The sequence below is a fragment of the Solanum lycopersicum genome, chromosome 9 (genome assembly GCF_036512215.1).
Source record: "Solanum lycopersicum chromosome 9, SLM_r2.1".
Taxonomy (NCBI): Eukaryota; Viridiplantae; Streptophyta; class Magnoliopsida; order Solanales; family Solanaceae; genus Solanum; species Solanum lycopersicum.
The window spans coordinates 65,729,235-65,792,779 of record NC_090808.1 but is presented as its reverse complement, the minus strand read 5'-3'; the positions used below and the strand labels follow the sequence as shown (position 1 = coordinate 65,792,779).

Here is a 63,545-nt window from a genome sequence, read left to right as displayed (position 1 = left end):
ATGTTGAGAGAGAAAAAGCTTTATGCCAAGTTCTCTAAGTGTGAGTTTTGGCTAGATGCAGTGTCCTTCTTGGGGCACGTGGTTTCTAAGGATGGAGTGATGGTGGATCCTTCTAAGATTGAGACAGTGAAGAATTGGGTAAGACCTACTAATGTGTCAGAAATAATGAGCTTTGTTGGGTTAGCTAGCTACTACCGCCGATTTGTCAAGGGATTCTCTTCTATTGCTTCCCAACTGACGAACTTGACTAAGCAAAATGTCCCATTCGTATGGTCGGAGGAGTGTGAGGAAAGCTTTCAGAAGCTCAAGACTCTGTTGACTACTGCACCAATTCTCACCTTGCCAGTGGAAGGTAAGAATTTCATTGTCTATTGTGATGCATCTTATTCGGGTTTGGGTGCAGTGCTAATGCAAGAGAAGAATGTGATTGCTTATGCTTCAAGACAATTAAAAGTGCATGAACGTAACTATCCCACTCATGATTTGGAATTGGCCGCGGTAGTGTTTACATTAAAGCAATGGAGACACTATTTATATGGGGTTAAATGTGAGGTCTATACGGATCATCGTAGCCTACAGTATGTCTTTACTCAGAAAGATTTGAACTTGAGACAGAGGAGATGGATGGAACTACTGAAGGACTACGATATCACTATTTTGTATCATCCGGGGAAGGCGAATGTTGTAGCGGATGCTTTAAGTAGAAAGGCGGGAAGCATGGGAAGTCTAGCTCACTTGCAAGCTTCTAGACGCCCATTGGCTAGAGAGGTTCAGACTCTAGCTAATGACTTGATGAGATTAGAAGTAAATGAGAAGGGAGGATTGTTGGCTTCTGTGGAGGCAAGATCTTCCTTTCTTGACAAGATTAAGGGAAGACAGTCTGATGATGAGAAACTGCGCAGAATCCAAGATAAGGTATTGCGAGGAGAGGCTAAGGAAGCACAAATCGATGAGGAAGGTGTTTTGAGGATCAGGGGAAGGGTATGCGTACCCCGCGTCGATGATTTGATCAACACTATTCTGACAGAGGCTCATAGTTCAAGGTATTCGATACATCCGTGTGCAACCAAGATGTACCGTGACCTAAAGCAACACTTTTGGTGGAGTAGAATGAAGCGTGATATTGTGGATTTTATTGCCAAATGTCAAAACTGTCAACAAGTAAAGTATGAATACCAAAGGCCGGAGGAACACTTCAGAGAATGTCCATTCCGGAATGGAAATGGGAGAGAATCGCAATGTACTTCGTGGTTGGTCTTCCAAAGACGATGGGTGAGTACGATTCCATCTGGGTGATTGTTGATAGGTTAACTAAGTCCGCTCATTTCATTCCGGTCAAGGTGACTTACAATGCAGAGAAGTTAGCCAAAATCTATATCTCAGAAATTGTTCGGTTGCATGGGGTTCCACTATCCATCATATCAGATAGAGGTACGCAGTTTACTTCCAAGTTTTGGAGAACATTGCATGCTGAATTGGGTACTAGATTGGACCTTAGTACCGCGTTCCATCCTCAGACCAATGGTCAGTCTGAGCGAACGATTCAAGTGTTGGAGGATATGCTTCGCGCATGTGTGATAGAGTTTGGAGGCCATTGGGATAGCTTCTTACCCTTAGCGGAATTTTCATACAATAATAGCTATCACTCAAGCATTGATATGGCTCCATTTGATGCATTGTATGGTAGGAGATGTAGGTCCCCCATTGGTTGGTTTGATGCGTTCGAGGTTAGACCTTGGGGTACTGATCTCTTGAGGGATTCGATGGAGAAGGTGAAATCTATTCAAGAAAAGCTTCTAGCGGCGCAAAGTAGAACAAAAAGAATATGCAGATCGAAAGGTTAGAGACTTAGAGTTCATGGAGGGAGAACAAGTCTTGCTGAAGGTTTCTCCCATGAAAGGGGTGATGCGTTTTGGAAAAAGGGGTAAATTGAGCCCAAGGTATATTGGTCCCTTTGAAGTACTTAAGCGAGTAGGGGAGGTGGCTTATGAGTTAGCCTTGCCTCCAGGGCTGTCCGGAGTGCATCCGGTATTTCATGTGTCTATGTTGAAAAGATACCATGGGGATGGAAACTACATTATCCGTTGGGATTCAGTTTTGCTTGATGAGAACTTGTCTTGTGAGGAGGAACCTGTTGCCATTCTAGATAGAGAAATTCGCAAGTTGAGATCAAGGGAGATTGCATCCATCAAAGTTCAATGGAAGAATCGACCCGTTGAAGAAGCCACTTGGGAGAAGGAGGCTGATATGCGAGAAAAATACCCACATCTGTTTACAGATTCAGGTACTCCTTTTCGCCCTTGTTTTCCTTCTTGTGATCGTTCGGGGACGAACGATGGGTAAATTGGTATCTATTGTAACGACCTGTTTAGTCGTTTTGAGCAGTACACTTCAATTCTGGAAAAACTGGCAGAAGCGACGGACCCCACGACGGACCGTCATGGGCACGACGGACCGTCGCAGGGTCTCGTTTCAAAACACTTAGAAAATCTGAAATTGGGTACTGAAAATCGACTCTCTGAACTTCGTGACGGAATGGCAAGACGGACCGTCACAGGTGTGATGGACCGTCACAGACTCTTCAGAGAAATTGAGTCTCTGAACTCTGTGACGGGCAGCAGGACGGACCGTCGCAGGCGCGACGGGCCGTCACAGACTGCGAAATCCCAGTCTGGGTCGGATTTCTTTACACGTTTTAAGGGACGTTTTGGACTATTCCTACTTTAATTATAAAGTTAGAGGGTTAATGTTAATAAGTCTAATTACTTGGGGGTTAAAAGAGGTAACCTTAAGTTAATTAGTGGGTCATTATTGCCACCTTTTATTCTTAATTATATACTAATTAGGGTAAAAGAAAGAGGGTTTGAATAAAGAAAATAGAAAGAACAAGAGAAAGAGAGAGAAAGTTGAACGAGAGAGAGGATCGAACGAGAGGAAAAACACAAAGCTTGGGAAATTGCTTGCTTGATCACGAATCTTCGGTGGAGGTAGATTATGGTTTTCATGCTTTCATAGTAAACTCTTAATAGAGAATGATATGTATTGATAGTATTGTAAACCCTGCTATGTGCTTATTGTATGCATGCATGAACGTGATTATATAATTGTGATTATATTAAGCATGATGAAGTTATTGAATCCCAAATCTTGATAAAAACCTAATCTCTTTTTAATGATGATGCCTTGGTAAGGGAGAAGGCTTGATGAACTAAAGTAATGAGATTGATGATGCCTTGGTAAGGGAGAAGACTTGATGAGTTGATAGAATGAGATTAGGGGATCGGGTGTCACGAACCGATACGTAGAATTAGGGGATCGGCTGTCACAAACCGACACGTAGATTTAGGGGATCGGGTGTCACGAACCGACACGTAGAATTAGGGGATCGGGTGTCACGAACCGACACGTAGATTTAGGGGATCGGGTGTCACGAACCGACACGTAGATTTAGGGGATCGAGTGTCACGAACCGACACGTAGATTTAGGGGATCGGAGTGTCACGTACCGACACAAGAGGATTAATGAATATGAGGGAGCGGAGTGTCACGTACCGACACAAGAGAAATAAAGAGAATGAATCTTGAAAGATGTTAATATACTCAATCTAATGTACATAATTCCCAAATGAGTATGGTATTGAGGCTTGAGTCCTCATGTGTGAACTTGACGGTAATTGTTAATGATATAGTACTTGCTGTTGCTACATGTTGAGTATCATAGTTGATTTTATGATATTACTTGATATATATTGTTTTCTATTTTGAGTTGGCCGATGATATCTACTCAGTACCCGTGTTTTGTACTGATCCCTACTTTTATGTTTTTCTTCTTGTTATTTGTGGAGTGCAGCAAACGTGCCGTCGTCTTCAACTCAACAGTAATTCTAGCCAGTCTTCATCACACCGGATCTTCAGGGTGAGCTAACGCTTCTAGCTTGGACTGGATCTTCTCCTTCATGTCTTGATGCCTTGAACTTCCGGCATGGACTAGCTTTTATTTGTTTTAGCTTTTTAGTATACTCTTAGTTTAGTACTTTGATCATAGATGTTCTTGTGGTGATGACTTCCAGATTTTGGGGATAATAATAGTTATTGATTTTATTAATGAGTTTAAGTCTTCCGCATTACTTTCTGTTGATATTATATTGAAATGTTAAGGCTTAGATTGGTTGGTTCACTCACATAGGAGGGTAAGTGTGGGTGCCAGTCGCGGCCCGATTTGGATCGTGACATATTAACAGCTTAATTACTTTTGCTAGAGTTTTTAAAGTTTTAATTTTTGTAAATAATTTAGCTAAATGTATTATATTGTCAATACTAATCATTTGATCCTTTAGTATTCTATTTTCTCTTTGTTATGAAAAAATATAAATATAATTATTTCATTTTAACAACAAAAAAATTTATGATGATTAGTTTCACTTTTATTATAAATTATAAAAAGTAATTGAAAAATATATTATTATTTTCATGATGTCATTTTTTGCGTATGTAACAATCTGTCGTTGTTCTTTTTGCTTTGAAATGTATTTATAATTTTTATGTAGTCACCAATTATTATATTTTCTCTGTTCATTTTTTGTATTTTCACACCTTATTTTTATTTTTTTATTTTACAAATAAAATCAATACATAATTAGTAATACATTTAGTGGCTAATAAAATTATACATTTGAATTATTTATAACTCATGTCTCTTCATCTTACTTGTAAAGTTTAATATTAAAAATGAATCATGACTTTATATGCTTCATTTTTCGAAAATCTTACAAGTATTTAAATAATGTTTAAAAAATTATAATAAGCAAATGTAATAACAAAATAAAATAAAATAATTTTATTTTGACGAAATCAGAGTTTAGATAGAACATCACTACTCCTAGAAAAGATAGAGAAAATTAAAACATCTAAAATATTTTCAACCTAATACCAATATATTGTTATTTCAACATATTATCCCTTATTCCATTTACTTCACCACGGTGAATATTTTGTTCTAATATATGCATATACAGAACAAATAAATATATTTTATATGTTTTTAAAAAGTCTATAATATCGCAGACAAGGAGAAATATAAATATTATCTATATATTCGATACTAACCTAAATATTATATATTTCATATTATTATCTTATAAATATTTCATGTAATCGCGCAAAGCGCGAATAGTTTCACTAGTAAAGTACTAATTGTAAACAATTCATGAAAGGTCTTCAAGGTTTAGAGTCATTGTAATAATAATTTTGTGCATATATCTTATTGATATAATTAGTTGTTCACGTGCAATTTGAACTTTGTTATTGCAAAGTATGTATCAACTTGAGTGCTATAAAATATTTGTATTTCAAATAATGTCTGAATCAGCTTTCACGTATCTTAACTAAATCCATGAGATACATGCCACCTGCCACAATAGTTATCAGGTAACTCTGTCCACCAAGACTAGGAATAGAAGATATGCATGTGACCGGCCATCTATAGATAAAGTTGCAACTAGTCTTAAAGACTCTTTGATATCCAAATACAGGAGCTTCATTTTACATAGCCATAACCCAAAGATATACACAAGATATTCTATACAAACATACAACAAATTAATATGCAGCACAGCAGCAAAATTTATTACCAAGTTTCAATAATTTGCCTCACTCTCAGGTTTGCAAAGCTCAAATATGTCTTAGTGTGCTGTAAGAGGCACTCCTACTCTTTCAGTAACACTCTTGATGTACTCCTTCCTTGCTGGATGATCTTCTTGTGGTCGATTGTAAGGCGTCCACACCGGCTCTCCCACAAACAACCTCATCAACTGCACGACAAAATCATCAAAATGTAAGGCATAGTTAACATCACGTAAACAACAATCACATATCATATTATTTACCTTTCAAATTTGTAAGTTACATAGATGAGTCACCAATGATGTGCATAGAGCTTGAACTATAGTCCATTCCCTAAGGCTTGTTAACAATATGTACCAAGTACACGAACAGAGGTCATTGAATTACTAATTTTAGGTTATCAATTATGTACCAAGTTTGAAATGCTCTCTAGATATTTGAGATGTAATTTTCCGCTACTATTCTATGATCTTTGTTCGAGTTACTGGTAAGTAGGAAAGTTATTATTCTATGCTTCGTAAAAGAGGAACTCGAAGTTCAACACACCTTGACATAGTTATCAGTATCTAGGGTGAACCGGTGGTAAATCCCAGCAGGCAAGACAATCATATCACCGGCCTTCATCCAGATGCGAATCCAGCGATCATCCTTGTCTCTCACATCAAAATATCCACTCCCTTCCAGACAGTAACGTATCTCCTCATCTGCGTGTATGTGCTCTGTATAGAAATTTTTCAACTTCTGCTCATAGTTATCCACCTTCTCAGGGCACAAATCCAGCAAGTCCTTCAAAGAGAAAACATGTAAGGATTAAGAAAATGATGGTGCAGCTCATTATGAATGGATGGTAAATGAAACAGTGTTTTAAACATATAGTGAATAATCACACAGATCACAGCGCTAACTACATTTTAAGTCATTAGACTAATAGAATGAAGTTGCAAATTTTGATTTTGTGTGGTGTTGTGTGGAGTAAATTGTGAGCTACAAAGAATACGAGATGACCATGTGTGCTGAAAAAACACACTTATAAAGCTGATGTATAGTTTGCACATGTTTAACGTGCTACGATAATGGCAATTCTATATTTACCATCAGTCTTATCTCGGAAATAATGTCTAAAACTTACCAATCAAGAAATATAAAGTAGAAAAACCGACAAATTGCTGCGAGGTAGTCACAAACCTTGTTACAATAGCTTCACATTATGCCTAATCACTACAAACTCATTTTTGTGCTTCTTAGAATTTGGAAGACAGGTTCACACAAACTTGGAAAGAATCAAATATTAACCCAAAAGCAAATTGATCCACAGACTTTAGTTCATATTATAGGAATGTGTAGTTGGGAAAAACCTTAGGTTAATTACTACTCCACATCATAATTTCACAGGCTCTCTGCAATTCAAGATAAACAAAAAAGGTACACATGATATACGATCTCATAGAGTTCAATTCCCGTTCCCAACCCAGGACCAATTTGAGCTCAAACCTTCCTTCGTAATGGCTCCATTTACATTCCTCATTTCAGAGGGAACCTCAAAGTGGCTCTTCCATTCCATTAAGTAAATCAAAAGCAACACTCATCTCAAATAATGTACCTCCAAGTAAGTAAGTAAAGTCTCTTCGCCCTTAACCAGATGTCTCGAGCAAATTCAAAATTTTGAAATTATGAGTTCTGAATTTTATTGTATGAACATGTTCAAGTTATTTCAGAACAAATATATATAGAATTTCAACCTAAGTTTTTAAGTTCTACGGAACCCCCAATATTCAGATTAAAGATAAACTACTAAAAACCCTAAAAGGTGCAAATTTTCCATTTATCAAGCAAATTAAAGCAAAATCAATAAATTGAAAGAAAATTAACAGCATAACAGAATTACCATGTAGCTGTAGCCTCTACTTTGACGAATTTTTTTCAATTCTTCATCGTTCTCGTAATCATTAGGGTTCAATTTCCAGTATAAAACTCCGATTACTGCTAATTTCTCCACTGAAACAAACTCCGGTGGGTTCTTCTGGTGCGGTAGCCGCTGATCTTCTGAATTTTCATCCATAAACCATGCCTACACTTAAACACAAATCAATTAATCAATAATTTATTAGAATAAATTAAGTGTTTTAGTTTAACGGAAGATATGAAAATTTTGAAAAAATAATTATTGGAAACTCACCTCGATTGCCATTTTTGCTGATAATGCTAATTCTTTGGTCACATGGACTTCAATATAAACTTTATATTATAAAGTAAAACTAATTTTGATGGAATGCCACGTGTACACAGGGAATTTCATTTAAATTTATGTGGCGAAAGTTTGTTTGTCTGTTTCTCATGGTTTAATCAAATATCTACAATTGGATGGAGATTTACATTTTACACCATACATTCATTTTGTGAATCTGAATATTTCACCAAATGATATGCTATAACCAATCATGTCGTACGGGAGTAGTAAGTATCCTTTAATTATTAAATTTTAATCAAATAATATTAAATTCGAATCGTTTTTGTTGAAAAATGTTTAATCTTGACTATAAAAAGAATTAGATTGAAAGCGTTAACACAATTACATCACTCAAAAATAGTCGAAACACCAATGCAAACTTAAAAAGTCAGATAAAAAGAAAGAAAAGGTGCACGTGTGAGGTTTCAGTAATTGGGTGGGGTAAATGAGATTTGACAGTATTATATTTCAATTTACAGTGTATTGCAGCAGGCTTTCTCCAGTAGAGACACACGGCCCATCTGCAACTCTGACTCAGCATTAAATGAGGCCTATCTAACTGAGCCCAGCCCAATGGCCCACAAATGACACATGTAGGCCCATACTCTCTCATTGATTCATTTCAACACTCATGCATCATTCTGAAATTTTTATTGAGTAGGGAAAAAACAATATTCTTAGTTAAATATCTATTTTATTTTGACAAAATTTTAAATATTTAGGCATGTACTAGAATTACCATTTTCTAATTAATATTCACTAGAATTCATATATCAAGAAATAGTACTCCTTTTATCTCAATTAAATTCGACTCGACGTTATTTTCAATAGAAACGGAGATTCAGTATAAGAAAACTTAAATGTATGGGTTTAGCTTGATTTTTTCTACCTGTTCGTCTTTCCTACCTAACATTAAAAAAAAATTAATGACACTAGAGTGTTTAGAGACAAAAGTTCATATCATAAAAAAAAAGCATTACATTATAAATGAAAAATAGAGAAAATAGAGCAAATTGTGAGACTCAATAAACTTATTAGTGGGAAAATTAATCAATATCAATTCAACGAAAGTGTTATCATGTCATAATATTTGTTTGATCTGAATATTAAGGCTCCTTATCAAGAGTAAAACAATAAATGTAAAGTTAATTGTTTATCAATTTAATAATATATCATTTTGGTGATTTACTATGTATATATATATATATAAATCAAACTTTATAATATTTTTTTGTATCATTTTAAATATCTGTTTTTTTGTTTTAAATAATAAATTAATATAATTATATTTAATTTTAAAAATTAATTAAAAAAATAAATAGACAAAAATAAATAACTAATCGCAAAATAATTTATTTTCCGTGCCCTCACTTGTCTCCAATCTCAAAATATTAAAATTGTATTTCCAATGTTCTGTGTTTCGCATGAAAAAGAGGAAGAATCAGTGGTACAACTAGACAACAAAATACTTTTTTCCACTTTTCCTTTTTTTATCTTTTCACTGTGCAAAAATTTAACTTTACAAATTACTCTACAATTAAAAAAAAAAAAAGAGTCTAATTCAGATAATTATAGAATGATTAATTAACTACTAGTACATAGTTAAAAATAAAAACAATTAAATACAAAAGTAAAAAGAAAAAGTAATGTACTAACTATTTAATTGATATTTTTCTAAGGCATGAATAGATTATTTCCACACTTGCACCTCCACGCTTCAGGGTAGTACTCTAAAGTGAAACTAAAACCCGGTTGAATCGAAACCCGAACCGGTTTACACGGCGAACATTTTCCACATTTGGATCTGCAGGTGGGTGGTGATGAACCCGGTCCACTCAGTTTTCTCTGACTCACAACTCGTTCAATTATATCTGACTCACTACCACCTATGATTCACAAAAACACACACGTAATTAACTTTGCGTAAATTTAAATTAATCAAACTAATAAATTTTGAATCACTTAAGAAAAATTACACTATTCAACATAAACAGTATAGGTGTTTCCGAAAACCACACACATACCACACGTAAATCTAAATTAATCGGAAAAAAAGTTTTTAAATAAGGTACAAATTAAACAAGTGCCTTCCATTTGTTTTTATTAATTGCCTATCTATTGTCTAATTTACTTGTTATATCCTCAATTAATTATTTTTAAAATTTAAAATATCTTGAAAAAATAAAATTTAATTCATCACTTCATAATCAATAGGAGTAAAATGATATATTCACTATGTATACAATAATTTTCTCAATTAATATGTTAATTTAAAAGTGAACCAGTAACTAAAGACAGTACTCTAAAATAAGTTTTGAAAATAAGGAAAAAAATGCAGAATTTACAACTAGTCGATTAAAAAGGCCAACTATGTGCGAGCGTGTAATAAAAAGGATGTAAGCGTTATCTAGAATGATTAAGCATAAACATTATACATAATCGTGCATTAAAGTATTATCATAATTCATCAACAAAAACATCTTCACACGGTATTAATTAAGCTCCCATTTATCCATAAATTTTGAATGCTAAAATACAAAAACTAAAAGTTGTATTTGCCAACATGCATCTTATTTGATGCAAAATATATAATCAAACGCTAACTTAAACTACGATAAAAAGAATGAGGCAAAAGTGAATTGACTTACCAAGTGTTTTAGTGGGATTTATCCGAAAAGCAGAAACAAGTGGAGTAAGCAAAAGGAAAGTTAAAGTGGCTATTTTTGCAAAAGAGAAATTATGGTGTAATATGCCACCCATTGCACACCAAAATGAAGGTATATAGTGTGTGTGTGTGAGAGAGGTAATTAATGTGCAATTAAAGAGAGGAAACAAGAAAGAAGAAGAAGAATTGAAGAGAATGGTTGTTGAAGGTTGGGTGTGGGGATAGATGGATTCTATTATTATTGTTGATGATATTCAATGAAATGAAAGAGGGAGGTGAAGGTGTCAGTCCAAGTCAAAGACACAACACCCTAATAAGACTATTGCCATTTATTAAAATGAGATAAATCATGATAGAGAGACAAAACTACACTCATCTTTCTTTCTCAACCTTCTTTTACCCTTTTTACTGATACGGTAGATGAAATTGTTCCTTTTTTAATCAGATGTTTCAGATTTGAATTTTAGATAGTTATTTCTTTCGAATGGAGAGCGAATTCAGAATAGTTAACTCTAATACAAATACTGAATATCAGATGAAAAAAAAACAAGTTTATTTTATCTCTCTTATTACTCCTCGTTTCATTTTTTATGACCCGTATATCAAAATTTTACTTTTACAAAAAAGCGATAATAAGATATAAGAAATTGAAACAGAATGAATAATTATTTTAACTTTAATCTTAAAGTTCTAAATTAACAATTATTTTGGAACAAGTTAGTGGAGTCGAAGAAGACATAGGAAGTAAATAAAACATCATGTACAAACATTTGATTGATGCTATAAGTAGAATAACTAAATTCCAATGTTAGCAAATATATAGTGGAGTTATTTTGGAGTATATATATATTTTTCATTTCGTATTTTCAAAAAATACAATAACTACAAATAGAAAAGTTACTCAAAGTTTCAATGATGTCACACGAGGTTACAAAATTCAATAATGTACAACATATTTATTCATAGGCCATGTTTGATCTACTAGAATGCCTATATACGTTTGCTTTTCTTTAGGCTACCATCAATCATGTGCTTTTTAGTAAAGAAAATAAAAAGTAAAACCAATTCAATTTTCCTCATTTAGCTAAGAAAAAAAGAAGAATAAAATATTTTGAACTTTTCTTTTTAATTTTAATATTCTTTGTCTTAATATACAATTTGATACCGCAAAATTCAGATTTCTAACACCTCAAAAATGTAATGAGAATTTTCATGGGAGGAAACCAATATATATATATATATATATAGAATTAAACATATGAAGAATTCAACATATACTCCCTCTATTTTGTATTATTTGATTCTGCTGACTTGATACAATTCGTATGAAATTTTTTTATTTCTTTTATTGAACTAATCTTTTTAAAAATCAAAACATACACTAATTTGTAGTCAAGAAATATTTTAAACAAAATGCTTAAATTGGTTCCTTTTTAAAATTTTGTATTAATTAGATAAATTATGCCACATTAATTAGAAGGTAGAGAGTATTTATTATATATAGAGAGAGTGTCTTTTGATGTACAAGGAAAATAAGATGACAAGGACTAGTTTTGTTTGGATCCAATTTTCTGCAAAAAAAAGCCTATTTAATGGGACCTAAACTCAGATTGATTGATTGTATTGTGTGGGGTGGGGGGTGGGGGTCAGGAAGGAGTGTCCTTTTTTTGTTCATGCAACCGTAAATTTAGGGCCCGTTTGGATGGGCTTAATAAAAGCAGCTTTAAAAAAGTACTTTTAAAAGTGCTGAAACTTATTTTTAAAATAAGCAGTTATGCATTTGGATAAAAACGCTGAAGTTGTTATGTCAAACGTGAAAAGGGATAAATGGAAGAAAGAAATGTTAGGGTTATATGGGTAATTTGAAGATTGTATAAAAATATTAAGCACAAAAAGATAAAAATGTGGTCAACTTAAAACAGCTTATAAGCTAAAAATAAAAAAGCACCCCTACCCCAGCTTTTAACTTTTGGCTTAAAATAAGTTTTTTTTAACTTAAAATAAGCTGTTTTGAGTATTGTCAAACAGCTAAATAAGTCAAAAACCAGCTTTTAAGTCAGTTTGACCAGCTTTTAAGCTGAGCCAAACAGGCTCTTAGACCTTTGTTTCCCTTTCTTGGACCAAAAAAATTGGAAAAAATGATACGAGGAATGATGGATAGAGTAAAATTAATGGACCATAAGTGTCAAATATAAGAAAGTGTAGGGAAGAAAAAGTAAGAAAGTAAAAGAGAGAAACCACCTAAATAAAATGTAGTAGAGTGATGATTCGAGTTCAAAAAAATTATGTTGGAAGTATCATCTTTAAAAATGTCTTATAATGTGGGATCTAAATTTAATCGAGAACTTCGATAAAAAAAAAAGTACCAAGAAAAGTAAAAATATGAAAGGACAACACTCGTGTGGTATCTAAAGATAAGTAGTGTGTGATGGAAATGGGGTGCCTGTCTTGTACGAGTCCAACATTTGCGTAAGGAAGCAAATGGTCTTCCCCACTTGGACCACGAGGAACCAATGGGTGTGTAGGGACATGTGAACTAGGGTTTGGTAAAAGGGGTTAACTTCTAGCTTCGTCCAAAATGTGTGATTATATTATCTGAAAATATTATGACATCATATTAAAATATTAGGTAGAAAACAAATTTTATGAAACATGGTCGATAATCGATCTTCTAGATTTTCAAGGGTCATCGAGAGCACACCATACATCACACAACTTACTATTATCTTATACCAGACAAACAAGAGTTATCTTTTTTTTTTTGTTAACAATAATCTTAAGTTACCTTATAGACTCGATACGTTAATAGTTTTCACATAATAATTCATGTATTATAATTCAATTATATATATATATATGTGTGTGTGTGTGAAGCCTATATATGAAGGTTTATATATGTATGTATGCATCTCCAAAAACACAACCCCCATAAAACAACAGACATAATACTATTGCCTCGAGATTTAGAACTTTGGGACAAGGAATTCACTATCATCTTTTGAACATGGGCCATGGGGTTAGGAATAGTGAGATGGTTGGTATAAAAAAATATTGGCTCTACTCTGACAACAATACATATATTCCACGTACCAAACATGATTATATAGAAATACTATACGAGTGTGGAACACATAGAAAAGAATATTTCAAATGTTCAAATGCATTAATTCATTCACTTACATCTATTGCACAAAAAACATTTCTCTTAGTTGAATATAATCTAAACATACTTGTGACAAAAAGTTGCCACACGTTAAGTTAAATTTATACAATAAAAATCAATGTCTTTTCTTTTAGTAACCTTTTAGTTTCATTTCTTCCCTTTTAACATGTTTCGGTAAAGTTAAAAGACATTTGATATACGTTTTATATATTTTTAATTTAAGATTACGAAAGTTAAAAGTTTTAATTTTTTTCTTTGATTTCGTGCATATTATAGACTGAAACCTCACGAGTCTTTTTAAGGTGTGAGGAGAAGAACTTTTTGAAATTCAATCTACTTTCAACATAGAGTGAATAATAGTCATAACTTTTCACCTAATGTGTTTTGTGTCCATTCATTTTTAAAACTCAAGGTCAAAATCTACATAAAATGTTACATACCAAAGTCAAATATGGTAAGTTGGACCACAACAACGTAACTTTATGAGCAGCAAAATTTGAAATATTACAACTTGTTTTTCAGGTTGATAAACAAAAGCAATAGGACAAGAGGGATGTTTTTATTTTTTTCTGGTCTAGTTTTAATCGAATAAGAGAAAGGCAAAATGACTGGTATAAGATGATGCAAGGAATGAGCACATCAAGTTTATGAGGTTTGTCCATAGTATACTTAACAAATCCCTATTTTTCATTTGAAAAATATCGATAATTGTTTCTACGATGGTTTGATTGACTTTGTGAAAAAAGAAAAACTAATAATATTGAGAATCTATTTCTTTAGGCGGAACTAAAGGATAATCACAGTCGCTACAACCTCTGCCATTCGAGTGAGCATTTTGTGTATTGGGCAAATTTTCCACCGAGTAATTACATGCAAATTAACCACACAGAGGATGTAAACTGCACTAGGTAAACTCTATGCCACAAGCTCAACTGAAAAAGCATTGTGAGGTGATATAGATCCTTATTCATTCGTATAGATTTGATCACTCTCCAAACCATATAAGTCATCCCGAGGTGAACTTCTTTAGTTGGAAATGACTGGAAAATCATGTTGTATAACACTAAGGTATCATTAATTTGTAGTGGGGAAAATCTTTATTTCTACTAGCCTAAGTTTACATCATTATTTTCCCATATAACATGTTTTCATTATAAAAGTATGTGTCTAAATTACTCTTAATTTCTCTTTTCACATGTAACTCATCAATATAATATGTTAAATATGGAACTACTAGTGTGATGTTAACAAAAAGTAGGAGGGGTACGATTAGTCTCAAGATTCGTGTTGCCTCTTCCAACTATAAACAAAAATAGATGGGACTTTTGTGTTTTTGAATGATTTCTTCTCAGTCTGCCCATTCCTATTTCACATTCAAACCACAACCCTCTTTTGAAAAAATGAAGTTGCATGCATTATTGTGTAAATTATAGAAAGAAAAAGAAAACAGAAAAATAATTTGAAGTGATAGTTATTGGACATTAATTGTTGGCATTGCCAGTGACTGATCATTCATGGAGCTATATATTTGCCTTTTGCTTTAGTCTATTTCTTCGGTTTCATGTGGCATTATTTAGTATAAATTTAAGGAATCCCATAGTGTAATACAATAATTACATTATGTCCAAACAAATTTAGTATTTACTAATGATTCCTTAAAATTGTTGTGGCGCGATACATTAGTGTGTTGTGATACATGGTAAATGATACACAGTAACTTAAAACTATTAAGATTACAAGGTGATCATTTAAATTTGTTATCTAAATCAGCTTAAATTACGGTAACAGCTCATTAATAAGCATTAATTCAGCACGTAATTGGATAACAATTTCAAATTTTGAAAATTCAAGATTATATCATCTAGTTTGAAGACATTTTTATGAACATGCAGTTATTAAACTTATTGATTGATACGTGATAACAATTTTCAAAAACTCGTGATACATAGAAAATCATATGATACACATCAAATTCATGTATCAATGCATCGTCTAAACACTATAACACACTGAGTCGATATGTATCAGCAAGCACACTTGATGGCGCAGTTATTAAACTTTTTGACTGATACATGATAACAATTTTCAAAAACTGTTGATACGTAGGAAATCATATGATACACATCTAATTCATGTATCAATGCATCGACTAACACACTATAACACACTGAGTACTTATGTATTAAACTTATTGCCTGATACATGATAACAATTTTCAAAAATTTATGATACATATGGGGTTCCTTTACTAAAATTTTTACTAATTTCAACAACAATGGTTGCTGCTTCTTTTCTCTTTTTTGGTGTATTTTGTCAACCTTTGATTTAGATGATTCGCCAAAATCTTTGTTTGAATCCTTCCAAACATTCATAGGATCATGCAAAGATTTTTTTCTATTTTCTTTCCAATTTTCATCGTCCGAATCATAAATCCATCTACTAGTAATAGGATCCATTAATATGATGTAATAGAACAATGAATAAAAAAAAAAAGAACGGATGATGGAGTAAGAAGAAAAAGAAGACCTAGAAACGGCTGATGTAATATAGCAATAAACAAGAAGAAAAAAAGAAGAAAATAAGAACAGATGATGGATTAAGAAGAAGAAGAACTATAGACGGATGATGGAGTAAGAAGAAGAAAAAGAATCAGAGAACAATGGTCCAATTTTCAGAAATTTCAAATATTTTGAATTTTGAAATTCAAAATTTCATATTAAATGTTATGAAAAGTTTTTAATTAAAATTAATAATTCAAAATTCAAAAAGTGATTCAGAAGATTGAGTGTTTTAGTAGAGAAAAAATAGACATGATATTGGGGAAGTGTGTGTTATAGAAGAGAGAATGCTATGTATCTATAAACTTCTACTAAAATTAAAAAAAAAGGGAATTATGTAATATTTAAAAAAAGAAGGGAAAATTAGAGAATACTAAACTTATAGTTGTGTATTTAAGTTATTTTTCCATAATTTTTAATGTCACTAACTTAAACGGAGGGAGTATTTACCAGTATGTGTTCCCAAATCCCAAGATTGGGAAGTTGTAAAGCATGTTTTAACAAAGATCTTTCTAATATCCTAATCTTTTACTTCAAATATTTACCAATATTTGGTCAAAAGTAAAAATGAAAGGTTTAAAATCATGAAAAGTGAAAGAGAGTTTGGACAAGATTGATGTGTGTTTTTTCTTTGTAAATAGTTCTTGGACCCAATGCAAATGCTTTAGTATTTCATGTATTCTTTTTTTTTTTTTTAGAAAATTATCTAAGGTAAATATGTGATATGTATTTATGATATATTATTATAGTTTCAAAGAATTTGTAGCTATAATTAGGATTATATTGTTATTTTCTTTCTCTTCTCTCCTTTCCTTGCCCCCTCTCTTCTCTCTCGCCTTTTTCTGCTTCTTCTTTTTCTCTCTCAATAAAATACAAATTATAACAATCAGTACAGAAATCAAATGTTAACAATAAGTTATGTAGATACAAATAATTAATTATACAAACATAAATAATAAGTGTCAATCATACAAATTCTCTTCAGTGATAAAAAAAACACGAATATATATGTATTCTATTTATACAACATTATTAGAAATGATAACAATCAATTATATAAATATAAATATTGAACTTGATACAACATTGATACAATTGTATTCAATACATATATATATACATATACATATATACATATACATATATACATACATATATATATACATACATATATATATACATACATACATACATACACATATATATATATATATATATGCACTAATTACACATATACAATTATAAGTAGATATACAAAAACAATCATGACATATACTTATATATTAGTTACATATATACGAGATTTACAAATACAATTCGTCTCTCTCCTCTCGCTTGCTCGCTTCTCTTATTTCTCTCTTAGGCTTCATTTGTTTCCGTTAAGATTAAAATGTATGAATCTGAATACACATCTGAATAATAAGATTTGCATTAAGATCTTGGTATTTTGATCTGAATACACATCTGAATATTAAGATGTGGTCTTTAAATCTAAACACTAAATAATCAATGTATTTGTTTTCAATATCTGAATGTGAAAGTGAAATTGAACATTATATTAATAAAATGTCATAAAATTTTCCTTTCGACAAAATATATTACTTTTGATTATGATTTGTAGTATTATTTTTTTATTCAAAAACCTTATAAAAAAATAATATACCAAAAATATTATTTCATTAGTGTTCTTGAGTCTTAACACACATCAATACAAGAAATTATTAATATAAAAAAAAAACCTTGAAAGGATTTATGAAAACTTACCAGTTGAGAAAAAATGGTGTTCGATTGACAAAAATGAGAAAAAAAATTTTTACTTATGAGATTAAAAAATACGCTAAAAGCAGAGAAGCTATGATTTATTATTTAATAACTTATCAAATGAGTCTGAATATTGTTAGGAGTCTCTTACAAGTCTGATTGATTAAAATTCAGATCTCCATTAAGTGCAAACAAATGAGGTCTTACTCTTGCTCGTCTCTCTCCTCTTCTAATATGTAGCTTCAAATCAAAATAAGTAAATTACAACTATTTTACCTCATTACATGTATTTCAAGTCTTTGCTATTTTTAAAAATTTTGTTTTTACTAACTCTTGACATATAATTAGATAATTGATGTATTAGTCACCATATAAATTCTAAAATCTAATTTATTTTCAAAAGTGATTCTTAATGTGCATATTCAAAGATAGTATATTTATTTGGCAGCTGAAATTAAGTTAGAGTGTCTAATTATGTAGGGAAAATGCACAATTATCCCCTCAATCTATGTCCGAAATTTTAGAGACACATTTATACTATATTAAGATCCTATTACTTTCCTGAACTTATTTTATAAGTAATTTTCTATCCCTTTTCGGCTTATGTGGCACTAACTTGAAAGAAAAAGTCAACCACCGTTGGACTAACGAGATAGTGTCACGTAGGTCAAAAAGGGGAGAAAATTATTAATAAAATAAGTTTATGGGATAATAGAACCTTAGTATAACATAAGTGTGTCTTTGTAGTTTCAACCATAAATTGAGGAGGTACTTATACATTATCCAAATTATGTATTATATCTTATTAATACACATAACTCTGACCATCAATCAAGTATTCAATTTTCTTTTTTCTCTTTCCATTTGTATTTTCTTTGGAAAATAATTTTCTTCTTTTTTAAAATCTGTGTTCTGTGTGGTGGTGGACATGTAGTGATTATAAGTAAGGTTCAATCTTTCATTGAACTTACTAAAATGGCAGCCTTTTAAATACATAATTCTATCCACACAACTAATTTTCTGTTTTATTCTCCTTTGAAAAAGTTTTTCTTATGAGATATTATCTTTTTTTTAATCATCATTTATCTGATTCGTTAGGTTATACATTTGATTCATTTATATTATTGCTCCGGTTCATTTATATTTATCCACTATTTTAAAGTTAAATTTTTGTTTTTACTTTTATTTTTAACATATTAAAAAAAAGATATTTATTTTGTTCTCATATTCATTTTTAATAATAATTATTTGTTCTTTAAATTATTTTTCAAAAACTAATACTATAAAAATCAATTAACTGGGATAATTTAATAAAATAGTCATATTAAATATTAGTTTATTAATATATGCGTCAAGTCAAAATGTGACCAGTAAAAATACACCAAAAAAGTAATTAACAAATCTCAGTTGTAGATCTTTCAAGTAAAATCTTATTGGAATTAATTAAAATTATTTAATTCTATTTCCTTATATATAAACAAGAAAGAAAAGATTCTCTCAAAATAGTAAGCATTTAAAACTTTTGACCAATTTGATACATATATTTATTATACATGCCTAAAATGAAATCTAATCCCAGATTTTCCAATAATCATAATAAAAGGATGCATCTACATCTTTTTTTTTTTCATCTAGCACAAATTTAAAAAAAAAAAAATCATGGCCTATACACCATGGGTAACAATTTTTCTTATTCCCTTCATTTTCCTTCGATACGCATCTGCCGATTTAGTATCCAATGTGTGTATCCAGACTCGAAATAATGCCTTGTGTTCCCAAACTCTTTATAATTCAAGTGAGTACAGTAATTATACCGATGCCAAAGGTCTAGCGTATATCATGATTGGAGCGGCCCTAGATCGGGCCGCTCACAATCTTGTCTACGTCAAGGAATTGATAGATAATCAAAATTCTACCAATCCAAATGATCCCAACCAATGTCTTCAAAATTGCTATAAAGACTATAGTTTATTAGTAAAAGCAATTATCCCAGATGCAAATCAAAGTCTGTCTGCAGGCACGACTTTCGTAGCAGCGGTTGCAATTTTATATTCTGCTGACAAAATTTTGGATTGTCAAGACGAAGATTGTGTGAAAATATCATCGAATTTGAACGATAAATGTAATGAATATGCTGATTTTGCACAAGTTGTTGTAGATGTATTAAGAGTAACTCCCTAAAAAATTAAATTACTAGCTTATCCCGATAATAACAGGGTAGCTAAACAATAAAATCTAAATCGTTATTTGATGATATGTTTAATCTTCAATTTGTGCCAAAATATGTTATAGTTATATGCTTTTCATAGAAGAGCATGTCCCTTCGTTTCATGTATTATTAACAAATGAATTACATGTTTAAAGTGCAACGAAATTGATAATAGCAATTGATATGTATAATTGTTGGGGTTAATAAGATATTGTTTTATTATAAAGAGTAGTTACAAAATATTATATAAAATATTATATTATATGAAAAGCATCATCAACATTGAGTTTGTTAAATCAAGGGGAAGGAATTAGCCATTTTTGTTGATTTCTTTCTTGTGAATGCAGTGAATGTGTTTCTAAGTGATATATTTAAATTCTCACTCTTATTATACATATTTCAAGGGATATAGTATTTTTTTGATGTTATTGAAAGCACTGCTTATGCAATCAATGATTCTAATGTTGAAAGATATGTAGGTTGGAAATTGTTACTCAAATCAAAGTCAAATTTAATTATTATGCAACAAATCATAAAAAGGTACATTTGATAGTTTAATTGACATTATTATATATGAAATATATGAGTCTTTTTTATTTTATTGTGATAAATGTTGTTCTGATAGAAAATATAGCAATTTTGAAGAATTTAATTTTATTGACCTTTAGATGAAATTGAGGAAAAAATCAACAAAGATAATATTTTAATATGTTTAGTTGCGGTCTTATTAACCTCTTTTATATATATATATATATATATATATATATATATTTATTTATTTATTTATTTATTTTTAAACAACAAAAATTCTATTTTAATATTTATAAAACATATTTATATAATTTATGAACTTACAAAATATGTTACGGTTCACATTATGTTACATCTAAAGTTCGAATATATGTGAGCTTGATTGTATTTGACTGTATATTTATAACTTCGAATATATGTGAGATATATGTGAGCTTGATTGTCAGATGTATGTGAGCTTGATTGTTGATTATCAAATGTATGTGAGCTTGATTATATATTTGAAATTGTGATTTAATAAGTGAAATCTTAATTTGAGTACATGGTAAGTTGTATAATAAAAAGTTCAATACATACGAAATAATCGTGAGAAAATGAACCCAAAAATTTGTATATGTTAACTTAAATAATCGTGAAAAAATAAACCCAATAATTTATATTATTTTCGTGTAAAATCCTAATAATAAATTTGTGTGCGTTAACTTTGAACTTGAAGAGCTTAGAAAAATATAGATAAAGAAAAGAATATTTGTATCAATGCAAGAGAATTTTTAAAAATATTCAACAGATTCTCAATCATCTCCACCTAGATCTACTTCTATCGCATGATAGATCTAATACATCTACTTTTAATTTTCAAAGTTCTCTTTCAAAGTGAGACTACAATCTAGTTTTGATTTTCAAAGCTCAAACAAAGAAAAATATATAAAAATATATTTTTATTATCGATGATCGTAATTCATATTTCTTCTAACTTATTCATGCTTATTCATGCAGGTTAGAGAATCGTAAGATGGTGACCTATACATACTAGCAATGTCAATGTTACACTCAAATTCTAGCAATTCCTAATTCTTGAAGAAATTGAATTTTGAATCAATAACAAATTGAGTTATTTCTAAGTATTTCTATATATAAGATGTATCTTCTATTGTTTAGAATAACAAATTGGTTAGTATTTCTATCTCAGATATATTTTATCACTTAGAATAACAAATTAGTTCAACAAATTAGTTCAACAAGTTATTGTTATAATTTTTTTTATTTTAAGTTAATGTTAATACATTTGTGAATTATTAATTTTTAAATTTAAGTGTTAGAATTTTCTTAAGTATAACTTATAAGTATGAATTTTTATTAAAAAATATATTTTTTAAAAAAAAGAACAAATATCAAAAAATAATAATAATCAAGCATTTAATATGAGCACTGAAAATTATGGGAAGTGTAGAGGCATCTGAATGCACAATGCATCTGAGAAATTGAATGATTGGTGCCATAGTCTCCGCCAAAATTTCATTATCGGCAACATACAGCGCTGATTACACTATCAACAAAGTGCATCAGAGACTCTAATTTATTGCCTTTATTTCATAATTAAAGAAAAATAAAGAAGTTTCCAGTTGTTGTTAATTACTAAGAAAGAGGCATCAGAGAATTGTATTTGAATCAACAAGTTTAATGTATAAACTTTCAAAGTTTGATGGTATAATTATTCATCATCACAGCCTCAAAGAGACTAGATTCAGAAATTCAAAATCACATCGGAAAACACAAAATATAACTAATCAATTGATCCATAAAAGAAAAGAAAAAAAAATACTTGCTGCTAAACGGAGGCAACAATGGAGTTTCAAAGAAAAAACAGAGGTAGTTGAATATATATAATATACAGAGTGTGAGAGCGGCAAGTCGGCTCAGGAAAACCCTAATCTTGATTTAGTGGAAAGTACCAGAATGCCCTCAACAGGTTGAGGGTTAGGAAAAAGACTAAAATAGCCTCGGTCAAAGCAACCAACAACAAATTAAATATTTGAAGCAACCAATGAGGGGTCTTGGTTCAAGTTTATCGGAGCCAAAAAGTGATATTGTTATTCGTATATACAAGTATAATGATAAATATAGTGTTCGCATTTTCAAATTTCATTAGTAGCAGCAACATTTGTTTTTACTTATTTAAAAAAATACCGGACACACTTTGTTCTGGCTCCAAAGAACACAAAGTTGATCGGAAACAATCATTTGCATTTGAATAGTCTAGCTATATCGCACCCCTTCGCTTCAACCATTCTCCTAATGGGTGATCATGCTTAGTGCACTGGACCGTCGTTTGATAATACCTTCTTCAACTAATATAGTATAGCTATCTCATAGCGTCAAGTGCGCGATCATGACAGGACTCGAGAAAGAAAGCCCCAGCTAACTTCGTGCCAGCCCTTCTTCGAACCTTTTGATATGTATTGCCCCTAACTATAGATCAGATCCACCAGACAAAGAAACTTAATTCTGTACTACTGCTGAGTCGTTGGATTTATCCACCAAGGGATTCGTGGAATTTCTATTTTTAGCTTCTAGTTTAGTGTAGATTGCTTGCAATACTTTCGATAGTTGATTCGGTCAAACGAAATCACCGATCTAAATAGAAGGATCGTTCATCTAAAAACTAGAATGATAGTAGAATAGCTTCAGGAAAATGCTAATACTAGAGAAGAACAGAAATGATATAAACAAGATCAAATTCTCTATGGCTTAATATGACCTAACTAGACCACTAACTTGTTGCATGATGAAAATATAAATAGAAATGACTATTCAAGATAATATAATGAGAAACATGTATTGGTATGAGATAGCAGGTACCCATAGACCTGTACATCACGAGATTTTAGAAAAAGATAGTTGAGCACTTGGATTTATTTCTTCATAATCAAAGTCACATTGTAACTACATTCGAAAATCCATATCTCGAAGCTCAACAGGCAATGTAACATATCCATCTTTAATAGCCATTAAATCACTTGAATTCCCTTTCAAATAATCCTCCAAGAAAGCAATCACAATTCCTCCAACAAACCTTCTCATAGGCTCTCTAGATTTACCATTCTTGCACAAACCATAAGTTGCCTTTCCTCTTACCCCTTTCGTTTCATCGTCTAGCATATCAACATGTCCATAATCCTTAGCTACAACGTAACACGCTGGCCTAACACATTCGTTGTAGAAATCGCGATGATTTACTCCCTTCGGAGCACAAGCAGGAAATAGAGGATTCCTTTTTACCTCTCCTAAACCCGAGCCAATTACCATAACCGCCATATCCAGATTGAAAGACTGAGGAATGTATGTGAGGACGGGTGGCGTGGTCTGCTTTCCATTACCCAAACCATCAACAGGATCAATGCCTATCAATGCCGAGAATTTTAGATCAGTAGTAACATTAGTAACTTTACCAAGAGTTAGCGCAAATGCAGCTTTTCCACCGCGACTATGGCCAGCTAACGCGAGCTTTTTCAAATTTGGCCCAACATGAGAGGGAAGATAACGATGTAATCCGTCAGGTAACCAGTTTGTGATTTCAGCAGTAGATTTTATATCCGTAGTTGTATCTGTTCCTTCCACCAAATACAACTAGTAATGTATGCATATGAACAATGAAAATGAGAGCCGAGAAAATCATAATCACATGCATAATACAAATAAGTTTTAACAATTTCTATACAATTCATAGTCTAAAAAAGCTTTTACATTATCAAATCGCCAAATTTGTCTGCAATAAGCAAAACTAATCAGCTGGAAAATAAGACTGGCAATCTGTTAGTAACTAGTGTTTCATATTGCATAACTGCATTGAGTATCCATGAACAACTAATATATATATATATATTTCGTCTCTCGATTACATTTTTTTACGGAGCTAATTGCAAATGTATCACATGATTTATCAAGCAATGCTATCGAAAATCTTGCATCAAATTATCAGGAAATTAGTGGCAAAGGAAGAGGAATTAATATCTTAAATTATTAAGAAACAGAGTTATTTGGCACCAAGTTTAAGATAATAAAGAAAAAATTTTAATCTTGTCATGCTCATTTAAAGTTATATGAAATGTACAAAAATGTTATTTAATTTTGTGGCATTAAACATACAACGTGGAAAATTTAAATTAAAATGTTACCAGAAAAATAAAGAAGTCATTCTTTTCTAAACAGACTAAAAAAAAAAAGTTTATTCTTTTTGAAATGATGGAAATACTTTTTATAATTTATCTACACGTGCAAAAGGAAAAAATATCCCAAATTATTATGAATTCTTTTCGACTGCCTAAGTGGTGGTGGACAGAGTTATATGATATCTTTAATAGTAGGTACTAATGATATTAGTATGAGGTGCAAGCTAGCTCAGACTCCGCGGTTATTAAAAAAAATAGAGAATATCTCTAATTATTGAGAATCATAATTCTTGAAGAACATCAATGAAATGACAACTAAAATGTAAGAAAAAATAACAAACCTGAGGAGCAACAACAATGAAGCCATGAGAAGAGATATGTTGGATAAGCTGAGAGTAAAAGTAATTGAAAAGAAGGTAACCATGAAGGAATAAAATTACTGGAAAATTTCCTCCTTGTGATGGAGTAGAAATCAAGAGTGGCTTTGGAGGAGAAGGAAAAGAAGAATTAATGCATGATTGTGGCTCAATATTCAACAACTTAGTTGAATAATTTCCAATGTCAAAAATTGTTGAGGATGTAGTAGGGGAAGAAGAGTAAGTTATCACCATGGATGAGTTTGTTGTTATATTTTTTTTAATTTTTTTTTTTTTGTGGGTGTGTTTTGGAATCTACTTGTATTATTTTCTTGATAGCTTGTATATAAAGTTGATTATTTTGGCCCTTGTTTTGCTCACACCTTATAAGTCATGTGTGTTCCCATAGTATTTTGGGTTTTTGTTTTGTACTTGGGGCAGTGGAAACAATGGGTACTAGAGTCAACTAAAGATTTGCCATTAGTAAATTTGGTAAAAAATGTTTGACCAAATTGATTGGAAAATATATTTGGCAAACATTATTAAATATATAGTCCATATATATATATGAGTCACTTGGATATGACGTATTTATAAAATTATATTTAATTTTGACCTCATATATTAAATGTATCAAATTATGATAAGATTCATAATATCATAAACTAACATATATCAATATAATTAACTCCTAAATCAGTGAGATTTCTACGTGTTATCATTATAAATTCTAACACTAATCTTTAACCAATGTGAGTTTAATGTTTGCCCAGATCAAACGGATGACCCAATTTGTTGGGCCCTTTGCGTATAAACGTAATAAAATTCTACAGCTATAGTTTCGATAATTGTACTTAATAGCTATAATTTTGTTTACTATGAAGACTGCAGTTTGTATGTTTCGCTTACAAATATACAAAAGAGTAAGTATATGTAAATTATGAATTTATATACATTAGAAAATTTTCCAGAACACCATATTTATATTTTTTTTTCTTGCTAATATATAAAAGGTAATAAATCATATACAAATAGCTAGGGTCAACATATAAAAATTTTAGATCTATACAATCAGAAATCGAATTATACAAATTCTGACTTTTTATAAAATCAAGAGAAATGTACAAATCAGATGAATAGCAAGAATTTAAAAATTGTAGCCATGACAGCTTTCATAAACTATTGCTATAGTACCTAATATTGGCTATAAATTTACTATTCTGCATAGTTTTCCTATTTTATTAGTATTTTCATAATGTGGTGATAAAAGTTTGTTAAAAACACCTAAATTTGACAGTATAGTGAATATGAGTAAATGCATGTAACACAACTTTTATAAATAAATATACATGATATATATAAGATACATTAATATACATGGATGATTTATACGAATATAATCCAATCGAAACGTAGCAGAGTTTGTGAAGATAATAAATTATAACAACCATTCTACATATTCGTTATTAGAACACAAATTTATGCACACGATATTTTTTTAGTAAAATGCGAAAAAATAGTTAGCTATATGTTCACTGTGTGGCTACGTATACAAAATTAATTCCCAACCTCTCATTTCCAATTTTTTTCAATAACAATTCCAAAAAGAAAGTAAAAAAGAAGTCAAAGAATAATTTTTGCTCTTTTTAAAATCTTTCTTCTTCTTCTTCAATATTTCAATCTTAATCCAATATTTTCTTCACATTGAAAAACAATTGTTATCTGCGTGAAAACAACACCATTAACCTCACATATCATTTCATCCCCTTTACGGGGTTGATGTGATATCTGATTAAACACATTTTCTTTATCAATTCTAGAGGTAAATTTATAATTTAAAGACGTAAGTTAAAAATTTGATATAAAATAAAAGAATAACAATAGATGTTCTTAAATTTTGTGAAATTGAATAATTTTAGCTTTCGTTTTGTTGTATGAAAATTTGAGTTTTTTAATATTGCCATTTTAGGAATTCAAAATTATGTTTAGACGTACAATATAATTACTACTAAATCTTCAAAACCTTATCATTTTTTTTTTGATGAATTATGACCTAATATATATTTAAAAATAAAGTTGATTTATGATCAAATATAATCTTAATTTTCCTTTTTGGACTACTTCATTTATTTTTTTAATTTCAAAGACTCTATCCCTCTTATAATAAATTCAAATTTTAATTTTGATCAGATTTCTCGAAAAGCAAAACGTGACAAGATGTTCAAACAAGGTGGTGCGGACATTGAGTCCGGTAACAAGGGTGGCGTTAATGGCGGTCAAATATATCCGGGTCAGATGGATGATCCTCAGATGAGATGGGCATTTATAAGAAAAGTTTACTCTATAGTTTGCACACAACTTTTTTTCACCACCATCATCGCCACCGCCATGTTCTTCACTCCGGCCGTAAAACATTACATGAGAACCATTTTGGGAAAAGTCACCATAATTGTTCTTGTTATCATTGCTTTTATACGTAAAACTCTTTTTCTTACCTTATTTCCTTATTATATTTTCTTGTTTACTATTACTTTAATTGTTCTATCTGACTCAAATTATCTATCGTATTTATTTTATATTTTTTTTTAAAAAAAAGAAACATTAATTATGAGGAGGTGAGGGTAGGGTGGATGGCTTGATTATTATATTTTTATTTATAACTTTGAGATATAATTTTTGTTTGCTAAATATTAACTTTAGTTATATGTCATCAGAGTTGTGTTTAATATTAAAAATAGTTATTATCAAGGATACATGAAAGAAAAAATAATTAACTTTAGATACTTCAAGATTTAACAAATATCTTTAGCAAAACTATCTTTAGAAATGAAGATTAAATAATTTGAAACGAATTATTTAATATGAGGTATTACTATAAAAAGAATGACGTATTAAATATAGATAATAACATTTAAAAAAAAAAACAAATCAAGAAAGAAAGCAATATATATAAATTGAAACTAATGAAGTATAAAACAAAGTTAGACAAATGCAATTCACAGTTTGTGGAGAACTTATCCTAACTATTTAATTCCAAAATTAATTAAGAAGGTTCAATTCCTCACTCTTTCTCCGTCATAGAAATGTTGAATATATTATTTAATGTCATCATTCTCAATTTTTATGATTTAGTTTAAATATTATACTAATCATTTTGATTTATTTTATATTTGTTATAAAATTTTGCAGTTATCTTCTTGATGGGTCGATATGGGAAAAAACATCCATGGAACTATCTTCTTATGGGAATTTTCACCTTGTGTTTGGCGTGTGTTGTTGGAGCAGCCTGCGCTTTAAGAGCCGGTAATATTTTCTAAATCTGCTATAATACGTTAAATTATATTTACAGTATGAAAAATCTTGTTAGGATATATTTTTTGTAAATCTTATGCTATTTCTTTAACTATATATCTTGAATCAAGAGTTTAACGTAAAACAATATTTTTATTTCGTAAGGTCAAGTAAAATTGTGCATAGAATCATCCTGGGACTGAATATATTATCGTTGTATTTCGTTAATTATGTATATTGGACACCAACATTGTTTATTGATCATCGCCCAAAATGCATAATGTGAAAATTATATAACGAAAATTCATCATAGATCTTCATTCTATTTTTTTCTTTTAATTTTCATCTGATGTTATATATTTTTTTTAGAATTTGATTAATCCATTGATCGCTCGAAATTCTCGTTATTACTACCCCATCACACTTTTGGTAGTTGTTTTTCTACATTTACAAGGAGATTAGTCATGTTGATGGAAATGCAATTCTATTTATTTTTTGGTTAATATGCTTGTAGCGTAAGTGAAATTAGATATGAATATTAACTTTACACAAAAATAAATGAATAATTAAGATTGACACTTAAATATGAGTAACAATTTTCAGATTTTCGCCTCATACGACCCGTTACATCTTTCGAATTCATTGGATTATTTTACACTCCAATTACATCTTTCGAATTCATTGAATCCTTTTACGCGTTTGATTTAAGTAATGTTTTGGTTTATTTATTTACAGGGGAAACTATCTTGATTGCTGCTGGGCTAACAGTTCTTATAACTGTTAGCCTTACCTTATACACATTTTGGGCTGCAAGTAGAGGCAAAGACTTCACTTTTTTAGGCCCATTCTTATTTTGTGCCTCAATAGTCTTATTTATGTTTATTCTATTGCAGGTATGTATACGTATATATATATATATATATTTATATATGCGAATACGTATATTTACACTACTTTTTTTCCCTAACATATATTTTTTTCCAAAATGCAACAGTTTCTTCTCGATCTAGGACATGAAGCACGAGTGGTATATAGTTGTCTTGCAGCATTACTATTCTCAGCATATCTGGTATACGATACGAATAACTTAATCAGAAACTTCACGTACGATGAATATGTCATTGCAGCAATTTGCCTTTTCGGAGACATTGTTAATCTCTTCTTAGCTCTTCTTGGAATCTCTGGTGAATAAAAAAATAAATACTCCAATTTACTTGGAAATATATGTTTTTGAGAGAATGTTATAAATTTTCTTGTGTATAGAGTTTTATGGATTTTTTCTAATTAGCAAACTGGAAGATATCCTATAGTGTAAGATTTATCCTAAACATATGTGGCTCTTCTTTTTTTTTTTTCCAATTGGTAACTTGATTGCACTTTTTTTTTTTTTAATTTAATAATTTAAATGTTGAAGTAGAATCAAAAAGAGAAAAGGCATATATGAATGTCATTTGGCCTTATTTGGCATTTATGTTGTTTACTATTAGTTTTGGTTTTATATGATTAGATATATAATTTTTTATTAGATGCACATATTCTTCTTAATCTAATTCGAGTCATTCGCAGCATTTTGTATCTATTATGTCATGTAGCATGCGTATGTATATTTACTCAAGTTTATATAAATTTAATGGTCTATTTATGCATATTTAAAATAGTATGACATAGGTATCAATCGAGATCAAATTAAACATATTTATATATTATGTCAAGAAAAAATATTGAAAAGGTCACCTGATATAAAAACAAAAAAAAGGAGCATCTCCTTAATAATATGACTTGAGCAGTTCTTTTTTCATAAGTTAATTTAAGGAATTGAGTTAGACACAAAATTTATTTTTTATCGGATGATAAAATGTTATTCCTACTAAAGTTGTGCCTCCAAATGGAAACAAAAGAAATTAGTATAGATCAAGACAAAATTAAAGTGTATCTATCTAAAAAGAAACCTTGATGTGAGCTTCAATAACAAACAAAGGTATAAAAGCTTAGGTCCAAATATTTGATTTAAGTGCCATAAAATCACAGACAAATCTTCATATCCCACTTATATTATACTCAAATATTAAATCTTTTTTTCTCTCTTTTTGACTGAGCCACAGTCCAAGATACCACTTTCCTTTTCCCCACAAAATATATATATATATATAACAATAAAGGACATGGTTCACATGGTTTTCCATCTTTTCTTTGGTTCACTTTAACAAAAATGAAACACAACAAAGACCATAACATAAGCTCAAAATTATATTCTTAAAAAGTAAAATAAGTAGGACCCCATTTGGATAACATATACTTTTAATTTCATTTTTTTACAATAGAAATACTTCCACAAGTAAAAAACAAACACCCCATCCAATATCATAGCATTTTGTTAGTCTAAAATCCCATCAAAAGAGGCAAAAAAAAAACATAAAACCCCTTACTAAACCAAACTTACTCATTATGCAAGTTTCTACACTTGAAAAAAAACAACATCAAAATTTATGTCTACTGTTTTTTTCCGCAGCAATACTTAGCAACCTTGAAACACCTTGAGTCCATAGATCATACTCTCTCTGATCTCTACATTCAAACTCAACGACCCCTCGTAGAACAGTCTTCAACGCGAAGTATCTGAAGTTGTCACTACCCGGAAGCAAGTGGCGCCCTGGCCAGGCCGGAATATCTTTCATCACTTCCAGAACCAAATCTACAAAAAACATCAAAAAGGAAAAGGCTAAAGAACACTACACATTATTATGATAAAGATGACAACTTTATCAATCTTTTATCATTGATCAAAGTTGTGGAATTTGTTGCTTTCTCAAATCCCCAAAAAATAGAAGGAAAGACCCACAATCCAATTGTGTTCACATCATGAGAAAGAGGAAGAAAGACAAAAAGCAAAGGCAAAAACTTACTCTTTTTCTTTTTTGTTATGGTCCCAGCAACATGCCTACTCTTCATTTTTAGCATCACCTGTAAAAAAAAAAGAAACCTCCAACTTAATAATCTGCAGTAAGAAAGTAGATTCCTTTGTTTCGATTATACGATTATATGCGATAACTTTAACTTTTTATTCATCAGTTTTCAGCAAGAAGTTTCTACTGTGATCATAGAATCATTGTCACAAAGAGAACTATTTGATCTTAAAGAAACTATTGATTATACAATTATTGAAAAAAAGATGCCTTACCTGTCCTGTCCTATTTATATATACAGATACTATCTTCCAATGAAGGTCACCTGCAACAAGCATTACACAAAGAACTATTAATAACGAACAAAAAAAAAAGACGATACACCATCGCTTAAGAATGATTAATTAGCATGTTCAAGAATTGAATTTATACCTTTGCGAGTACGTTTGAGGAGCTCACCACCTCGAGCAAGTAATTCCCTGCTGCAAATTCCAAGAAAATTCTCTTCGGGGATTAGCTCGCCACTTGAACTACCATTGCTACCACCACCATTGCCACTTCCCATACCTTTATCAACAGGAATTACTGCTGCTATGTTCCATACTTCCTTCAATGTTCTAGCCTTTAAGGTAGCCGCACCACGTAGAGCTACAATACAGTAATTATAAATTAAAGAACATATATACTAACACAAGTTAATTCCAACACCTACCACAAACAGTGGAATATAATTAACATAATTGCAAAATGTGGATGTGTACCAGTAGCTGCAGCTGCAGTTAATGTCATAATATCCCCTGCTGATCGAACGTTCACAGCAGAACTAACAACCGAGGCAAGGTGTTCACGCTCAGCTCCCATAGCCTCAGCGGCTTCAACACACTGAGCTGCCACCAATGTAGCAGCAGAGGCCACAGCCATATCAGTTTTCGCCATCTGCTCATCCTTTCCACTACCAGATGAAGCTGCAGTAGCCGCAGCAATAGCAGCAACAGCAGCAGCAACTCCTGCAACCGATACAGCAGCATGAAGTTGAGCATTATGTGCCCTCATCTCCTCTTTCTTCTTTTCCCTCCTATCCTTCAACCACCTACCCACCGTCCTCCCTCCACCACCACCGCCACCACCAGTAACAGCCGAGCTAGTAGCAGTAGCACTACTCCTATACTGATTATTAACCGGTACATTGTTTACACGACAGTACTGAAGACAACAAAACTATGTGTCAGCATCCATTGAAACAGTCCCACCACACTATTTCAGCAAAAACTAATGCCAGTAAAGATTACCTACATTCTGCAAGGTACTTAATTAACAGCAAACATTTATGAACCAAACACCTTCATGACAGCATTTAATCTCAAATTGATTAAAAAACCCCACTAGTAAATTGGACCATTTTTTCTTGGCTCACAAACAAGTACCCCCTCCCCCACCACCATAACTCCCATCAAGAATGAAATTTTTTAATAGTAACCCAATATTGACATCCAAAACAAAGGACAATCTGGTAATTTACTCATTCAGTACTATCACTAAAACTATACAGGTACCAAAATCTTCTCAGTACTAAACAGAGATGATCACAGTGAATACTGAATACAGAATACACTGTCCTTTCTCCCAGAGCCCATCATGTACAGATGCATTTCTCATACTAATGTAAAAAAAAAATTACTTCTTTCAGATATGGATTAAACAAAAACTTACATAGAAGTCAATACATGATCAATTCTTGAAATTACAAAACCAGATTAAAAAAGGGGGAAATCTTACTAAACAAGTGATTCAAGAGTCAAGACTATTCTTTTGTTCACAAAGCAAAGAAAAGCATCAATTTGGTACAGAGTTAGTAGGGGTATTGGTTAAAGAGAAAGCTGATATATTGTCTCTCACAACTCTGAAACTTCAGAAACTTGTGCTTTGTATCAGAAAAAAACTTACAATGGAGAAAAAAAAAAGCAACATCTGAGTCATATGTTAAGAGAAAAACAAAGAACACAAACCTTAGAATCATCCATTTCAGAAGGAGAAACAGGGGGACTGTCTGTAAGAGAGCCACCATTTAATGGTCCACTACTGTGAGAGAGCCGTCCAGATGTACGTGGTGAAACATCCTGCTGTACACCACATAAATATAAATCAATCAATAAAATAATAGGTGTATTAGTACTAAAGATTAAAAATTACAGAATCCCAGAAACAAAGAGACAAAGAATTAATTTTTTTCTTTTTAACAGAGGAAAATGGAGAGAATGATTGTTGGTGGATTTTAAATTATTAAATTAATCAAAAACAAAACCCAGAGAGAGTAAAACCAGTAGTAGTAGCTCTGAAAAAGCGAAAAAAAATTAAATTCAATACACTTGATGATATTTTCAAGAAATCATAAAGTAACAGTTGTGTCACCATTAATGTCCTCCAAACTCAGCTCCTACCAAGAAGCTCTTGGTTTTCCCATAAATCCAAAAAAAAAAAAGTAAAACCCACCAAAAAAATCCAAAAATGAAAAATGGGTTTCACTTGAAAACAGAAATAAAAAAACAAAAAAAAGTCAAATTCCCAAATTTCCTCTGTTTTTTAGCAAAAAAACAGAGCAGTGAAAAGGGGTACTTACAGAAACAGACATAATACGTTCCATAATAAGCTGAGAAGTTTCCGACGAAGCAAAAGAAAAAGGGTTGCCGGAAACAATGGCGGATTCATCTAATTCGGCTGCGATATCTTCCGGTATAGTACCACTACCACTCCCAATATAAGGGGTACCACCTAACAGTGATTTAGGTAAAACTTGAGGAGGAGCTAAAGCTTTAGAGACTTCAAAAGCAGAGAGACTCCATGAACGAGATAGAAATTCCATAGGTTCTTTTGGTGTCTCCGGTGGTGGTGGCCGGTACATTGGCTGAACTTGGTCCATTTTTTCCGGTGAAAATTTTAAAAGATTGTAAAAAAGTGAGAGAGAAATGGAAGTAGAAGTTGTTAGTAATGGAGAGTTGTTTTTTGATGCTTTATAGATCAAAGGAATGAGAAAGTGAATGTTGTACAGTGACTGTGTGAGAGAGAGGAGGAAGAAAGACAAAAAGTGCAGATGAATTGTCAGTGATATATTTTACATTTAGAATTTGGTCAATAAATATAACTAATCCAGATATTAAATATTTTATATCAAGGCCTAATTTTAACAAATTACAATAATTAGTAGTGATAGATTTAAGATATAGGCAAATTTGAAAAATAATATATTTAGTATTTAGAATAATATATTTAATACTTAATGTAATTTCCCTAAGATATAGATAAATTTTATCTCTTTAATTGATAAAATGATTATTTTTATGGTGATATAGCTTTAAAATAGTGTACTAAAAGAATAAGTAAAAGAAAATAACGAGCACAAAACAGATAATAATGTAAATAAAAGAATACATAATCGAAAAAAATGTAAAATTAAATAAGTAGTTGGCATAATACATAAAAATATTGTTAGCTCGATTTTATTTTATACTTATATCCTTCAATTTTGAATACGCACAAATAGACACTTAAATTCCGTTTGAATTGACTTAAAAATAGGTTTTAAATCAAAAATAAAAAGTCAAACTGAAATTACTTTTAAGTCAAAAAAAAACAAAAAGTTATGCTAGACCTATTTGGTTTCTGGCTTATTTTAAGTCATTTTCGACTATTTTAAGTCATTTTACTTATTTTTAAGTCCTTTTTTGCCTTGTCAAACATTTCGTAACTTATTGTAAGTCATTTTTATTTATTTTAGTTTATTTTTATATTTGTCAAACACTTAGAGAAGTTAAAAACTAACTTAAAAGTGTATTTGACCAACTTTTAAGTCAATTCAAACACCCTCTTGAATTTGTATAAAGTTGAACAAGTAAAAACATGAGTCATACATGACACAATACACGTTGGACAAAAATGACATATAGAAAGTCATGTAAGACATTAGTGTCTATTCGTTTAATTTTATACAATTGTAAATATCTACTTATGTACATAAAATTAAAGAACATATTTATGTATTATGTCTTCCATGTAGCTACTAAATAGAAGTACTTTAACTTTTAATTTAAAGATTTTAAATTAAAATTCTTTTAGGGAATGAAGTTGTTATTTTGTGAGAGAGTGTTTTATTCTTTAAATGTAGGATTATTTAACGCTAATTTAAATTTAACCAAACTTCATTATGAATAACGAATGTCAAACAAAAAACAACAAAATAAAGACAAATAGTGAAACTAGAGGTATCAAAATTGGCTGGCCCGACCCAACCCAACCCTAACGGGCTAGAGAGTTAAATGAATTGTGGCGGGCTGACCCGTTTAATTAAAAGGCCAATAAAATAGCGGGCCACGAGTTGGGACGGATTGACCCTTCAACTAAAAAAATGAACAATATTACTCTATTAGAAAGAGTATCGAATGTTGACGTCTATGAACACACTATCAATTCATACATTAATTCATTTGTAAATCTTGATTCATAAAATTCTTACAAATAAAACACTATTAAAAATATATATAAAAATATTTTAAAAAATCAATAGCCCACGGGCTGGCCTCTGAGGCTTGCGGGTTGGGCCTAAGAGGCCAACGGGCCAAACGAGGCGAGCTAAAAAGCCTCATTCATAAATGAGCAAAAAATATTAAATCCAACCTCACTTATTTCAAGGATTGAATTAGGCCGACCTCGCGGGTCAAGTTCATTTTGACAGCTCTAAGTGAAACTATCACCTGCCTTTTTTCACAATACTTTATTATCTACTATTCTTCTATCCTAAATTTTAACCTCCATATTCTTATACTTAAACTTTGCTTTTCTTATTCGCCATGGAGTGTACTTCCACGTTTTTTTGTAGTAATTCATTCATAACAATATTTATCATATAAAATATGTTTCCATATTTATTTGATCAATTCATCATCTAAACGTGCTCATTTTTTTGAAAATGATCGATAGACAAATATTACTTAAAAAAATAAAATTCAAACATCTTAATTTATAATTTAAAAAAAATGAAAAGATTGATGATAAAATATATTTTACTGTATCAAACAAACTCTCAAGCGTACTAAAAAAAATTAAACTGTCACAACCCAAAAATGGACGTGATGGCACTCGTCTTATCCCACCAAGACAAGTGAGCCTAAAACTCAACTATTACAATAAAGTGCGGAAATATAATATAAGTAACTTAATAAAAACCCCAAAACCTGGTAGTCACGTGTACAAGCCTCTAAAGTATTACAATTGGTTCAAAATAAAAACTCAAGTCTCAAATGAACTTGTTTCTAGAATAGGACAAGGTCATAATTATGGAGAAGAAAGTCTGTTGAGATGGAAACAACTACCTCACAAATCTCCAAGAAGCCTCAGAAAAGAAGAGAATGACAAGTACAACAAAAATCCAGGCTCATAACCTACAAAAATTTGTAGAAGCAAGGGGTGAGTACCAAACCACACGGTACTCAGCAAGTAAACCTCTAAACACAAGCTAATGGGATGAAATACGGGTACTCCTACCACCCCCAAACGAACCTCCATTACTACATCCTGCAGTAAAATCAACCCAACCTAACAGCTCACAGTTTACATAGCACGTAGCTCAACAACAACACTTAGACAAATTACATATCCTCAACAACAATACTTTAACAAATTACACATCCTAAACAATCATACTTCAACAAATTATATATCCGCAATAACAAGCTCAATATTGATCAATCATAAGTTCCGCAGAAAGGCAATCAGAAGATCAGCAAAGCACGATATCAAGTTCACTAATGATAAATATGTGCAATGCAATGGAATGCAATGTCAAGGATAATGATGCATGTCTGACCTAGTGATACACACCCGATGTCTCTCAGTCCGGGACCCATGGGGGACATATATGTCCATGCATCTATCGCGGTGCACGACACGACTCTCGATAATTGTAACCATCGCGGCGCGCGATACGTCCCTCTAAATATAGTATCCATCGCGGCGCGCAATACGTCCCTCGAAATGGTACATCCTCTTAAGTACCCATTCTTTCTCAATGCACATAACACTTGTCACAACCAATGCCTCAGAATAATGCAGATGACAAGTTCACACAAATAATGAGGAGATGACCATTTTCATAACATCGCACAATTCACAACCACACAAACATGAAGTTACATCAACAATGATTCAACAAGCCTTCAACCCTTTCTCAACACAACACACATAAACAATTAATCACATTGCCTTTTGTTATCCCCATTCTTTTCATCATTAGAATTAATCAATGTGGACAAGTCAACCCATTACCAATCCCGTTACTCCCAACATATACAACAAGGACATACACGCATTTCATACACTTAACAAGAGTTTAGAAATCCACTTGCCTCAATTTATCGAACAGTCACTTCGGGACTTTAGCCTTCCTCCTTTGTTGTACTTTCAAAACAATACAATCTATTCAAATTAATAACCATGTTGAATGCCTTGATTTGGGCCCTTAATTATCTGTCAATTCTGTATTTTGGGCCCAAGCCTATTAGGGCGTAGCTTAGCACTATATATAGACGCTATGGCAAACCCTATTCTGTAATTCTGTTCTTGCCTCTCCATAATAAAACTGCTCCCCCTCTTCCCGTGGACGTAGCCAATTTATTGGTGAACCACGTAAATCTGATGTCTTATTTTTCGTGTTTATATTTTCTCGTATTATATCAAATTCCGCTTAACAAATTGGTATCAGAGCCTCTCGGTTAATCGGTGTTCTTGGAGAATTTCGAGATGTCTGCTTTGAACATGAAAATCGACAAATTCACAGGGAGGAACAATTTCAGTTTATGGCAGATCAAGATGCGGGCTTTGTTGAAACAACAAGGCTTCTGGGCGCCGTTGTCGAAAGACAAGAACGCCGTCGTTACTCCTGAGATGGCGATTCTGGAGGAAAAGGCGCACTCGACGATCATGCTGTGTCTCGCGGATGACGTCATCACGGAGGTCTCGGATGAAGAGACTACTGCTGGTCTGTGGTTGAAGCTGGAGAGTTTGTACATGACAAAATCTCTAACCAACAAGCTGCTTCTGAAACAACGTCTATTCGGTTTACGAATGGCTGAAGGTACACAACTCAGGGAACATTTAGAGCAATTGAATACTTTGTTATTAGAAATGCGTAATATCGATGTGAAGATTGAGGATGAAGATGCTGCCCTGATTCTGTTAGTATCTCTCCCAATGTCGTTTGAGAATTTTGTTCAATCATTCATTGTTGGGAATGATACTTTGTCGCTGGAAGAAGTCAGATCGGCCCTTCATAGCAGGGAATTATGGCATAAGGCTAACGGCACAAGTACGGACATACAACCTTCCGGTCTGTTCACCAGTAGAAGAAAGGGAAGGAAAAACAGCGGAAAGAAAAATAAGCCGATGTCGAAGGGTGCAAAGCCGAATGATGTTTGTAATTACTGCAAAGAGAAGGGACATTGGAAATTTGATTGTCCAAAGAAGAAGAAGCAATCGGAAAAACAATCAGTTTCTGCTGCTGTTGCTGAAGAAGACACCAATTCTGAAGAAGACATTGCCCTAGTTGTGGATGAGCACACTCATCATTCAGATGTGTGGGTTCTCGATTCTGGGGCATCCTATCACATCTGTCCTAGGAGAGAGTGGTTCACGACTTATGAGCAGGTAGACGGAGGCAGCATCTCGATGGCCAACAGTTCTGTCTGCAAGGTGGTTGGGACAGGCTCGATCAAGATAAGGACACATGACGGTAGCTTCTGCACATTGAACGAGGTCAGGCACGTTCCATTGATGACGAAAAATCTGATATCTCTCAGTCTTTTGGACAGCAAGGGATTCAGCTGGTCGGGAAAAGATGGAGTCTTGCGGTTCTGGAAGGGTTCAAATTTGATTCTGAAAGGTGTCATGCGTGGTACTTTGTATTTTCTACAAGGTACCACGGTTACAGGTTCAGCCATATTGCATCGTCAAAAGTTCACCAGAAGGATATGACTAAGTTATGGCACATGAGACTTGGTCATATGGGTGAAATGGGATGCAAATTCTGTCAAAGGAGGATCTTCTTGCTGGTCATAAGGTTAAGAGCCTAGAGTTTTGTGAACATTGTGTTTTTGGAAAACTACATCGCAACAAGTTTCCAAAGGCCATTCACAGAACAAAAGGCACACTTGATTATATCCATTCTGATTGCTGGGGTCCATGCTGTGTTGAGTCTTTGGGAGGCTGCAGATTCTTTGTGTCCATTATTGATGACTACTCAAGGATGACTTGGGTGTACATGATGAAGCATAAAAGTGAAGCTTTCCAGAAGTTCAAGGAGTGGAAAATTTTGATGGAAAATCAAACAGGGAAGAAGATCAAGAGGTTGCGAACTGATAATGGGCTGGAATTCTGCTGGTCTGAATTTGATCAATTCTGTAAGGATGAAAGGATTGCTCGACATCGTACAGTCAGAAATACACCACAGCAGAACGATGTAGCTGAGCGGATGAATCAAACACTTCTGGAGAGAGCAAGGTGCATGCTCTCTAATGCTGGGCTAGATAGAAGATTCTGGGCAGAAGCGGTTAGTACAACTTGCTACTTGGTTAACCGCGGACCACATACAGGCATACAGTGCAAGACACCTATGGAGATGTGGTCAGGAAAAGCTGCTGATTATTCAAATCTGAAAGCTTTTGGTTGTACGGCTTTCTATCATGTCAGTGAAGGTAAGTTAGAACCAAGAGCTAAAAAGGGAGTATTTGTGGGATACGGAGATGGAGTGAAAGGTTTCAGAATCTGGTCTCTAGCAGAAAAGAGGGTTATTATGAGCAGGAACGTTGTCTTTGATGAAAGTTCTCTGCTTAGAACCATTGTGAAGCCTACAACTACGCCAGAAACTGGGAGTCTTGATAAACAGGTGGAGTTTCAAGTCATTCAGAACGAGAGCGATTTAAAAGAATCTGAAGAGGAGGATCAAGAGCCACAGACAGAAACTGATATCCCAGAATCTATGCCATCAGATATCCATCAGAGTATAGCTCAAGATCGACCAAGGAGGGTTGGAGTTCGGCCACCTACGAGGTATGGTTTTGAGGACATGGTTGGTTATGCACTGCAGGTTGCTGAAAAGGTAGATACATCTGAGCCGTCTACTTACAAAGAAGCTATTTTAAGTCCTGATTCTGAAAAATGGTTTGCTGCTATGGGAGATGAGATGGAGTCCCTACACAAGAATCAGACATGGGATCTGGTCATACAGCCTTCGGGGAGAAAGATTATTACTTGCAAATGGGTTTTCAAGAAGAAGGAAGGAATATCACCAGCAGAAGGAGTCAAGTATAAAGCCAGGGTTGTTGCCAGAGGTTTCAACCAAAGAGAGGGAGTGGACTACAATGAGATCTTCTCACCAGTGGTCAGACATACTTCCATCCGAGTGTTACTAGCGATAGTTACACATCAGAATCTGGAGCTTGAACAACTTGATGTGAAGACAGCGTTTCTACATGGAGAGTTGGAGGAAGAGATATACATGACTCAGCCGGATGGTTTCCAAGTTCCAGGGAAGGAAAATCATGTCTGCAAGTTGAAGAAGTCCTTATATGGACTTAAGCATTCTCCAAGGCAGTGGTACAAAAGGTTTGACAGCTATATGGTGAAGTTGGGCTATACTCGGAGCTCATATGATTGTTGTGTCTACTACAATAGGCTCAAGGATGATTCATTCATCTATCTGGTGCTTTATGTAGATGATATGTTGATAGCTGCAAAGAAGAAGTATGACATTCAGAAGCTGAAGGGTTTACTTAGTGCTGAGTTTGAGATGAAGGATCTGGGAGCCGCTCGGAAGATTCTAGGGATGGAGATCATTAGAGACAGAGAGAGAAGGAAACTTTTCTTGTCACAGAGAAGCTACATTCAGAAGGTCTTGGCGAGGTTTGGCATGTCTTCATCTAAGCCTATTGATACCCCCAGTGCTGCCAATATCCATCTCACTGCCATGTTCGCTCCACAGTTAGAAGAAGAGAAGGAGTATATGTCACGAGTCCCTTATGCCAGTGCCGTAGGAAGTTTGATGTATGCTATGGTCTGTACAAGGCCAGATTTAGCACATGCGGTCAGTGTAGTGAGCAGATTCATGGGACAACTAGGGAGAGAACATTGGCAGGCTGTGAAGAGAATTTTCCTGTACCTTAGAGGTACATCTGACGTTGGTCTCATTTATGGAGGTGATACTCAGTGCTTGGTTACTGGCTATTCTGATTCTGACTATGCTGGAGATGTTGACACAAGAAGATCGATGACTGGCTATGTGTTTACCCTTGGAGGATCTGTCGTCGGTTGGAAGGCAACTTTGCAACCTACAGTGACTTTGTCTACTACGGAAGCGGAGTACATGGCCTTGATAGAGGCTGCAAAAGAAGGGATTTGGCTGAAAGGGCTGGTTAGTGATCTTGGTCTGCATTATGATCAGGCTACGGTGTATTGTGACAGTTTGAGCGCAATTTGTCTAGCCAAGGATCAAGTCCATCATGAGAGAACCAAGCATATTGACGTGAGGTATCATTTTCTGAGAAGTGAGAAGAGAATCAAGGTGAAGAAAGTAGGAACTGCTGATAATCCTGCTGATATGTTCACAAAGTCGGTTCCACAGAGTAAGTTTCAACATTGTTTGGACTTGCTCAACATCAGAAGCTGTTAATTGCCCTGCGGGGCAATTCTGAGGAAGAGGGGGAGGCCTGGCACTATCATAGTGCGTCTGAAGAATCTGTTTGGAGAATTCAAGTCAAGGTGGAGATTTGTTGAATGCCTTGAATTGGGCCCTTAATTATCTGTCATTCTATATTTTGGGCCCAAGCCTGTTAGGGCGTAGCTTAGCACTATATATAGACGCTATGGCAAACCCTATTCTGTAATTCTGTTCTTGCCTCTCCATAATAAAACTGCTCCCCCTCTTACCGTGGACGTAGCCAATTTATTGGTGAACCACGTAAATCTGTTGTCTTGTTTTTCGCGTTTATATTTTCTCGTATTATATCAAATTCCGCATAACAAACCACAATAAGAGTTCAAATCTTACAACACTCATATTACTATCTGTTTAACTTTGACCCAACAATTTATCCAAATTTATAATAAAGTTTCTCAATCTTGATTCTAACTAATAAGTCAAATCTCATATTTCTTAAATTTCAAGTCAAGAGTTAAGTCATGATTTCTCCAAACACTACAACCCTAATAGTTTCCAGATAATATAATTGTCCAATTATTATCCCAAAATAGCTATTGACGGCATATCAATATTCCATTGGAAATCTTGACATACTTTCAAAGGGAACACCATCAATAATTTCTAAAAAAGTCAACTACATATCTATAACTAGTTATGACACTATCACTTTGACAAATTTCATAATAATTATAAGAAAGATTTAAAGAAAATTAAACCCCAACAAATTTTCAGAATCTATATGTCACACATTAAATTCCTATGTATTTAGTACCCACCCATTACCATTAACTTTCAAAACAAACTCACAAATCCTTTTTTCTTTACAAACCTACAGTAACCCACTTCAATTTCCTATCTAACTCTTAATGAATTAAAGTATTAATCAACATAAAACTTATCTTTTATACATGTATTGTTTCATCCACCAACAATAATAATTCATTTAGTACACTCTAGCCCATAATTATATGTAAATAACATGTGCATACATGTACACGAAATCAAAAACTAGTTTCACATATTAGTGTAAATTATACACGTTTTAACTTAAAAATCTACTCCTAATTACATTAAAAACTTAATAAAAATGATGAAAATAATTACCTTAACGCCTTGAGATGAAAATATTGATTTTTCTCCTCTTTTTTTCTTTTCTTTTCTCTCTTTCTTTTCTTTTCTTCTTTGCGTATTTCTTTCTATTTTTTTCTTCTTCATATAAGCCGTCACAGGCTTTTAAAAGCTTAGGGCACTTTGGACCTTTTCTTTTTATTTTATTTTATTTATTTATTTAATTAATTTCCTTTTTTTTTCATTATTATTAGCAACAAAATAATTTTTTTATTAAATCTAAAAATCATGTCACTCATTCTTATAAGTCATATAAATTAATTATAAAATCTACTAAAAAGGTTAATATAAAAATAATGGTTGAAATTTCTAAAACGTCTAAGAGGATCGTTACATTAAACCTGATTATATTTTTATCTATCTCTTATATTTATTTCAAAATACAACATAATATTTCTTCTATTGATAATTAATTGAATATGACGTATAATGAGATTTCATTAGAGATTTGATAATGAAAATACATGAAACTCGTGATTAAGTCATAAGTATTTCGTGGATTAAGAATATGGCTAAATAAGCACATAAAACTATATGAATTTCTGGAGTTCTATTCATTAATCTTAATGGATAATGTTAGTTTAGGTTTGATTTTAATATTATATCTGGTAAATATCAATTAGACGATTGTGATTTGTGATAGTTTTTATTATTTTTTAAAGCTTTTTTGTCATATATGATGACCAAGCTAATATAATATTATTTCTTTTTTAAATAAAAGTCAACGACTTCTAATAGTCTTCAGGCAAATCCGATAAAAATAAATAAATATTGCGTTTTAACAAATAAAAATAAATTGTTTTGCCTCTTCTTATTTAGTTTGACATAATAGAATTTTAGCTTATTAAATCATATGATTTTAAATAAGTGAGTCCATCAAATATTTGATTATATAATAGAAGATCAATAATTAAATTATTTCCTATTATATAATCACACTAGTAGTCCGTAGTTATATTATTATTTTTGTAGTTTTTTTAAATATATTTTTATTATTGATTATTATTTTTTATACTTTGATTATCATATTATATGATTATTGTTCCCTTTTAAAAAATGTTTTACCAGTCTTGTTTCATATTTTACTTTAGTTTTTCTTATTTTTTTTATTTTCTTGAATTTAAACTCTATCCAAAATAAATTTTCTTCCCTAGTATACATTATTCATTTCAAGCTATGATATTATTATTATTATTGTTAATGTACATTAGAAATTTACTTAACCACAATTAAAACGAATATTTAACATGCTATTGGAACCTAGTCTCCTTAAATGATTCAAAAAATTTAATTTTAAGAATTTAATTGGCTTGAGAAAATTCTTCTCTTTTTTATTTTATTTTTTTCTCTCGTATTTTAGTTCTTTAAATAGAAATAATAATGTACGCTTTAAAAAAATAGGAAAAACTCATAAATATTGATAATGTTGAAATATTCGCTAATAAAATGTTGATGTTAATAACGTTAATTGATTTCTTTTAAACAAAACTACAATCTTCAATTGCTCTTAGGAAATACTTACTAAATACTTTCTTGTCATCATACTATTTGTCGATTTGGATAGGATCGTTCTACCATATAAATTTGTATCAATTAAATCTGTATTGTATGCATATTTTTAAGCTCATGTGGTATTGTTTCAAAAGGACAAAATAGTTAAAAATATTATGTCAATCAGTGACGGCTTAAGTTAACTAATTGCCTAAATCAAATATAAATTAGTCCTAGGTTTTACTTTTTTTTCTTTTTGAAATTCTAAAATTATTTTTTTTAATGAAATTTTTTAATTTTTTTCTACGGTCATAATTTTATATATATATATATATATATATATATATATATAGCAAAAGAAAAATCATATATAACAAACATTTAGCCTATATTAGGTCTTATATCAATAGTTCAAAAAAAAAAATTAATTCGCAGCAACATTTTTTTTAATTCTTGTTATAAGTTTAATTTGATTAATTTGCCGAATTTTATAAATTTTGAATTTTTATGCTTAACAAAGGTATTCGTATGCAATTTATAAATATATCATAATAAATTATCTTTCTTACATTGACAGGTACAATATACAAATGAAGTTCTGAAAAAGTACGTAAATATATATACATAATATGTATATACTTACCTTATTTACATATTCGCAAGCGAAATATATATATAAACAAACTGACCCTTCATAACAACAAAACTATAAATATAAAGCATAATAAGGAAAACGATAACTATACAACATTATTATATCTAATTATGTTTGCTATTTCTAAAATGTTGTCATCAGTTAAACCTTAATTCCCTATTCTATAAATGAATTAAATACATCCACTAGACACTAATTAATTTTCGAATAACTCAAGTAGTACTTTACTCCCTATTTCATCTTGTGACACTTCACCAATTTTTAACTACTTCATCTAGACCTATTAACTTATAATTATATCATACGTACAATAATTTGAGTACACATCATCCAAACCGTCATAGTTGTTATTATCAAAATTATTAAGTTAATATATAATAAGGTTTTTTCCTCGAATTTTCTTTACTAAATATACAAAAAAAAAAAAAAGAATAGTGAAATGATAGAAGCTGTCTATATTGTATTAAAAACCCCACACGGTGATGAACCACAAACCTAATGAACTGTGACACATCTGGAAAATTAAATGAATGGGCCCTAATTTAGCCATACCAAGAGGACAATTCAAGAATTCCTTATGTATAATCTAATTAACTCTTTGTTACAACTTAGAATATGTGATTTTTCATTTTTATATTTTGTCATATGCTAATTTCATAAATTTGTCAATTGTATGGTATAGTAATGTGTACGTAGTAGATGTGTAACGCGATAGAATTTTATCGATTATTTCACTTCAGAATTAAGTTTGTAAGACATTATTGTGATTATGTGAATCAGTTTTTGGTATATGGATACGCATGGCATCTGCACGGTTACTTCACCTTTGATGAGTATATATGCATAGACCAAGACAATAAACGTCTGTCTACGTAGCTATCACCTTAATTTTAAATTATATATACCTAATCAGAATTTGAAGCTGATAGACTTTGAATCGAATTAATTTATTTTCAAGATGAATAGCTGTCTTGAAAGATCCAATGCCTAACTACTATTAATCACTCCATATTATGAAAAATACTACATTAAATGTTAGGGAAGATTTTAGAATTGTTTTAGAATTAAAATTGAATGAATAAATGTTGTTTTATCCAAAAATTGATAGAGTGGTAGGGGTCAATGATTGGGAAATGTTAACCTCCAAATGTATAAATGCAAATGTTATGCCTATATATGTATATATAATCAATTTCGGTTCATTAAGACGTGTATGGTCTCCATCATTTCATTTGTCTAACTTGTCAATATGTAATTACTTCTCCTTCCTCTAACATCACTCTCACTTTTATTTTCAAAAATAAAACAAAGAAAGATAAGATCTCCAATCCAAATGATACTAACTGTTATCTTATCATGTCGTTGTTATATAATTGAGCAGTTTAGTACACTAAGTTTTTGTTATGCACAGGGTTCGAATAATGGTCAGACCACATGTTTAATAAGGGAAATATATGCACTTATAATCTCATATGTTCAAATTTTGATGAACAGAGATAGAGCCAAGATTTGAAATTATCAATTTTTGATTGAGTTTCATAATAATAATTTGTACTTGTGTCGAATCAATTTTGAAGACAACTATAAGATTTTAACCAAAATTATTGTGTTCAATAGATATAGAGTTATTTGAATATATGTTGGCAGAAGGTAGCAGATATTCCGTATATAATTTAGAACCTAACTAAAATACCATATTTATGAAAGAAAAAAAAACTATCAATACAAAATATTATTGAAAGAAGACCTATTTCTTGAGTCTTTCTTAGTTCTCAAATTATTGTATATATCAAAATTAATATAGCTTTGGCGGCTTTTATGACTTAAGATTTGAATTTAGTACTATATATTATTAGTATGAATAGGAATAAAATAAAATTTTAGCTGGTTCATTGTCGTTATCTTTCAAATAGTCAAAATGACATTCAAAGAACCATAAATAAATATGCTATGTATAATGTAATGTTCAAATAACGATTGGTTTGCTTCTCCTATAATCATGTGATATTTTTAAAATTTACTTATCTGAGTTATTTAAATTTGCACTTAGACAAATTTGGTTTTAAAAGAAAATTACTTTTCGGTTTCAATTATTATTTTTTTTAAGTCAAATATCTGAATAACATATAAGAATATAGAGATCGTATTATTTCCTTACATGATTTTTTATGCGTGTAGAGATTATAAATTATTAAGTATTATGAGTTCTAAGAGTTAATTTCAGAAGAAGCAAACATAAGATATATTCTATCATGAATAATTAAAATGCGTATAAATTGTCTCAGATACTATCTATCATAATTCGTACTGTCACCCTCTTGACCTTTACTAGGGTTTATAAAATATAAATGCTATATAACGTTTAGCTAACCGATAGTTCCTTCCTTTTACTTTTTCTTTTTCCTTTTCGTTTAGATAATGGTTAATTAAAAAATATTGAAAGATTTTAGTTATAGTTTAATTTAATTCTTTAATTCTTCAATTTTTTTATATATATATATTCTTAAAAGTGCACCATTATGGTTTGGTTTGTATTTTACTTAAATTTTGAAGGGGGCAGGGCTATAATTAATGATAAGAATTTATTAATCCAAAAATTAAAGTTAAATGATGGGCCTTTCTTTGAATGATGGTCGTTTTATTTAGCTATGTTTAATTCTGATCATTGGATTATAAATACATACTTTTTTTCACTAAAGCAAACAATTTTGTTGGTGCAAAAATTTGAATAATCATTAGGATCAACAAGATTCTTATCTGCTTTTTCCTTTTCCATTTCCCCCAAATTATTAAAAAAAAATCAATCCAAAATGGAAAATGTTACCTTGAACTTCTAATTATAAATCACCATATGAAGATGTTTCAGTTGTTTTTTTAAGCACCAAATTCAAATGTGATTTGAATTTAGATTTTTTAAAAAAAAATTAAAAATTTGGATTTATATTAAATTAAACAAACAATTGACATATCTTCTATGACATGATACATATAAAATGTTATATAAAATATAAAAAAAAATGATAAATATATCTTCGAACTGTCAAAAACAGTATGCAGATACTTCATTATATTTTTGAGATATTAGTGTTTGTGTCATCCAAAAACTAAAGCATACATACATACCTTTTATATTAACTGACATAGATGTATCATAATCTTATTCACTAACCCGACATATATTAAATATCAAATTAATGTATAAGATTGAGCCACATATCCCTATTTAGTCTTTCGTAGAGCGAAAGAAATATATGCTCTAATTTTGAATAACATAGGCATCAATATTTCAAAAATATAATAAAGCTAATACATACTATATACAATAATTCATAAATATATAAATATATTTTTTTCCTAAAATATAAAACGTCCCGCGAAATATATATGAAGTGGCCCTAAGATTGAAACATAGGAGTAGTGAAACACAGGAAAGTCACACGCTTGTGTCGGAATTGTTGAGAATCGAAAACTTAGTTGTTGTTTTTTGCCCACCGCACACCCCTACAATTTTTTATTCTCACCCACAATTTCTCCTAATCATACACCCCACTACTCTTCCAAATTTTGTAAATCATAATTTGAAATTAATATTTTAATATGTAATTTAGGATTATAATTTTAAATTATAAAAATATTTAAATAATAACATTATACGAAATGTCTGGATGATCGATTACTAATACATAAGCAAAAATTACTTAGAAATGTGAGTATTAATATAATAAATATTTGAATTATTAATTAACTAAGCTATTAAAATTTCGATCGTAGTGTTATTGAGGGTGACTACTAAGAAGATGTGATAAAAAGGCGTGGGTAACAATAACTGAGTCAAGTCATCATCTTGTTACTATATTCTTGTGTCATCTTCTCTCGAATTCCAAAATACAAAAGATTTACGTAAAAATGTGGATTTACTTTTTCACTTTTTACCTCATCCTTACTTTCAAAGAGTGAAAAATTCCCAAACAATTATATGATCATTAAGTCCAAAATCAAAATATTATTTTATATTCCAAAATACAAAAGATTTATTTAGGTGTGTTCAGTAGAAAATATTTTTATAAGAAACTAATTTCATTGAAAGATGTTTCCTCATAAATAAATACTTTTCTATTAATATTTTTGTATTTAAATAAATAGTTGAATATAATTTTGATCAATTAAAGGCGAGTTAAAGAGTGAAGAAAAGTTTAAATACAATATTTGATTTTATTGTTACTTGAATTTTATTTTTCGTATCGTATGATTTAAATCAGTTGTTAGGTAACAATGAAAAAATTTACTTTGTGTAAAGACAATTTATTGTGATTGTGTCATTACCTCAATATTTTTCTTCTTATTTTGCTTTTTATATATTATTTAATGATTCTATTTCATCATTTACTCTACCTTTTCATATAGTAGCTTTACTATGTAGTCTAGTCTGTATTCAATAATTTCTTACACATTTATCATCCAAATTATAAATTTGTGACATTATTTAAGAATAAAAAATGACACAATCAATTTAAATATTATATTCATTAAAATAAGAAAATAAGATATAATACGTTATACAAATAATACGTAATCGTAACCATCTAAACAAATTGTTTATCTTAGATTAATTTTAAAACCTAACATAAATTAGATAGTGACTGAATACTTTCGAAGAATGAAGTTTTGTGAATATAATACTTCACTGTATACATCTATAATTGTTTTTGAAGAAAAATTTTAGCCGTTTATATTGTAAAATTTGGATAGTATTAATAGTAATATTATAGTTATTATATATTATATAACCAATATAACTTATACTTTTCAAAATTATTTCTATCATTTTGAATTATTTTTTGGATATTGATATGAAAAGACTCGAAGTATTTTATATTCTAACTCTTTTCGATATGAAATTGTTTTTGTTAAAAAAATATTTTACCGTTCAATATCAAAAATCGGATAGGAAACTTTTTAATAACAAAAGTCCTTCATTGCATAGAAAATTTAATAAAGAATGACAAAAATCTTACACTGCAATACTTGATTCGGAGTTATCATTAGTGGTTGTAGTAATGATATAATTATGACTAGCAGGGCTAGAAGAACACAAACCTCAAAGAATTTTTACACAACTTAACAACTATACAAAATTTGTCCTTTATATATAATGTAATTTTTTGACGAATGGGTGCCGCTTGACACCCCTTACACAATAGTAGATATTCCTGGCCACATTGATAGTTAATGAAATGAGTGAACCCTTTATAAAATTTAGGGAAAAGGGTCAAATATGCCCCTAAACTATTTGAAAAGGTTTAGATATACCCTCCGTTTAAAGTTTGGTTCATTTATACCCTCGCCGTCCAACTTTTGGTCTACATATGCCCTTTTGGATGTTAGTTGGCCAACTCGGAATATCCAACTCATTTTACTTTTATTTAAATGCCAAATGGATATTCCACGTCATTTTCATGTATCATCCCTTGACATTTATATTCAAGGGAAAAGGGTCAAATATGCCCCTAAACTATTCGAAAGGTCTAGATATACCCCCGTTTAAAGTTCGGTCCATTTATACCCTCACGTCCAACTTTTGGTCTACATATGCCCTTATGGGTGTTAGTTGGTCAACTCAAAATATCCAATTCAATTTACTTTTCTTTAAATGCCAAATGGGATTTCACATCATTTATATATATTATTACTTGACATTTATATTAAAAGAGAAAGGGGTCACTTATGCCCTAACTATCCGACCCAATTTTAAAACACATATACGACCGTCTTTTAAATGGTTCAATTATGCCCCTAATCCGACTCATATATGTGTGAATTATTTTGTTATTTACATCATCATCGCCTGCTGCAGCTTGCAGTTGTGTCTGTAACGTTGTTGCGGTGAATTCCTTTGCTCTAGCCCTTACCTGCCAGATTTGCGCCTCCAGCTCTGCGTTGCGCCTAAACGCTTTTCAAACCTCGACTTCCTTTTCCTTTAGTTGTCGTGCCATTGATTCCTCGGCAGTTTCAATCAGAGCACGATCGTGTTCGCCATTTAAATGGTTCAATTATGCCCTAATCCGACCCATATAGGGTATTTAAAAAAAAGGGGTCAGGTTGTATAGATTACATAAAAGACGAGTCATATATGTGTTTTAAAATTAGGTCGGATAGTTAGGGGCATAAACGGCCCCTTTCTCTTTTAATATAAATGTCAAGTAATAATATATAAAAATGATGTGGAAAATCCATTTGACATTTAAAGAAAAGTAAAATGAGTTGGATATCTCGAATTGACCAACTAACATCCATAAGGGCATATGTAGACCAAAAGTTTGGACGCGAGGGTATAAATTAACCAAACTTTAAACGAGGGTATATCTAGACCTTTTGAATAGTTTAGGGGCATATTTGACCCTTTTCCCTTGAATATAAATGTCAAGTGATAATAATAAAAATGACGTGGAAAATCCATTTGGCATTTAAATAAAAATAAAATGAGTTGGATATTCCGAGTTGGCCAACTAACGCTCAAAAGGGCATATATAGACCAAAAGTTGGACGGCGAGGATATAAATGGACCAATCTTTAAACGGAGGGTATATCTAATCCTTTTCAAATAGCTTAGGGGCATATTTGACCCTTCTCCCTGAAATTTAAACAATCATGCTTTTTTGTTTAGCTGGCTTTTAAAATGTAAACTAAGTCACGAAGTAATTATCTAAAAAAAAATATATATATATAAAAAATATCAATCTAAAGTAGATAGAGTGCAAAAGTATGCCAAAATTATGACCAACTTTCCAAATTATAAATCATTTTCTTTGAAATCTTTCGGCATAGAAGATACATTTTTCGTTGTTTCATACCCTAAATATATGAACATAATTATCAAGGACTTGCTTTCCTCTAGTCATTTTTATAAAAAATAAAAATTATACTTAGCTTCAGTATTATAAGTTGAGTTAAACCTAAATATTAGTGTCAAAAAAATATATGAATATAGCTATATAATCGTTTGGTATGTTAGACGATTATAAATAATTTTAGGATAAAGTTAAAAATATTAATTTGATCCCATTTTGAAAAAAAATATTAATACTGATGATAATTTATTTCGAAACTAGTAATTAATACAAAAATAAATAATTGAAATAAAATAATAAAATTATCCCCGGTCCCCTAATTTTTTTTTTCTTTCTACACTAAAGAAATAATTTCATCATAAAATTATACAACTATATATATATTCTTTTTTTTTTAATACTATAAACCAAACCATTAATTAAAAATAATACACATTAGTCAAAAAATGAGGCTGCAAATTAGATTGTACTTGTAAGTATGATTTATATGAAGATATAAAGGTGGAATCTGTAACTACAACTTGTATGTACTTTTATTGAGACAAACATTCTTTTCATGCATAAAATTTTGTAAAAAATATTATATACTTCTTCTTTCCGCATATTTTGAAAAAAAAAATCTCTTTTGTGTTAGTGAGTTACTAATGTGAATATAGAAAACTACCGTAAGTTGCATGTGTTTTCAAATTATTTTAATATTTATTTGACCTTCATTATCTATTAAAGTTGAAACTATAGGAGAACCTTGCTAATATAAGGTGCACCCATCATGATTAATCCCCCCCCCCTCTCTCTCTCAATATATATATATATATGTGTTAAATTTATTAAATATTAATATTTTTAGTTATTCTTAAATTTTGTGTCAAATAAAATAATATAACAAGTATAGAGTTCCATCAAAATTTGACGGATCAGGCTCAATTTTAAAGATGATATTAATTAACTTAAATAAAGTGTGTCAGTCCATATTGACAACTTTAAGTTAATATGTTATCACAAAGGGTCTATTCGAACTAACAATTATAACTTTTGAAGTTAAGTTGATAAATATAGTTTTGACAAACAAGAGGAATCTATCCAAAATAATGAAGAATTAAAATACTCTTTAAGGAGGATATAGTAGACTCTTTGTCAAAGGTCTCATTTTCATTTGTAAATTGACCAACTTATTCCCATAAACACTTCTAATAACTCATAATTATAAATTGTCCCATTCTTTTTAAATGTTGAATACTTCTTAGTTTTTTCGCTTAATATTTAGAGTTTGTGTTGAACCTTAATTAATTTTGAATTATGCATCATAATCCATGTTGTTGGATATTTACTAACACTAAATTTGTGATATTTAAAATTGTGATTAAAGCATTCGTTGATAGTGTACCATCCTTTCTATGATTTTGTATAAATTTATTATATTTGATTCTTAATTATGAGAAATAACTCATCGTATTTTCTAAATTTTCATTATATATCCTATTATGGGTGAGCTTAGGAAGACCCCAGAGGTGTCACGTTACACGCCTTGAACCATGTTTAGGGTCATGAATTCAAATTAAGAAGGTGCCATTGGCTTTTTTTTTTTCTTTTTTTTCTACTTTTATCTTCTTTTTTCACAAATAAAATTAATTAAGAATCATCTACGAAATTTAATAAATAATAAGATACTTAGTGATCATTTGGTACTATACATGAAAATTTAATATTATATTATTCAATACATTTATTAAAAACAACTCATGGAATTCTTTTTATATATTTTAAAAACATTTCATTTTATAAAATATATAATAATGAAGAGTTAATTGTATTTTATTCCTTTTTAGAAAAAAAAATGTATTGTTTTTCTTATGAAAAGGTGACACCTTTCAGATAATCATATCATTTATCGCGTTATTTATATCATAATAATAGAATACAATAATTTATCTCAAAAAAATTTATTAGAAAATAGTTAATCCCCGAATAATTTTTTTCAATCATATTACCCCTACATCTAGTAATGTTCGAATTTTACATTCTAAAGAAAACTAAAGTTATATTTCTCCCTGTTACATACTTTTATCACAAGCCAATTTCAATCAACTTAATCACTCCAAAACTATGGAAATAAGAAAGAAGTCATAGTGTTTGACACAAAGTTTAGAGTGATTGAGAATAAATTGCAATCACAAATAATATATGAAAAAATATAATTCTATTGATAAATTAATATTGTTGGTAATAGATCTATCCAAGATTCGAAGATCGTTAGTGGTGTATTTCTCAAATTTAGATGATTTGAACTTGATTTCTATAATTTGAGGTCCGTTAGTGGCGCATATCTCATACTAAGATGATTGTACTCGATCTTCACAACTCGAGGGTCATTAGTAGCGTATCTCTCGAACTAAGATATATTAAACTCTTTATGAATATTCTATAAATTTGTGGTGAAATTTTTGAAATGTCTTTTAAAAAAATATAACACCTTTTACATAGGCATAAACTAATATTTAAAGTTGAATAGCCTTCAAAAAATTCTAATTAAAATTGAACACATATTATAACTCTCAACTCAAATTGAATACATCTGATAAAGTCAATGTAAAATTTCATTTTCTCCACATAGCAAGCTTTATTTTGCTAGATTATAGCCATAAAATATGCAATTTGAGGTTTTGAGAGTTGACTTGTGATTGATTGAGATGGAATAGATATAGATATATATATATAGACTATAGAGAGAGATAGCTTATAATAGTGTGACATCTTTTAATCTATATGAGACTAAAAATTGATACTAAGATGGAGACACATAGCTAGCTTCACTTCCCAAAGGCCATTACAACAGGCTATTGATATTAGCCTAGTCTTGCTACTTTTCATTTATTAGTGTGATTGAAGTTACTGACTATTTTGCCTGCCCTAATTCGACCAGATTTGAAAATAGAAGCTACTGGTAAAATCTATCCAAATTAAACCTATACGTAAGTGTGTATTTTAATTGATTTTAGTTAATATTTATATATATATTTTTTAATTTTAAATATGTATAAGTAAATGACACGATCCTATGTAATTTAAACTAGTCTGCATATGTAATTTATGATACATATGTCTATCCATTGATTATCTTTATGCAAGTATAAATATCTATATATACATATAAGAAATTAGATAACATAAATGTCAAAGTAAAATTAATATAAAGTAGACATTTAAAGTGCTTAATTAAGTATGAAATTTTATCATACGTTCAAGTACCTATAGAATTGTTGGGTTATTCAATCTTTTCTTTAAAAGAGGAAACTCTCAAGTTTGCAAAATTGAAGAAAGTGAAAATGAAAGGTTAACAATAATGGAAAGACACGAAAAAGACGGTGGTTTAATGAAGCACAAAATTTAGGTGTAAGGAATCAATAGCTTTCTAAAAATATTAGGGTCGCAAGGTAAAAATTATCAATTTCACGTAAAATGAGACGAAGAGAATAGTTTTTGATAAATAATATTTTTCGTATTTTGTTTCCTGAATTTTTTATTGTTAGTCCATCTAAATCTTAGTAGTTTCTATATAAGGGGCAAATCTTTGTCAAATATCCATAATATACGGATAAATTTATTTGTATCGACTGTTTCCACCAATTCAATATATGCATGTTGTTTGTTTAAATTTATCGTTTATTTTCACTTAAATTTTAATTAACTAACATGTGTTTTATTTCAATAAATTACATAAAATGAAAATTGAATTAGTTTGGTGTAAACACCCAACACGGGTAAATTATCTACGCTAGCTCTAGGATTTTGCTTGGACCAATATTTAAGGAGAATTTTTGCTTATACCACTTAATAATAATTTTTTTTTGGTTCATACTGATAAATTTATTAGTTATGATTTGTAGCTAAAAGTTAGATGAGAGAAGCGAGCGAGTTGAAAGAGGGACAAGAGAGGCAAGCTATAGAGAAAAAAAATGAAAAGGGACAAATTATTTTTATATATATGTCATATAATTTTGTATATATATATATATATATATATATATATATATAATGTATGTTTATATATTCGTAAAATATTCGTCAATATTTAATGGGTTTGTGGGCCATATAATAACCCTTGTTGATAGAACCAACCCAATGATACTTGGGATAGTTATCTAACAAAATTAGCAAGTTTCGCTCCTCTCAAGTTTAGCAATATACAATATAACTTTCACATATATTAAATAAAAAATTTATATTTATATGTTATAATAAAATTTGTATAATTACACTCTATAGCAAATATGAAAATTGTATAATTCGCTATACATATACAATTGAAGCAAATTATATAAAATGAAGTGTATAAAACAAGAAAGAGAGAGACACTTGTGCAGAGAACTGTATAAAACGAAGTATATAAAACGAATTGTATTATTATAAGTGTATGAACGATTATATACAATTTGAATTTGTATAAAATGAGAAAGAGAAAAAGACAAAAGAGACTTGACAAGAAATATAGAATTGAATCGAATTGTATAAAACGAGAAAGTGAGAAATTAGATACAATTTAAAAATTGTATAAAACGAGAAAGAGAGAAAGACAAAAGAAACTGGGCAGGGAAGTATCTTTATTGTATAATTATAAGTGTATAAGACGAAAATATATGTACTTGCATATGTATATACAATTTTCTCACGCTTTATACAAACAGAAACACAATTAATACATTTCGTTTTTTTTGTATGAGTGAGAACAGCGAGGGTGGCGAGCGAGATTTGGGGGAGTGGCGAGCGAGATCTGGAAGAGGGGAGAGAGGGGAACAAAAATATATGTATTTATACAATTTTCTCTGCTTTATACAATTAGAAACAATTTTTATACACTTATGTTTGTATATAAAGTGAGGAAGCGAGCGAGAGATTGGAGGAGAGTTGCGAGCGAGATATTTAGGAGAGAGGCACCTGACAATTTTTTGCAAACGTTTGCTATGGATCACAATTTAATCAAACCCTAGCTACTCCATTTATTTTAGGTTATTAGTTTGCTATTATATACAATTTTCCCATATAATAATCATAAGAATAAAAAGTAAAATTATTTTATTTTGAATTTGGTTGGAGATATTTGACAATCCTCAGACTTTTCATCCCATTATGTATAGTGATGAGATAAATTATTTCATATACATGGTAAAATAATTTATTTCATAATAATTTACCAGTATAATTAATCCCAATATAATTTATTCCGAATCAACGACTATATTTTTTTAAAACCAAATTATCAAAGATAATAATACTTTGAATTTTATAACACATCCAACAGTTCTGAAGTTTGATGAAGATTTAATTATCGTTAATATGCATAGGGTTTTCCTCGAATTTTCTTGCTAAAATATATAATAAGCAAAATGATATAAAAGCTGTCAATAAAACCCCACAAAAAATTGAACCACAAACCTATAGCTATATCAAGTGTGACTTGTCTAGTGAATTAAATCAATGGGACCTAATTTACCCATACAAATAAGATCAACTACTCTGTACAGACAAAGGCAAAATCTTCCTTTCTTTATGTGCATATCTAAATCTTCCATTAAACATGTGTTACATACCTTTCATCTCACCTACCCTAAATATTTACTCGTATTCGATATTTAATTCTATTAAGATCATACGTATCGTATTGTTTGATTGCCTACTATATTGTACACATTATACATCGACTTCAATTTACTGAAATTACTATATGTTTTGCTTAGAATTTTGTTTAATAGGATTTTCAAAATTTTATGCTTATCAATAATATATTTTTTGCCAAGTTAATTTGTGTAGTGTAATTATTGGACGAGTGGTTCGATTACATTGAGAATTAACTTTTAAGATTTTTTTCTAGAATTATAATTTAAGGAATGTTTTACCTGCATTTCATTCAATATTTTGCCCCACAATAACTAATTATGGTGGCAATCAATGATTGGGAGAAATGAAAATAATTGGCCCTTTATTATGGACGTGTACGTGTTATCCATTATTATTATTATTATTATTATTATTATTATTATTATTATTATTATTATTCACTAAATATCTTATCCTATTAATCATGTTGAGTTTTAGATCGATAGGAAGTAGGGGCATAAGTTACTTTCTCCTAATACAATTTTGGACAATTTCCATTTTATAAATAAATTTATGGGTTGAGTCACATTTATCTAATTCGTGGTATAATTTATATTAGAGGCAAATTGAGGAAGAGTAGAGTATTCTTTTGGTCGAAATTGATATCGTCTTAAAACTTTATTTGGATTAGTTTGAAATTCAATAACTCAAAAAATAGATAAAGTATAAAAAAAAAATTGTATTTTATAGAGAAAATGCACAAGTATCCTGTCAATCTATACCCGGAATTTCAGAGACATACTTATACTATACAAAGGTCTCATTACTCTCTGAAATTATTTATAAGTAATTTTCTATCGCTTTTAAGCCTAAGTGCCACTACCTTAAAAAAAAAAAGTCAACCAGTATTGGGCGAACAAGATAGTGTCACGTAAATCAAAAAGTGTAAAAAATTATTAATAAAATAAGTTCAGGAGGTAATAGGATGTTAGTATAATATAAATGAGTCTCTGAGATTTCGAACATTAATTGAAAAGGTATTTATACATTATCCCTATTTTATATTGTCTAAACTCCAAAATATTTAGTTTTAATATGTAAGAGATGTCTCACATCAATAGATATGTGAATTATTTGCCTCATTATATGATTTTAGATCGTTCTCAACTCATAACCTTAGCTTTTCTCATTAAATATTTTTTGACTTTCTTCTATGAGATTAGATGTATTATAAGTTGGTGTGACATTAACCAATCAAGAATGAATTAACATAAATGCAATATTGGGTGGTGGCCACTTATAATATCAAGAATGACCACTCAATTATGCCTAAATATCAAAAAAGTTAATTGATTTATTTCTTAAAACAAAAAACTAATTAAGAATTTTACGAGTAGCTCAATTGGTTCACGTACTTTATTTTGAGGGTTCTGAACCCTCATTCACTTACAACATCCTCACATTTAGGATTGAACATCTGATGCATGAACAATTTAATATAATGTTAAATATCAAAACTAAAAATTGAGACGAGTCTTGCTTTCAATCATGTTAAAGAAATTCTTCTCGAGCTTAAAAGCAATTTCAAAAATTAAATCAAAAGGTAACAATTGCCTGAATAATATTTAAAAATATTATTTATTTAGGGGACAATAATCACAAATATAGCCTCCCCTTAAAGTACAAAAAGGATGGTTCGTCATTAGGATAATGAACACTAATCAAGAATATATAATAGTTGATAGATTTGATTATATAATTGATCCTAAAGTAGGATATATAATCCATTCTTAATTTTTTATTTTTCAGTAATCATCATGTCATCAGTTCGTTCCTTTGATTTCAAAATATTAGATTACAACAAAAATTGTATTTTCATGTATTTAATCATAGTTACCTTTTCCCTTTTCAATTTCCTTTATAAGTGCGCCATTATTGGGTTTTAATTTTTTCAAGGTTTTGATGGGTAGTAGGGCTGTGGTTTGTTAATCCAATGATTAAAGCAAATGATGGGACTAATTAGTTTAGTTTGCTTAAATCCTTAATACCTTATGATTGGATTTTAGTGCAACCTTTTTTAATCAAAGCAAACAATTTTGTGAACGAAAAAAAATTAAATAGATATAATCATTGGCATATTTTTTTCTTTCATTAACTTCATGCACTTCAAATGTTGAATCTTGATCAACGTTAATTACCTATATTAATGTTCAATTCAACTCTCTTGACTGTGATTTCAAAGCAAAAGTTAAAAGTATGTGTGTATATATTGCGTAAAAAATCAATTATAGAAGTAGAAACATATAAACAAGATATTAATTTATGCATGATCTAAAGCTGTAAACTATCAACATCATATGTTCATAGTTTCTATAAATAAAATTAAATAATTTTTTTTAACATTTTTGGAAGAATTGAAGTTTTATTCAAATTTATGTCAATACTCTAGTGAAATAAAACATAATAGTACGGTACTATCTGTCAAAGGTTTCATTTTCATCAATAAATGACAATTTTAGTGTACCCAAATGAAAAACTCTATTAATTCCTCTGATTAAACACTTCGAAAATTCCAAAAAAAAAGTCAATTATCACGTAAAAAAATGTACTCTAATTTGACAAATGAAAGGGACTTCAAATCTCAGAAATCCCAAGATAAAAAATTTAAAAATTTTAAACACCAAAATTAAATTGTAAAAAAATTAAATAAATATTACACCTCAAAATTGAGGCGCTATTAAATTGAGTTGTTATATATATATTTAACAAACACACAGTGTGAATTCACTCTTAACAAATTAGAAAGATAAAAAATGTTTTTAGATTATACACTAATATTTAAAGATTTAATTTTTTAACTTACTCCCAAACCCTAAGAGACTATTTTTGTCATTTCCTCCGACTCATACAATGAAATTTCAAATCTAAAAAATAAAGTCTGGGTAGTGTTAAGGATCCAGCCCATTTGTTATATTTTTTTTAAGTGAAAGCCCAATCACTTATTGATATGTGGTCCATATGTTTTGGGCTTTGTTGACTTCTTCTAGAAGTCTTTGGGAGCTGCTGTTTTCTTCTGGGGGGTTTTTGACGTGAAGAAAAGAAGAAATTGAGAGGGTGTGTGATAGAGAGAGAGAAGCAGATTTTTGAGAGAGGGTTTGAGTGCAGATTTTCTGGACAGCCTTGACAAAATTTCAGTTTTCCGGAGATCCGACCGTTGGATCATTCTGAAATTTTCACAGCTGGTTCACAACATATAGCACTACATCTTGATGGTTCAAATCGTCAATCGGAGCTCTTGATCGTCTGTTATTGCAGCTGGTGTAACCTGCATTTTTTATGGGCGATATTTCCCAATTTCTCTTCTCTTTTGTGTTGGCTCTTATGTATGTTGTTGTTGGTGGGCTGTGACATCCTTGTAGACTGATTTGGGTGTCTTTACCCTCAATTTGCATAATAAGAGAAGAAGAAGGGTGGACTCCTACAAGTCCCGTGGTTTTTATCCTTCACACCGAAGGGGTTTTCCACGTATAAATCTCGTGTGTCACTTGCATATTTATTATTCATATTTGCTTGTGATTTTTTTTGATATGTTGCTGATTTGAGCTTGGTTACTTTAGTGGTGAATTTCTTTTGGTAAGTTGGGTAAAGTATAATTGGTTGATTGTCTTGAAGTCGATCCTTGTAGGTGTTGTATCCTACTTGTGTTGTTTTGCTCCTCTCCCTACAGGTAGGTCAATGAGTTGACATTAAAAATTTGGGATAGTAACCAAAAGTAGAAATAAATTTTAGACAGGGATATGGTGCGATCATTAAAAAAATGTCATAAAGTGAATGTGACTGGGTTTTTTATAATTAGAAGAATCGTATTCAAGTTCTAAATATGTTAAAATTTCTTAATTAAAAATACTTTCATTAAAACAATGTCTTACATAATTCAGATTCAAATTGATCAAATTTAATATAAATATCAAATATCAAATTAAAAAAAATTCCTTCACGAGGAGGGCAAGTATATTAAACAAAGAAATAAATCCTCCACCAACTTCTATCTCCTTGTAAATTTACATGAACCACACAATTTTCTTCTAACACTACATTTTTTGAAATATCTATTTAGGTGGCCATTTTACTATATCATGCGGTATTGAAAATTTAGGTTTCGATTTTTATAACTTTTTTATGTCAACTATCATATGAAACTAAGTTTGATTTTAATATGATAATTGATAACAATAATTATACTTATTTTATTGTAAAGAAATACGACTTTTAAGCTTATCAAAAAACATCTAAATCATATCATATTCATAATATTCACATATGCAAAAAAAAAAATATTCTTTCTTTATCAATTACACACACAAAAAAAAAACATATTTATGATAAAAGTGTGAAATTAGGTCTTAGGCCTAACTCACGCCCCAAAAGCTAGCTCAAAGGGAGGAGGATTGCCCAAGCCTTATAAAGAGTTCACACATCTCATTAATCACCGATGTGGAACTTTTGTCATTCTTTAATAAAAAGTAGTCATATTTCAAATTTAAACACATAAAATTATATGATTCAGTTGTGTCCATTAACGATATTGTTGCTAAATTAAATTTAAAATTTAACTCACACCTTAAAAGTTAGTTCAACAGTAACTATCGATGATTACACATATTAGACTGTTATTAAAGATGGCCAGTAGCTGCTATGACCAGAGATGTGAACAGTTGTTGATGTAGAGTCGATTGATGATTGATAGAGGTGGAGATCTAATATTAGGGTCACATTGTTATCTATATACTTTACATCACTAAATAAGTCAGAATATCAATTTCATGGCTATTTCATTGCTATTATAATAATTTTATATTTTATCCTTGGTCACTAAATAGAATCAATACAATATTTGATATTTGAGTTTAACTACAATATTTTATATATATATATATATATAGTAAAAAAGAAAATATAAAAACAAGTATTGGACAGACCACGGGTGGGAAATAAAAAATAAAAAGAAATTAGTATCATATAACATATTTGTGAAGCTAGTTTTTTTTTCCCTCTTAGTAATTTGAGATTATATATTAAGTCTTGAATACTTTTAAGAGAATGCTTACATGCATAATTAAGATCGGAATGATCAAGTGAACAAAGAAAAAAAAAACTAATCACATATTATTATTTTTATTTATATTTTTCATTTTTCGAGAGTCAAACTATTTAAATTTTGAATAAAAATTTATGCATGAAATCTTTAAAATTTTTGAAATGAAATCTATATATATGTAAATTACGTAAAAAATATTAAAGTCACGATATTATAAATTTAAAATAATTAAAAAAATATACAAAAAAATTATTATAAAAAATAGATTTGTTTGAATTATAAAAATCCGAAAATAGCTCATAATTGGATGATGGGAATATGTAACTTATCCCCCCCCCCCCCAAAACAAGTTTTTGTTACGAACCTAATCTATTTGTAAAGCTTTTTTGGTAATTTTTAATAATGAATAAATGATCTTTTGTTTATAATTACATAAATATTATAAATACACAGTACCAAATATAAGAACCATTAAATATGAATATAATAAATTGAAACGAAAGCAATAATATCTATTTACTCAATTTAGTGAATAGC

The 63,545-nt window shown here is 30.5% G+C and overlaps 5 protein-coding genes and 1 non-coding gene across 8 annotated transcripts; 1 reads left to right on the top strand and 5 right to left on the bottom strand.

Moving 5' to 3' along the window:
* Positions 1–5,328: 5,328 nt before the first annotated feature.
* LOC101255136 (1,2-dihydroxy-3-keto-5-methylthiopentene dioxygenase 1) lies at positions 5,329–7,838 on the bottom strand. Of its 2 annotated transcripts, NM_001320796.1 has the most exon segments (5): positions 5,329–5,810; positions 6,169–6,408; positions 7,508–7,691; positions 7,694–7,695; positions 7,799–7,838. In NM_001320796.1, coding segments are annotated over 5 exon segments (567 nt in total). In that variant the 5' UTR covers positions 7,811–7,838; the 3' UTR covers positions 5,329–5,681.
* Positions 7,839–9,297: 1,459 nt separating this feature from the next.
* On the bottom strand, positions 9,298–12,870 carry LOC104649377 (EPIDERMAL PATTERNING FACTOR-like protein 4). The gene is made up of 2 exons (XM_010328389.4): positions 10,498–12,870; positions 9,298–9,735 (listed from the first exon to the last, which is right to left on the bottom strand). Exons 1-2 carry the CDS (start codon positions 10,607–10,609, stop codon positions 9,524–9,526), a joined length of 324 nt encoding a protein of 107 aa, XP_010326691.2. The 5' UTR covers positions 10,610–12,870; the 3' UTR covers positions 9,298–9,523.
* Positions 12,871–22,380: 9,510 nt separating this feature from the next.
* Positions 22,381–22,466, bottom strand: LOC112942256 (small nucleolar RNA snoR116). The gene has a single exon (XR_003248342.1). It is a non-coding gene; the product is annotated as a small nucleolar RNA snoR116 (small nucleolar RNA).
* A 1,080-nt stretch (positions 22,467–23,546) lies between these two features.
* Positions 23,547–25,638, bottom strand: LOC101254033 (chlorophyllase-2). Its single transcript, XM_010328388.4, has 2 exons — positions 25,247–25,638; positions 23,547–24,363 (listed from the first exon to the last, which is right to left on the bottom strand). The coding sequence occupies exons 1-2, from the start codon at positions 25,514–25,516 to the stop codon at positions 23,680–23,682; spliced, it is 954 nt and encodes a 317-aa protein (XP_010326690.2). The 5' UTR covers positions 25,517–25,638; the 3' UTR covers positions 23,547–23,679.
* A 1,285-nt stretch (positions 25,639–26,923) lies between these two features.
* On the top strand, positions 26,924–29,880 carry LOC101254837 (protein LIFEGUARD 4-like). Its single transcript, XM_010328426.4, has 5 exons — positions 26,924–27,083; positions 27,452–27,737; positions 28,451–28,564; positions 29,288–29,445; positions 29,547–29,880. Exons 2-5 carry the CDS (start codon positions 27,479–27,481, stop codon positions 29,742–29,744), a joined length of 729 nt encoding a protein of 242 aa, XP_010326728.2. The 5' UTR covers positions 26,924–27,083; positions 27,452–27,478; the 3' UTR covers positions 29,745–29,880.
* A 952-nt stretch (positions 29,881–30,832) lies between these two features.
* Positions 30,833–34,586, bottom strand: LOC101254530 (VAN3-binding protein). Of its 2 annotated transcripts, none has more exons than XM_004247547.5 (7): positions 34,073–34,586; positions 33,462–33,575; positions 32,217–32,658; positions 31,888–32,103; positions 31,731–31,780; positions 31,456–31,513; positions 30,833–31,244 (listed from the first exon to the last, which is right to left on the bottom strand). In XM_004247547.5, exons 1-7 carry the CDS (start codon positions 34,370–34,372, stop codon positions 31,030–31,032), a joined length of 1,395 nt encoding a protein of 464 aa, XP_004247595.2. In that variant the 5' UTR covers positions 34,373–34,586; the 3' UTR covers positions 30,833–31,029. The 2 variants fall into 2 exon arrangements, with proteins under 2 accessions (XP_004247595.2, XP_010326689.2); XM_010328387.4 differs by having other exon boundaries at positions 33,462–33,572.
* Positions 34,587–63,545: the final 28,959 nt, after the last annotated feature.

Bases quoted from the DNA above. Each gene is read 5' to 3' on its own strand.
- LOC101254530 (XM_004247547.5), bottom strand. From the start codon at position 34,372: ATGGACCAAGTTCAGCCAATGTACCGGCCACCACCACCGGAGACACCA. The intron at 33,576-34,072 runs GTAAGTACCCCT...TGTGGTGTACAG, and splicing joins AACGTATTATGTCTGTTTCT to CAGGATGTTTCACCACGTAC. The intron at 31,781-31,887 runs GTATAAATTCAA...TGCTTGTTGCAG, and splicing joins CCTCAAACGTACTCGCAAAG to GTGACCTTCATTGGAAGATA.
- LOC101254033 (XM_010328388.4), bottom strand. From the start codon at position 25,516: ATGGTGATAACTTACTCTTCTTCCCCTACTACATCCTCAACAATTTTT. The intron at 24,364-25,246 runs GTTTGTTATTTT...ATACATTACTAG, and splicing joins TCATTGTTGTTGCTCCTCAG to TTGTATTTGGTGGAAGGAAC.
- LOC104649377 (XM_010328389.4), bottom strand. From the start codon at position 10,609: ATGGGTGGCATATTACACCATAATTTCTCTTTTGCAAAAATAGCCACT. The intron at 9,736-10,497 runs GTAAGTCAATTC...TGTGAATCATAG, and splicing joins AAATCCCACTAAAACACTTG to GTGGTAGTGAGTCAGATATA.
- LOC101254837 (XM_010328426.4), top strand. From the start codon at position 27,479: ATGTTCAAACAAGGTGGTGCGGACATTGAGTCCGGTAACAAGGGTGGC. The intron at 27,738-28,450 runs GTAAAACTCTTT...AAAATTTTGCAG, and splicing joins TGTTATCATTGCTTTTATAC to TTATCTTCTTGATGGGTCGA. The intron at 29,446-29,546 runs GTATGTATACGT...AAAATGCAACAG, and splicing joins TTATGTTTATTCTATTGCAG to TTTCTTCTCGATCTAGGACA.